Source organism: Ixodes scapularis, unplaced genomic scaffold (assembly GCF_016920785.2).
Source record: "Ixodes scapularis isolate PalLabHiFi unplaced genomic scaffold, ASM1692078v2 PGA_scaffold0__279_contigs__length_252992795, whole genome shotgun sequence".
NCBI lineage: Eukaryota > Metazoa > Arthropoda > Arachnida > Ixodida > Ixodidae > Ixodes > Ixodes scapularis.
In genome coordinates, this window is record NW_024609835.1 from 144,538,692 (window position 1) to 144,610,780 (window position 72,089).

Below are 72,089 nucleotides of genomic sequence, written 5' to 3' on the forward strand. Positions count from 1 at the left end.
TTCAGCCTGCTGTACCCGGGCGACGTCGAGATTTTCTCTGGCCTCTCGAAGGTTATCGGAGAAGCGCTTTCGCAGGTCCTCTGCGAACTTCACGTAGGGGCGAGGCCTTCCTCCAGACTCTGTAGAAAGGAGGCTGTTAGAAAGCGGGAATGCGAGCTCCTTGCCAAAATTTAATTGGGCAGGAGTGAGACCCGTTGACCGATTAGTGGTCGTACGGGTTGCGAATGCCAGCTCGGGCAGTTTCGCGTCCCAGTCCTTGTGGCGCTCTGTGTAGGCCACTAACATCATCTTAAGGTTCCGATTTACCCTTTCTGTGATGTTTGCTTGCGGGTGGTATGGGGAAGTTCTTTTGTGCTTAATTCCCAGCACCGCGCATGCATCCACAAACACCTTACTCGTGAGATAGGAGGCATTATCGCTTACAAGCTGTGCAGGAAACCCAAACCTAGCGAATGTTTCGAGTAGACACTCCCAGATTTTTTGCGAATCTAGCTTCCGCAAAGGGAATAACTCAACCCACTTCGTGAAGTGGTCGGTTACCACGAACAAGTACTGATTGCCCCGGGTACTACGTGGGAAGGGGCCCATGACGTCACAGCAACAAATCTGCCAAGGGCTCTGACTCGCGATTGGTTGCATGAGACCGGGGGGCTGACCACCACGTGGTTTTGCCTTCTGGCACACCGAGCAGCTACGAGCGTATCGGAGCACATCCTGCCTCATGCCTGGCCAGGTAGCAATTTGGGATAACTTTTCGTAAGTCTTGCTCCCACTGCTGTGTCCTGCCAAGGCAGAGTCATGCATGTATCGGATGAAAAGCTTACGTAGCTTGCGGGGTATCACGGTCCGGAATGCCGAGCCATCCGGATCGTCGTCGGCCTGGGGGATGTAGCGCAGCAGGAGGCCGTCGTCGCTCATCAAGTAGGAGTCGAACTCCTCGTCACTTGGGCGGTCGACTGGACCTCTTGCTGCCAGCCAAGCGGACACGCGTTGGCAGAGTCCGTCATCCAGCTGCGCCTTGCGAAGCTCCTCGCGGCTCACCAATGTACCCCACCGTGAATCTGGGGATCCTCGTGTCGTGGCCGCGACGGTCACCAAGCCATGGGTATCCTGCGAGTGTTCCTCAGGAAGTGGAGCACGAGAAAGCGCATCAGCAACTTTGTTAGTTGACCCCGGGCGGTACACAATGGAGTAGTCGTACTGTTGTAGCGTAAGCGCCCAACGAGCAAGACGTCCAGCTGGATTCTTAAGTCCCCTTAGCCATGATAGCGCTAAGTGATCAGATTGAATCTGGAACGTTGCGCCATCTAGGTACATATCGAAGCGCTTCAAAGCATGAATAATGGCGAGACATTCACGTTCTGCGACACTGTAGTTGCGCTCGGCTGAAGTTAGCGTGTGGCTCGTGAAAGCGACTGGCCGAAGCACACCGCCATACTCCTGCAGCAATACAGCACCCAGGCCACAGTCGCTTGCATCTGTCTGCAGAACGAACGGCTTGTTCAAGTCTGGGAGCTGTAAACAAGCGTTGTCAGTCACGGCTTTTGAAAGGGCTGCGAATGCGCATTGTTGTTGTTCGGCCCAACACCACTTGACGCCTTTTTTTAGAAGGTGATTGAGCGGTTGCGATATTTCGGAACAGTGTGGTATGAAATCCCGGTAGAACGCAATCATTCCGAGGTATCTTTGTAGGCTCTTTACGTCATGTGGGCTTGGGTATTCCGTTAGCGCGCGCAACTTATCTTCGTTGGGGCGGAGCGTGCCGTTATCCACAACGAATCCAAGGAGGTTAATCTTGGGCGCGGCTAACTGAACCTTTCCGGGATGAATCGTGAGCCCAGCATTACGCATTCGCTCAAGTACAATGCGAAGGTGCTCGACATGCTCTTCGATAGTTTTTGAGAAAACAACCACGTCATCCATGTATGCCATGGCAAATTCGTACTTCGAGTTCCCAAGTACAACATCCATCAGGCGTTGAAAACTGGCTGGAGAGTTAGACAAGCCAAACGGCAGTCGGGTGAACTCGAACAACCCTCTGTGGCAGATGAAAGCCGTTTTTGGAACGTCTGATGGGTGAATCTCGATCTGAAGGAACCCGCGACTGCAATCCAGCGTTGTAAACACGGTCGCGTTACCAAGCGCGTACATCACAGAGGAAATGCTGGGGAAAGGGTAGCTGTCTCGTACGGACACATCGTTAAGCCGCCTGTAATCCACACAGAGTCTGGCTGTTCCGTCTTTTTTCGGGGCGAGAACAACGGGGAATGCCCAGGGGCTCTTCGACTCACGTACTGAACCGGTGTCGATCATTTCCTCGAGCGCCGCATCAAGGAGTGCCCTTTTGTGGACGCTGATCGGTCGAGGGTTGCACCTCCGAGGCGGCGCGTCACCGGTTTCAATGCGGTGCAGCAGAATGTCAGTCTTTCCAGGTGTTTCCGTGAACATCGGTGAGAAAGACTCCAGGACGGCTTGCAGCTCCTGCTTCTGCTGGCTGCTTGCGGGGCACTTTCGCAACGATTCTCGAACGCCGGCAGGCAAGACGTCTGGCACCGTGGTGAAGTGGGCTGCAGTGGTCGAGTTAGGGATGCAGTCCTCCCTTTTGGTAAATGGAGTCAGCTCCGGTTGTTGTCCCAGCCGGTATCCACCACCAGAAAAGTCGAGTGTCATGCTTTCGCCTGTAATGAAATCTCGGCCCAAGATCACGGGTACCACAAGTCCTGGCATATAAAGAAATCGCTGACGCCGCTTCTTTCCATTAAACCGAATCTGCAGCCTCACGGCTCCTCCAGCTGTTATCGCTGTACCAGAAGCTAGCTGCAAACGGGTTTCGCACTCCCGGAGGCTTATCTTTTTTGCTTTGCAGAGTTCGAAAACGAAATCCCCTATGAGCGAGATAGCGGCCCCGGAATCCAAAAGTGCGGCAATGGGAAAATCGAGCAGTGAAATCGTCATGCGCGGTTCAATGATATTAGGCTCGGGCTGGATTCGACATACCGATGGAATCTGTGCCACGGCCTCACTGCTCCCAGGGACTGCAACGGCCGTCGGCGAGTGGCTGTCTGGTTTCAGCGTCGCCGGCCGTAGTAGTTTCCCTGGTTCTGGTTCCGGCCCTTTGCCGCCGTCTTGTGCCACCTCTTGTTTGTAGTGTCCGGAAGTCTTGGACACTGGTTTCGGTGATGGCCGGGCTGCTCGCACTCGTAGCAGCAGTCCGACGACAGTTGCCTGCTTAGGCCACCGGCACCGAGGTGCCCGTCGGACCGCCTCCAGTGATCGGATAAGGAACCACTATGGGAGGGCCTCCACCAGGCTTGCGACTGGCTGTTGTGGGGAGGGCTTGTTCCGTTGCGGCGGGGGTCAATGCTGCTGGGCTGCGGGTTTGCGACCGCACCGTGCCAGTTTTCGCCAGCACTTGCAGGAGCAGACTGATGAAGATGGTTCGCTTGGGGGGTGATCTCCGTTGGGCCCCAGCTTGCGATAGGGCACGGCCAACGACCTCCCACCTGTCGTGGCGACCCCCGCCCGAAACCCTCACGGGCCTCGCTGTGACCTCCGGGGACCTCTCGGGGAGAGTTAGGCGAACACACGCTTATCCCGCACGGGAGTTCACCATGCATGCCACGCCAACTCTCCTGGTTGACGTGGTGGGGAAGGGAGGTCTCGTTCGGACAGTCCACTTGCGTGGAGGCCTCGGGGCCCCGCCATGCGCATGCCGGCTCGAGCGCGTACTTGGCTGGTGGCGGCGGCACGTAGTTCCGCTCGGCATGAAGAGCTTCCTCGATGAGGCGGGCGCCCCGGGCTAGCTCTTCAAGGGTCTCAAAGGTGCGGTTGATCAGGTAGACGTGGTACCTGGGGTGACACTGTCTTCTGACCCGAGCTACTCTGTCCGACTCCGGTGACTTCGGGTCCGCCCTCTTGAAGAGCTCTTGCATGACCCGAACGTACCGGACCAGACTTTCATCCGGGTGCTGCGTCCTTGCCTCGAGCTCTCGGAGAATCTGCGTCGCGTAGCCTGCAGGCAGGAACTCTTCGCGAAGCCTTGTCTGGAAGTCCGCCAGGCTGGTGAAGGGGGTCTGTGACCCCAACCAGCACCTGGCGCTGGCTTGTAACGCCAGCGGGACAATCCGGTCCACGATGAAGGCTTCTGAGGCACCGGAGGCAAGGTGGTACGTCTGCAGCTCGCCCAGGAAGTCTGCCACGGACTTGACGTCGTCGTACCCCATGTAGACCGGAACAGTCAAGTGTGGTCGGGGCTCTCGCGGTGGGGTCTCCTGCTGGCCAGGCGTGTGGGCCAGGCGCTGCATCACGGAGTCGCACATCTCCGTGACCTTCGTGAGCAGGTTCATTTGTGCCGCTGCGGCCATCGCGGCTTCCTGCTCCAGTTTGAGCATGCCTGCGAGCACAAAAAAAAGAAACGCCCCCAAAAACCCAACACAAGCGCGCAAAACGATTGCCGCGTTCACAAAGACACGGTCACAAACACGCCAATACAACAAACGTGGACGTGACGGAAGCACGAAACAACGATAGGAAACACGGGGAATATGAAAAAGGCTTACCGAAAGAAGAAACCAAGCCCCGTGAAATTCCTGCGAGTGGGTAGCATACCACGGTTGGGCGCCATTGTGGTCGGTTTGCCTTGCTGCATACCCGACCCGGAGGAATAACACGGAGCCAACGGTTTCGACAACAAGAAACTACATTTAATTGGACATGGACAATCACAATACTAACATGATTACTTCAGCTCGGCGGAAATCGGCCGACTGCCCTCGCGCCGCTCCTGTCTCGCCTAATATAGGCGAGCGGCACGACGCGCGCGTGGCCGGCTGCTTGCCGCCACCTTGCGGCCGAATGATGGCCGCGGTATTTGGGGTACCGGGCAACCGTGTGCCCCCACAACCTAGAGGTTCACCCACCCTTCCCATAACAGGAAGGATGGGTGATTTGTTTTCACCAAGATGCACGGACTGTCTACGGTTTGTTACGAATATCAGCTATCCAGTTTAAAGCAGAAGTGTGGACGTTCTGTTCAGAAAGTTCACGGGGAAGTTTTTGGTAAGGCAACGTGTCAAATGCTTTTTGAGAAATCAATGAAAATGGCTTCAGTTGGTTTAGACGAGTGAAGGCTGTTATAAAGTTCAGCAACAAATGAAAAAAAGAAGAGCAGATTTTTACACGAATATTTTCCCCTGTAGCCACATAGACTGTTACATATTATTGAATTTTTTGACAAGTAGCTCATAATGCGGGAGTACATGACAGGTTTAATAATTTTGCTATTTATACTAGTTTAAAAAAAGGTATATATAACATAAGGAGTAATTTTAGTTTACGTACTTTTATATAGCTAAAACTCTTCGGAGTCTCCAGTCGGCGGGTTGGGTTGTTAAATCAAGTGACAGGAAAAGTAGCAAGGTATGCGTTTTGCAAATTTTAAAATTTTAGGACTTAAATGTTCATCGTCAGCAGCTGAGTTTCGAGATAGTTTTTCTCGTATATTCAAAATATTGTTTAGGTCAAGGATGACGGGCGCAAAGTAAACGCTAAGCAGCGCTCTACAGATTTGATCCCATGGTTGATAATTCTTCTATGGTAAGCGCAGATGCAAAATAGGTATCACAGACGGCAGCTGATTCGAGATTTGTGAGGACTTCGCTCAGTTCATTACACAGTTTAGGCAGGGCTTCATCTTTCTAGGACATACGTTTCCAAAATTAGTGAGGATTGGTTATTAATGAGTTAAGTAGGTATTGCTCGTAATATTTATCCTTCGCGTAGTAACAACTTAAGGCGCCCATTTCATTGACTACTTGAAGATATTATAAGAAAAGGCGCTTACGAGACACAAAGTCGCTCTGCACAAAAGATTTTCGCACCTTAGATGATCTGAAAAGGTTTTCATAACTTAAACTGAGTGGTGTAACTGAAAAAAAAAACGCACTAATTTCAATACATTAAACAAAACGAAACTTGACGTGTATGCGCGGACACACGCCAGGTAACCTCAAGCACAGAAGTCAGCACTCACTAGCTGACACATTCGTGAACTCTGGAATAAAGGATGCAAGCAAAGAAATCAACAATTAGGAGCCTACGCAAATATCGCGGCTTTCTCAGTCCGTAATCGCCCCGAATCAACATCACGGTCCGAATCCACCGCTCCACAGAACCAGTTCCGAGAACCCGGCAAAACGCTCTGCTTCACGCACATCTATTCTGGAGAAGGAGAGCCTACCGCAAAGAGTGCCACCAGCCGTCCACGCGCTGTTTGTAGGACATTCCATTAGTTTGGCTCAATTAGCCGCAAGCCCACCCGTTCATTACCGGGCGACCCTGTCGTCTCCCGAGGGCACGTCATCCCCGAGGAGGAACCCGTGAGGTGCCGGTCGACGACATCATCAGTTAACGACCCTATCCACGCAGACCCGTATACCCTCCCTTTCAGTTTACGTCGGACCATTGCCAAAGTTACGAGCCATCGAAGCAAATCATCGGTCCCGAATGCGCCTCGACATTTTCGCACGAGCCAATCAGCTGGCGGGATTACGTTACGTCATAGATAACTCCAGCAAGCTGAACTAATTGTGCGTCAGGAACGAACCGTGACATTACGTTGTTTTCGAGTGTGCGTGCTGGCCTGTCTTCAGCTCGGTCCACCTCGGGGTGTTTGAAAGCACAGAAAGCCCTATGATGTGCATTCCCCTTTCCCGTCAATACAAGACACAGATACCGGACTCGCTGCGTAAACAAAGAAGAAAGCTCGCGAAATCGGAAAGGGAAAGTCATCCGAGGTCCAAGAGCATGCCTTGCAGAAGAGCCATCGAACGTCGATCCGGTTTTCCGGTGGAGTGGGTAGCTTCTTTCTTGGTTTCGACTGAGGACTGCCGTGTGTGTCCTGCGGGGGACTGCTTGCTTTTGCTTCTTTCCGGGGTGTAGGGGGGTTTCATCGGACGGGGCCGGTACCGCATCTTTTCCAAAGTGACGGTCGACGCGATGCTTTCCTGGCTGCCGGCTCCCCTCGTCCTGCTCCTCGTGCTTGAAGGTCTGGCCTACGTCCCGGATTCGTCGAGCTCGCGCGGTATCGCCGTCGGCACCAATCACAGTGAGTTAAGCTGAGGATGATAGTGTTTATCGGCGACGTTATTTTGGGCAGTTTCGATTGAGTCGTTAGTGGCGAAGGGTGTTCTAGAATCTGGTACACCGTCCGTTGGCGGCACGTCGCCTTTAATTTGCTTGATTTAGGAGCTGCCGGCTTTGTTAGGGTCAGACCGAAGAGTCATGGTAACTCTGGTGTTATTTGAACTACTGAATTAAAGAAAAAATATCTCGATTTTATTTATCTTCATATTAAACTCTTGGAGTTTGGCTAACTCGTCTCCGAATTCACTGCATGAGGGAGTTTCTCCTGAATCTATTTCAAGGTCTACCTCAGCCTTATGTAGGTGGATTTTTAATATAGTCAGTAAAGTGATATTCTGAAGTGTAATCGCCAAAAAAAATTCTTTGCAGTATTTAAGATTAAATTAGTTGTATCACTATAGATTGCGTAAATTCCATTTCGATGGTTGCTTGATGAAATATCATTTTCACATTTTTACGTATATCAACACAACTCTCTAAACAAAGCAAAATGCATATGTGTGATTTTTGTATTCTATTTATTTATCTAGAGATGGTTCACAAAGTAGAAGAGCTGCTACTATAAACTTTTTTCGTTTACTCTCGTCCCTTGCCACCTGCTGGGCACATCCAATATGGGCGACGAAAAAATAATACCTGTCGTCTCCGCTCGATGGTCGCCGCTAACAGATACCCTCGAGGTGTGTATATCGCTTTTCAGTTTTTATATACCAGCACTGGGTACCGAACGAGAAGAAAGAAGACGACACACTCTCTCGCGTGCGACCACATGGCGATCGCCGTCTTTGAACTATTCATGTAACGTGTACCTCAGGGTAACACAATGTGAATACGCCTCGCAAGTGGGCTCATTTTCGTTTTCTGCGCATGAGAAAGGAAGTAGCGGTGACGTCAGAACGCCGAGCCCTGATTGGCTGATCGCGACCCCCTACCTCAGAGGCTCAGCGTCGTCTGCTGCTTTGCAACGTCGTCTGCTCGCAACGTCGTCTGCGTCTGTCTCACCTTTCCTGCGACTTTCGGAAGTGCAGGTCTTTACAAGCGAGCTCGACTTCACCTTTCAGAGAGGGCAGACGAAATAACTCGAGCGGTACGTTGTTTTTGGCTAACAACTAGCAGACGCGCATCAAGGAAAGAAATCAAAGGGCTCACTGGCGAGGTGTCCCGAGGTTTCTTTGCTAACAACCGAGAGTGAGCGCGTCAGTGTCCGCAAGTTCCCTCCCAAATACTTTTTCCCTCCTTTCGTGTGCGGCGAGACCCCTCATTCTTTGACGGCGTCGGCGGGTTGGCGCAGTTAACGTCGTCTGCTTTGCGTCTGCTAGTCAAAGCGATGGCTGCTTTACCTTTCCTGCGTCTGTCGGAGATTCACCGCTTTTTCACCGGCGCGAGTCACCGTTGCCTCGGGAAACAAGGAGATGAAAAGAGGAAGAAATTGACCTCTTAATCTAAAATTGAGGTCAGCGATCGAAATATAATACGGGAAGGTTTCACAAGGGTCGCGCGGGCATATTCCAATCAGCACGCCAGCCGGTCGTGGGCAGAGAGTCGCCAACAGTCGCGGAGTCGCGGAGTGCCTGCTAGGCCTAACTACAAAGCTCGCTTGGTCGCGTTCGGTGGAATCGTGGACGTTGGAGCTTTTCCCGGGCGTTTGTGGATCCAGCGTTCTTGTTCGTCGTGGTCTGTTTCAAGTACTTTTTACTTTTTTCTTGCTGCTTGAAGTCGGGACGGGTGAGAAGCGCACGCAGAAAAATATACGTCCGTGGGTCGTCGCGAACGCAACGCTGTCGGCCATGCTGATTTGATCGTAAGAAGTGCGTAAGACAGCTTCGGAGCTGTCCTAGGATTTCGTCGTAACCTGCGCAACACTTACGAAAATTTCGTTTCGTGTATACGAATTAGTTCTTAAGTTTTGTTTTACGCACATTTTTGACGTAAGATCGTATCGTGAATCTGGCCTCTACACTTCGGGAAGTCGCAGGAAAGGTAAGACAGACGCAGACGACGTTGCGAGCAGACGACGTTGCAAAGGAGCAGACGACGCTCAGATAGGGGGTCGCGATCAGCCAATCGGGGCTCGGCGTTCTGACGTCACCACTACCCCCTGCGCAAGAAGCAGACGAACTTGCCCTCCGCATGGACATGCAACTATTAAATTCACTGCAAAACAATGACATTTCATTCGGCAACTATTATAGTAAAAAATGGATGGGAGGCGAAACAAATATAGGTGCCCGTTACGCTTATATCTGAAATGTAGTATAGACCTTTTTGGAAAACACCAGGAGACCTTGCATCGAGGGAAATTGTGGGGCTGTTCGAATGTATACGGTCGTGCCCGCTCGAACGCTTCGTATATCCTGGTAAGTGATAACTAATAAGTGATTTATTTGCACTTAAATTGGTGCTCACACGGCGGCGTGCCAGGAAAAGCAGATAGGTAAAAACCCTTACCCGCGTGCGCCTGTTATCCTGCCGTCGCGTGTGCGTTGGGATTTATGGAACAACCACTGCTTTAGAAGCATTAAAATTATGATGGTAGTGATAATGGGGGTGGTAATGACGATGATGTTGTTGATGACAATAGCGATGGTGATGATTATGATTCGAGTGGAAGAAGGGGTGAGGGAGTGAAAATCATGATGATGGCAGCAGACGCGAAGGCATTCGTCTCGCAAATACACTGTGAAGTTACCGGGATTCACCGTGTGATGTGTGCAGAGGCTTACGAGAAGCGAATGGTGCGGTCAAAAAGTCTCTAATGGCGGCAGGCAGCAGGGATTCGCTGTGACGAACAGTCCCGCCGCGGAGAAGTCCGGGCTGACCTGATCTTCTACCGAGGCGCAGGCGGTCGATAGGCGGGTTCCCGAAAGAGATTCATCAATAAATTGGCACAATCGGCACAGCGCGCGTATTCAAGAAATTTTTCGTCTCTGTTAAAAGTCCGCCATCCAAGGGCTTTCAGCCGTGTGTGGTGCGACCCGTCGGTCGTTCCAGTGGACCAGGCGCGGATGTTGTGGGTTGCGCGGCGCTGCAGACTCTCCAGGCTCTCGATTAAGTTTTGTTCAGTGGGAGAACAAACTAAAAGAACAGTATTTCAACGAAGGCAGGACTAAGGATGTGTATAGTGTCTGCAGGACCGCAGGCCCTCCTGTCCTTGCGACACGAGTGGTAAAGCCAAGCGTCCTGCGGGACTTCGCGTTAACACCAGCTTTGTGAGCTGCAAAATCAAAGTTTTTTTTAAAACGTGACATCCATGATGGACAGGTGATTTGATGCGGGTAATGAAGTGCCTTCTACAGTATATACAGGGCTTGCCTGTTTGTTGCATGCTTGTGAAACGTATCACGCAACCCTTGGACGCGCTCAGGCTTATGTGTTGTCTCATGTTTCATCTCTCTATATCTTCTAAGTAGTTTTGAAAGTTACGGGCGTCAGACTGGGACGAGACTGTCGTCGAGATCGATGTGTCGTCTGCGTATTGCACTAGGAGACACTTGCTGCTTGGGGTGTCGTTCACGTATAAGATAAAGAGCGTCAGAACAAGGACTGAGCCCCGTGGCACGCCTGATAAAATGACCCTGTCTGTAGAGCGTGTCCCACAGTACACAACTTGTGGACTGCGATTCATCAGAAAGCCTTAGATACAGGTGAATAGGGATGCGTGCATGCCTGCGTGTGTGAGCTTCTCAAGCAAAAGGTTAATATCGAGCGTATCGAACGCATTGCTTAGGTCGAGTTGGATTATATATTTCGTGGCTCGGTTATCCACGTGGTCGCTGATAAAATGGGTGATGGTTGCCAGTGCTGATTCGCAGCTGCGACCTTTTCGAAAGCTGTGCGGACTGTCGGAGAGATAGCCGGATCCTTCAAGGTGGTTGAAAAGCTGACCGTTAACAATACGTTCAGATGTCCGACAGACAATCGACGCGATAGTCACCGGACGGTAAGGCTTTGATTCGTTCATGGGCTTCCCTTTTCCCTTGTGTAGCGGAGTGATCAATGCTCGTCGCCACGTACAGGTCGCGGCTCCTATATCTTGTACAAAGACAAGCATACAGCACAGCTATAGCTGTAGACAACATCAGCGTCCTTCCCCGTCCTGAACCCCTCGCCTGTGCTGGTATCACCGAAACTTCGGCGACCATGCCAGAAAGTGCGCCACTCTCTTCACATCATCGGGAAGCACACGTACTAGCACTACAGGTGGCGAGTGGTGTCAGTCCCGAAACCAGCTGTCTGTTTCTCTATACACCAACTCATGTTTACAAACAAACCGGAGCGCCCCTAGCAGACGCCACCGGCGCCGCGCATGCGCGATGGGGGTGTGGGCAAGAAGCTCGCCGTCGCCCATAAACAAACCTTTAAAATGCGATGTTGTCGGCGTCGGTGTGAGTCCCCCTGCTTTTTTTCGCATTCGAATTGTTGATTCAACGTCTTCCTGGCGATGTCTGACTACTTGAGCGGCGTCAGCGAAATTACCGAGGCTCGTTACACCGCGAAACTTCGCGTGAATAATCTGACATGTGGCGGTTCATTCCGCGTGGACGCCGCAGTATGTACGCTAAAACCTGATTCGCATGATGAGATTTCGCTCGCAATTTTCAGTCGCGACGCCGCTCGGGCTGCAAAAGCGTGAACCGTAGCTGAGGTAGTCGACGTCGATACTAAAAATCGCAAGCAGAATCGGACCAAGTCAGTTAGGCATAGCAAGTCAGTGATATAGTCACTCGTATACCAATGATCAACATCTCCTTGTATTTACTGTTTACATCGAGCCTGCTTACCAACCTTCAAACTTATGTATTTTGAGGCCTGCACTTACTTCGTATAGCAAGTACCGGTCCAACATTTAATCTACGGGCCGTCGTCGTCTAAGGGAGCAGACGACGAACAGAAACGTTTGAAAGAGCAGACGACAGTTCGAACTATCAGGCGGCCGTTTGAACTTGAAGACGCACTGAACGTAGTGCGCAGGTGGTCCGCAGAACTTGATGGTTTTCAGGTGTTCATGTTGGAATAAAACAAATAAATCTGAGGACCACAAGTATCCGTGAATTCAACTCAAAGTGCTTCCCGCCCAAGCAATCGTTGTCCGACGGCGTCTGCTTTTCCCTTTTCACGGCACATATCCAGATTCTCGGACGAACCAAGCACGTGAAAACTGACCTTCTAACCTTTCTTGACTCTTTTGGTACGGCTTCAGTCCCGGCATTTTGAGGAGAATGCAGGTTTTTGTCTGGTTCCCTTTAAAACAACGCAGGAATACACGTCTGGCATGGTGACTTCTGCCCACAACCCCAGACCGGAAGTGCGACTGACGCGCCACCACCGCGCCGTGACGTCACAGAGATCAGTTGATGTATATTGGACAAGAACTCTGGTTTTCGGTTTCTTGTGGATACCGGGGCCGACGTGAGCATACTTCCGACGGCCTCTCTCGCAAGCGAGCCAGAACGGTCCACCATAACACTTCAAGCGGCTAATAAATCCTCCATCGCGACGTATGAAGAACGGGCACTCACACTGAACATCGACTTGCGACGTACCTTCAAGTGGATAGTTTTTGGTTGGCCGATGCGATGTGCCCAGTATTGTAGGCGTTACCGAAGAAGAGTAACGAAATGCGTAACTCGTAACTTGCAAAATAAAGAAACGCGTTACCGACCTACGTTACCTAAAAATAAAAGGAACGCGTTACCGTTACCGATAAAAAGTAACACATGTTGCTCTTGCGTTAGTTTTTATTCATAAATTGAAAATAACAGGCGTTTTTTTTTCTGTTTTTTTTTTTTTTTTTTTGGCGACAGCATTTTTTGACACTGGGACAAAGGGCTTGGGCGTGGGCAGTCAATGCACGAAAATGGTTTCTTTTTATCTGAAAAAAGAATTATCAACGACTAAAATATTTTTATTGAATCTTGTGTAAAATGAGCCTCGCTTAGAATTCAATGTTTTACTACAGAAATGTTTAAATGAAGACCTTGAAATATTATTTTGGTTTTGGTTTATTCGAAAGAAGAGTATAGGTTTTTAAGATCATCAAACTTGTAGTTCAGCATGATTAAGGAGCTGCCAACTGAAAATTTGAGAAACCTTTCATGGCACTGCCTTTGAATCTTTGGGCTCTAAGCTGGCCTGCTGGACCAAGGGAACGTCGGCGGCTACGTGACGCCGACGTTCCTGACCAATCACAGCGCACTCGGCTCTTGCGTTGCGATTGTTGAATCAGAGCTCTGCCTACCCCTATGACATGTGCGCGGCTGTGCATAAACGGCTCCTCTCGACTGCACGCGGGTCAAATGAACCAAAACAAACAGCTAACAGCGCAATAGGAATTGGTAGCAACGCTAGTACTCACCGGGGGAACGACGCGCGAAGCGGCGTGTTGTCCGTCGGCACTCCCGTCGAAAAAGGCGAAATAAAGACACAAATACTATATATATATTCCTGACGAAGGCCGGACTCCGGCCGAAACGTCGAAGATTAAATCGTCCGTTGTTGCTGTTTTCACTAAGGGTTTTTTTCTTCTCGGTTTTATATATATATATATATATATATATATATATATATATATACGTGCGGCACTCCCGCCGAAAAAGGCGAAATAAAGACACAAATACTATATATATATATTTATATATATATACGTGTGGAGACTCGAGCGTGGCTCGCGCGCACGTAGCGCGCCGGGCGCGGAGCACAGGTTCTTTTGCCCCATGATGGGCCGCAGAGCCCACAATATATATATATATATATACAAGAAATATCGCGCGCAGAAGAGAATAGGAGCACTTAGAAGCAATAAAAAATACACTGGAATAGATGAAATAAGTAATAGAATAAAAAAAGAGGATTAAGAGGAGGGAAGCGACAGGGCAATGCGATCTCAAGGCAGAATGGCCAGGCGAGGGACAGTCTCTCTCAATTCCTGGCGCGCGGGCCGGGGCGCTTGGGAAAATTGCAAATCGTCTATAGACAGATTCACGGGACGTCGGAGGCCCACAAAGAAAAACCGAGCTCCGTAGGCCCAGGGCCTTCGCCGACGAGAGCCCCCGGCCCTCCCTCGGGGCCGGCTTATGTAGCCTCGGAGATATGGACGCGCCCGTGGAGGCCGCTAGCAGTCGCGTCCATTATAACTCTCAAGGGTGCGCCGGTGGCACAATAACCCAAAGTGGACACGGGAGCGCCGGCCCCTTCGGGGAATTCGGCCTCGGTTCCTTGTATTTGGCAGGCCGCCGCCATTGGTGACGACGACTCTACGGCCTGCTCGAAGCTAGACCTATAGGGATATAGGGAACCCCATGGTTCCTACAAAACATCTGTTTGAAACCCCAATAGACTTATTGCTAAATTACCCAAGCGTCAAGGGGAATGCAGGGAATGGTGTTTCACGCGTCGCACATGCCGGCGCCTGCAGCAGTAACTGTTCTAAAGCAAAAGCCCAAAACAAATGGCATCTTGCACGCGCTTTCCTCAACGCTTTATTTTGGTTATTTATTCCGAAGTTTTTATACGGGGAAGGCGTGCGGGTGCGGCGCGTGGAACACCATTCCCTGCATTCTCCTTGATGCTTGGGTAATTTAGCCATAGGTCTATATGGATCATTCCCAAGGCATGCATATGCGCTCTCGTGACGCACTCTAATGACACGCGCTCTCATGTCGCGGCGCTCTCCTGTCATGCGCTCTGTTATCGTGGCGCTCTCTTGTCACGCACTCTCCCGTCGGCGGCCTAATGTCGTGCGCTCTCGTGTTATACAGCCTCCAACGAGCATGTAGAGCTTTCACCATCCTGCCAGCTTGGTGAGCAAGAAATGATATTCTTAGATCGTCGCGTTTCGGTCGAGAGTCACCACGCTCATCCATGCTTGACATAAATTTCTGAAATAAAGCGATGGTAACAAAAGCCAAAATGAAATTATTATTCAGTTTTGATAGGACAACGAAGGCGCAAGTTCGACTGGTCATTTATTGATTAAAAAAAAAAAATTCCGAGTACTTACTAGTGCACCGTTATCACGCGCGAAGAGGCGCTGACAAACGTATGCACACGCCTGGAATTCTGCGCAATCTGCGACTAGAGCGCCACTTTATGTCGGCATCAAAGGGTCGTGTCTCGCCGACGCTACTGACAAAATGAGAACGACGGGGGGTCTCCTTCAAATGCAGGGCCTCCAGCACGCGTTCGTCGCCTTCTTCCGTGCTTTGGTAGTGCGGGAATGCTCGAGCCTCGCGAGACGCCGAAACGTTATGGATAGAAATCTTGCGCACGAGACAGGGCAGCTGAAGGACGTCCGTGCCGTTCTAACCAGATCAGTGACTAAAGCGGTCGCTACAGCGCGTCTTTTCTGGTCGTGTCTTGCGGAAGGTATACAGCGCCCTATGGCCGAGAGAAACGGGCCTGTAGTGAGTCGAGTATATACTTCCGATCATCCATTCCCTCCTCGGGTCTTGTCCGGCGTGACTGAGTCTCTCGTGCCAAACCGAGAAGCCTGAAAGGGGATCGGGGTGAACGCACCACTCCCCGGTCACATTACACCATGTCCGTGCGTCCCTGCCACACGTTATGTCGCGGAAGGCGGGAGACACGTTTACGACCAGCTTCGTCCACGCGTCACGTCGTCTCGGCACGCAACAGATCGGACACTGATCCGAACCGAGGAGATTCGGAGCTGCGCCCCAATACGTGCGCCGGTCAATGTTTCGCTTTCAACCGATTGCGAGAGCCAAGCCGCCCGTATTTAACGGCTTAGCAACAGGGAGAACACGACTAACTAAGGAACACTGTCTCGGGTTGGCAGATTGTTAGTCTGATGAACTAGCGTCATATATTTTTTTTTTTTTTGGTTTACATTCGGCCTGAAAGGAAAAGCAAAAAGGAAACGCTATGGTTGGAAGTAAAGAAAAAGAAAAAGAGAACACATTTAAAGGTGAGTGGCTTCATGAGACCTTGAAGAAATGAAAGCAGCCTTAGAGAAACGATGACAAAATAAACAATATGACGAGAAAAAAAAAGGAGCACGCACGTTTAATACTCTGTTTTTTTTTGTCACCCGACGCCTTCCCGCTGTTTATAAGTTGCGCACACATGCACTCGCATACTCACACAGGTACAGAGCGCGACACTGTTAACACAAACAAGGTATCAATGTTTTATGCTTTTGTTTTCTCGCTTAAATCTAAACTGTTGTAATCAAAACTCACAGTACTTGTTGAACGTGCTCATGGCGTGAACTAACACTAGAGGTGGTAGAATTTGGTTTCCGTCATTTCCATTTATGAACAACTAAAAAAACTTCGATGCCGTCCGTGTTCGTGCCGATGATGCCGCGCAGTTTACGTACACGCTTTGGTGTTTTTATAAATAACTCTCTCTTGGGTATCATTAACAAGGTCGCGCCGAAACCCGATAATTTATTCGTTCTAATGGGTCGATATATTATTTTTGATGACGTCAGGGTATTTTTAATCCTTTCATATGTCCCGTATGTGACCCCTATAGGACATTATCGACAGAAAGTGAGGACACGCAATCGCTAATTTTATACGGAAAATATAAATACTAAATGATACAAAACACACTCAGATGCAAATTATATGCTTGGTCAGCCGATGCGCAAAATATAACCAAACTACAGTTTGTTTTCTGTATCTCATCCTCAAAACTGTCTAGACTGCATTGTATTCGCTTTATATTGATAACAAAAACAAACAAAAAACACATACACACTCACACACGCACACAAAAAATGCAATAAGTTGATCAGTGAATTGCCCGATTTTTCAGATTATTTTCTGTTATACTTTCGGGTGTAAAGGTGCTCGGCAGATGACGATTGTATTCAGATGAACACGAGCCAGTGGCGTTAGGTTCTCTGGCAGGTTTTCAAAAGTAACATCAAAAATGCATCTAAGAGATATTTACAGTAACCTGTATTAAAATGCACCTAAAGTACGTAGCCAGTAATATATTTTAAACTTTAAATATCATACAAATATTTAAATGTATTATTTACACCTCAAAAGCTTGTTTTTATAAATAACAAATGAGGTCCAACTTTTTGTCAATTATTGGGCGGTTGAAATCCTAGAACCATATCAATCTGGCTTGAATTACAAGATACTCTGATACATTCTTTCATTTATTCACGTGAGAAGTGAAGTAGCTCAAGTGTCTACCATACTAAACTCGCATTTTCATTTCAAAACCTTGACCTCGCGTAAACAATGTTTGTCAGTAGTGTACAGATGGTGCCCGAGAGATTCAATCCAATAAATGATTTAAAAAAATATATTTTCGAATGGTTGCTGCTGTAGGCTCTCTACTGAGACGCATCATGCCTTATTTAAGTTGCTTCAACTAGGACGCTTTGTTCCGGAAATCGCAAACCAATGGCATTCAGATTGTCACTGCCCACCTTTTTTGGATGAGACGTTAATGTAATAAAATATAAGAACCTCCGCGTCATTGTATAATTTTACAATTTAGGACCATTTGGTGCAGTTACAATTCCTTTCTCATTTTGCCAGATAAGAACAAGACATGCTGAAAACAACTTGTATTTACGTTAGCAAAAATTCTGCCCAGAGTCTGCATTACCAAAAACAACAATCTTAAAGAAGTGGCTTCGGCGGGTACCAAACAAACAAAAACAAATCCTAGTTGCCGTTTTACAGCTGCGTTTAAATGTGAGCTTTGCAGACCTGGTCTGAAGCTAAGCGAACAAAGCCAGGATGTAAATAGGGAGTTGTATGCGTTGCGAACTGCGATACCCATCGAGGGAAAAACGGGGAAATGTACTCAGCATTATGAAGGCGGACGAACGTCTGGGTGAGAAGAAGTCGAACCGTTGACCGGAAAGGTATGTGCCTCCCCCTGTGCAGCATGCGGCGTGAGCAGTTTTCCCGATGACCCTGACTTCCGGATTGTGGGCGGTCGGGAAGCGGAAAAGGGCGAGTGGCCCTGGCAGGTGAGCAAACACTCACTTTTGTTCCACGTACTCCTGTTACCGACAGGATGCAAACGGCAGGGAGGAGTTTCGGTTGTCACGCCTCCGGCGCGTGCTCGCTGCCTTCGATGACGCTTCGGCGTCTTCTGAGCCTCGAGCGCGTGCACGTTCAGCCAAAGCACGGCGGAAGGCGACGTGCGCGTGTTGGAGGCCGGGCGTTCCAAGGAGACATCCTGACGTTCTCACCTGTTGAGGATTTGTATATGGGTAGAAATTGAGGGAGAGGAAGAGACCAGAGTGCACGGGGACGTCGGAACACTGAGCTCTGGTTGGAATGAATAGTTAGGTTGACGCAAAGCTATATAGTTCCTTTGTCGCTACTCGCTGTTCGAACGAATTCGAGCGCGAGCGTCCATTGCCGGACACCGGCGTTTGGCGTTCGAACTCGTTCGACGAGCGCAGTGGTGACAAAGGCAGCTAGGTTTAGGTCTATTCACTAATCATTGCCAGCACGGCTCGGCCTTCTAACGTCCACGTTCTCTCTCGTCTCTTCCTCTTTCCCAGTTTCTTCTACGCGTATAGAAGTGAAAAAAAAAAAGAAAAAAAGCTTAAGAGGAGTATTAAGATTAATGAACACATTTATACATACTTACATCTGTTTTCTAAAGCTGCGAAAATACATGCAATTACAGTAAAGGTTGTTCTGAATCGTTGTAAGGCACTACACTCTCGGGAAGGAAATTCCCCTCGCGCTATGTTCAAAAAGGAATTATGAAACAGCCTTGCTCAGAGGCGTCGGAACTATTCGGGAAATGACCGAGGGGGGGGGGGGGGGGGGGGAATATTTTTTTTTTTTGACCATTGCATGATTAGGGTAAATGTAGGTTGAAATATGTCCGGTCAATTTGATGCAAAAATAGTGTTTCGAAGATATATGAGAGGCTCCTTGACAACGATGTCGTTCAACAAAAAATGTAGATAAACTATAAAAATAACTTGGATAGGGGAAATATGGGTGGTGCCAGAAAGGGAAAATATTCAAGCCTAAAGTAAGAGAGAGTTATCGAAATATCCGCGATTACAGGATTTTACGAAAAGGCATAAGAACGGCACTTAAACAAATACATTTTATATCTGTACCATCTCGAATGCCAACGACCTAAAAAAAAAAAAAAAAAAAACGAGTAAGAACAATCTTGAAGAGCATGACTCGAGGCACTACGAAGATTCTGCTGTTAGAACACCAACGCTGCATGTAATCGAAGCAAAACAACCTACTAAACGATACCTACACGTTCAAAGAAAGTATGCAAGAAAGAAGTTAGTCCCACTCCTAAAGCAAAATGTGACAAAATTAACCGATCAACAGGATATCCAAGACTCCATTGTATCCTATTATGGGAAAATATTTTCACAAGGGCCAACAGCTTTACATTTAAGATTGAAAAAAAAAATATATATATATGGAGTACGAACTCTTGAAAGCAAGACGACTAGAAGGCTAAACAATAAGCTGAATGCTGAGGAAATTTAAACAAATATTGTTGAAAAGAAGACACAAAAGGCTCCAGACCGGATGGTAAATTTTTTTAGCGTCTTCAACGTGTCGTACGAAATTGGTTTCTTACCGTCACTGTTCTGAAGAGGTCACATAGCGCTGATCCCCAAATCAAAGGCCCGAACAAACTACAGCAGGTTTAAGGATACCGACCGATAAGTCCCCTATATTGTGAGTATGAACATTTTGCCCAAATACTTGCTGGCCGAATTCAAAGTGTCTTATCTGTGGTTGTGAGTGACCACCAAACTTGCTCCATAGGAGAACCATTCAAACAAATAAGCACATTGTGCGGTCAATATTATAGATAAGTTAACGAACCAATAAAGCAGCTGGAATATTCAAACTTCATCATGCAAAGCGCCTTCAACCAAGCGAAGCGTCGTTTCCTTTTCTCTTTTCTGAAGTATATTCCAATCGGTGAGGAAACTGGGAAAGACATACAACTTTGTTACAGCAACATTTCGATAAAACTTAATACTTAACGTATCCCTTACAATGCCCCCTCAGGTACAACGCTATGTACGTCAGGGGTCTCCCCTCTCATCGCTCCTCTCCGACTTATATTTGGAATCACTTTGTAGAAACATCATGAACAACAACACGGTGCAAGGGCTTCGTCTCCATGGCTGTGAAGTGAAAATCCTCGCGTACGCTGACGACTTGGTGCTTGCCTGTTCGGATAGGCCGAGCATAATAAAAGCGATTAAGTGTGTTTCCTGTTTCTGGGCTACTTCTGGTGCCCCCGTTAAAAAGGGGGACAGTTTTAGCTCGTGGTGTGGGGAGGGGTGGACAGCACCGCCCATAAATTTGCGGACATTGCATGCTCAACGGAGAACGCGCAGTTTTTATGTTTACGACTGAACGCTATGGACAACCCCAAGCCAACGTGGAGCAGTGTTTGCACTAGTGTTAAATGGGCTTCTCATATGTGGAATATGAGGCACCTTTCAACTTTTGACCGAAGTGCAGCATGCAACCTTTTTTTCTTGTCGAAACTGATATATTTTCTTCATAAATCCTGCACTATTCAAGAAATACGGTGAATATGTTCAATAGAATTTTCGCGGCATTTATTTGATGGTCTTCATATGAGCCGATGAGAAGATCCAATTTATTTCGTTCAAGTGAAGATGGCGGTCGTAGCTGAGGTCATATTTTTGTGAGGCCGTAAATTGCTAGGTGGAAATTCCTTAGACAACCTCTACAACAGTTCTTCGAAATATACAAAACATATTTTTGGCGAAATATATCGAATAAGATGTTCATACAAATGACGAACTTAAAATTACGAAGCTGCAAAGTTTTGTCAAGGAAGTAGCAGACGCACTTGATATCTTGAGTGTTAGGTTTAATCAAACCATTCTAGAGCCCTGTTCGAAAAATCTTTTAGGCAAGCAGCTTCCCATCATGTTTTTTCTGATCCGTTAAATGGTTTATGCTTCTTTGAACCGCCAGAGGATCGTCAAATGGACTTGCCAAAGAGGGTAAGCGCATGCCCGGTTCCACCTAAATGCAACATATTCTTCTTTCGCTTTCATTCAACAACTGTGCCAGTGAAAGAATGGCATGAATCTCGAGGCATCGAAAAACTCTGGTTAATGGACTTCAACTAAAACGTTTACGCCTTCATTGTATTATATGCGTTGTTGCAGTCTTTTTTTGAAATATCTTCAAAGAAACGCCGAACAAGGAGTTCAAAGTTGAGAAAATAAATTTAAGATATTCCCATTTTTCCGATTACTGAATAGACTTCTCGATAGACTTGCAGTGTTAAAACTTTACAATCTTTGGAAAACAAAGAAGGTCGATACCGAAGAGGGGAGTTTCCAAACCTTCCTGGGTGAATTTCAGGAACATTGCGATCCCAGTAGGGCAGCACATCCTTTGTATTTGTGAAGATGAAGAGTGGACCGAAATGATGAGGGGTTTAAGTGGGTCGCCCGACGTCATATATGTCAAGATCTCCCGTATAAAGTCCGAAACGGTTCGTTTACCGTGCTGAGCGCATATAAAGAGTTGTAATAGCATAGTTGCCTTTGTTCTAGTCCCCCTCATCCCCTCCCCCCACTAATGATGACCGTCTGACCTCTGACTGTGGCATACACGTTAGTGTTTCCTCTTTTGCAAGCCAAAAGAGGAAACCCTCTTTTTTTTCTCTCTCTATAGTTGCCTTTGTTTTGCACTAATCACTGTGTGTTTCTGACTACGCATTGTGTTAGGTACTAACCCAGTATAATGATGCCTTATGATTGTGTCATGTCATAGCCTCCTCTATACTGACAAAGCCTGGCAGATCGCCACGAGAGGCGGCCGCCGGAAGTGAAAAGGTAGAGCGGCAGACAATGGATAATAGAAGAGACATGTAACGGGCGTCCCGCTGCGGCGAAACGCCGAAACGGACTTCTCCCGAGCGATGGAAGGACTGCTTGTGCTCCTCGCGTTTTTCGCGCTACAGCTTCGTTTTTCGTCGGGTTTGAAAACCATGTTTCGGGACCTCGCCGCTGCAGAAGCTGTTCGCTGAATACCAGAAATGCTCTCTGCTGCCAGATACTCGCGCTCCAAATCTGCGACCGGGCACTCTATGGCTCTGTCATCGAACTGCCAGGTTTTGTGAGTATAGAGGAGGCTATGGTCGTGTATACGGGGTAAACCAATGTGTACATAAATGTAAATAAAAATTAAAAAAAAACATTATTCACAGTTAGCCTGGTTGGTAAAGCGGTCGACTGTTGAGGAAACTCTTTCGATCATTCATAAGTCGCTGGCTCGAATCCGGCTCGACAGAAAAACACTTTTTATTTTTTCTAAACTTGGTGACGGCGCCTGAGAGGGACCAGGGGGATCGGTGGCCGAGTGGTCTAGCTCACACCAGCTCGGAGCACGTGGAGAGAAAGCTCGCGCTGCAGGACCCAGGGATCCCGGTTTAAATCCCCACCCCTGCCCGTTTCGATCTGGATGAGCAACGTACCGGCGTGCGGCCGTGTATCACTCACTCTCTTGCGTAGTGCACCTCAAAAACCCCAGGCTAGCGGTTGTACTGCACTGGTAAAATTTCTCATGTACTCTACAGCTGAAACACCAGACGCCCATTGAGGCTCACTGAGTTCCGGCTGTATACACATACACACAACACAATTTTTGGGAGCGATCTTACTATTGATGACGTCACCGGGAGGTTTTGCGAAGGACGACCCTAATGATTTCTCGGGGAGGTTCCCACTAGCAACTGTAAACCAAAAAAAAAAAAGACAAAAAACAACTAGGAGCCTCGTGACGATGCTTTTTTGGCGCTTCCTGATTGGCCATATCTGGTAGCGTCGGAGGCGGTCAGACATAATGAGAAACGGAGTGTAGGGAGGCTACGTAAATAATTTCCCGCTTGTTTTTATTTCTGGATGTAGGTTTCTGTACGCTTGACGCACCCTCAAGCCGGCAAGATTGGCCACTGGTGCGGAGGGGTGTTGCTCAACAACCGTTGGATCCTCACTGCGGCCCATTGCATTGTCAAGTGAGTTGCTCCACTTGCAACGTTTACCACGTGTTTTCTTATCGTTGATAATTCCGAGGCTTTGTGAAATCGCCACGTACTGTCGAGATGACGCAGTAAAAATATCGAATGCCTAGGTCGGTCTTGGACCACCACCTAGGCTCGGTTTTCAGAATATCAAACTGAAACCTAATTTGATAGTTGAGCCGGAAAAAAAAAATAATGATTTGCTGGACTGACGTTCGAACGTGAAACAAACAGATATGCTCGAATGGATCCTCACAAAAAGAACGAGGCCTTTCATATTTTAACTGAAAAACGCTCCCAGATGTCTTCCGGTATTTCTTTCTTGCTACGAATATACACAATCGGCCAGAATTGTGTAGCGAGAAGCCCCAGCTCTTCGGTACGCGGTGTCTGAAAGTTATTGAAGCGTAATAATTGCTTCAAACAGGGACGCACTGCTAGAATTGTACTAAACAGTTGTTTAACAAAAAGTTGTTCGTGCGTTTTAGTGACTGGAATAAAGACAAAAATTTATTGAGGCCATTCATGCCATTCGGTGGATATATTTTGCATATCGCCACTTGTTACGGCTTTTGTGCTATATACCGTATTTTCCGGAGCATAAGGGGCGGTAGTGTTCTAAATTGCGTCTTTTCAGCATGGGAATGCAAAGAAGGGCACGGCAATTAAAGGGCACCTTAGAGAATCCATGGGAAACGCGCGATGAAGAGGCAGCCAAGCTAGCGCCTTCATTGGCTGAGCTAGGGAAGAACAAACGCACGTGGGCATATTTGGTGGGTAAACAAACGCGCCAGGTGCGCAAGAAGTAGACGAATATGCATGCCGTTTATAGTCCGCACCCGGTATAAAGTCCGCAAAAGCCGATTTCAGCCGAAAAGAAAAGTTTTTTTTTGGATAGTTTGCACAGCAAGTAAAAAGGTTGGAAAACGTAGGATACCCTCTATCCTAAATTCGAGCTGCTGTGAGAACCTTCTTCAAAAATGAAAAGAACTAACATTCAAAGGTGCAACAAGAAAAAGAAAGATAAAAGACGCGCACAAGTGATTCTGCACTGGCATTAAGTTCCCCACAACATTAAAAAGATAGCCAGTGGATTTAATCCGAACGTTGTTTTCTCGGCCCCTTGTAAACTTTCCCAAATCTGTCCGATGCTGACACGGCAGACAAAAGCGCTTCTTTTTAGAAGCACGTAGTGCAGTGTACTGAATGTGTCACCAGTGTCGTATAGCCAGGCGGCGCCAGCAGAGTGAGAGCCCATGGTTCTACCCTTTCTCGGTGTAACTTGGCAAAGGGTGAACGATAAGCTCCATGCACATTGCGTGCCGACGGTTTCGATATGAACGAGCGCAACGCACGCATATTGAAGCATGACGCAGCGAAAAGCCTGACACTTCTTCGCAGTAAAAGCGCACTCCGGTGACAAGTAGTCACATTCCGATTGGCCCACCAGGGCCGTAGGTTCTGCCGTTCTGACATGGAATACGATCACGGCTTCCTGGCCTGCCCAGTATTTCTTGTTTCAGCCACTAGGAAAAGCGCTGCCACCAGAGTAATAGGTCACGTTAGAACAATGCAGCCGCCCATCCCCGGCATACCCAAAGTTTCTTGCTTCAGTCGCTAGATAGCGCCAAACCAAACAGCATTGCAGGTTGCCTATACGAGATCCTGCTAAGTTGTGGAAACGTTTACATCGGGCAAATTGGCCGCTGTCTTAACGATATAGCACGAGTACATAATCTTTCTGTGCGCAGCAAAGTTGGGGGCATCTTGCAAACCACTGAAAGAGACCTCGGCTTCAGTCTTACGTGGCCGACACCGTCGCCGAGCAGGAGCAGACGTAAATGCGGCATGTGCATTCTTAGAAGACGACGAGTAGCGCCCCGCACTGGTAGACGGCACAGCATCCATCGCAAACGTGTTCTCTCCCGGCGGCCTCGCGACGGCCCCTCAGCGGGGTGCGCATTCTCTATAAACGAATGATGACGGCAATATCGCAGCGCCACTAGGCGGTCTCGGCGACGGACGGGAACTTTCCGTTCCTCCGCAACGGATGGAAACTGTACGCTGCTCCAGACAGACGAGCCCAGGTCTGGTGGCTTTGACGTCATGACCCTAACGACCAATCGAGATTTTTGCGTCACGCCAGCTTTTTTGGCGCGGCACCGAGGCCGGCGCGACACCAGCTACTTAACGCTGTCGTGTTAAAAAGCAAAATATAAAACCGAGAGAGAGAGAGAGAGATTATAGTGAAGTTTTATATGAAAAATGAAGGCGACAAATGCGCTAGCGCGCCTTCTTTTACTTGCTTCAAAAAGAAAAGACTTTTCTGGATGGCGGCGTGCGAGAGCTGTAATTTGTATTGATGCAAGTCGGGCAAATGAGATTGTGTATATAAGTGACAATGGTTTTAATAAAATCAGTTGAAAGGTAACGCCTGTCCTGTCAGCTCTGTGTCTTCATTGCCCTCGTTTTGTTCACGCTTTTAACCTTTTAATTTGGTGTAATACCATACATGCATCGAAAGCGGTCTTGAAGTAGCAACAAATGGAGTCGCACAAGCCGGCTTACCATGTTGTTGGATGTCGCGATCCTGACAATTGGCCGTAGAAGTTTCGGCAAAGAGTACGAGCGAACGCGAGTATCGCCGTCAAACTCGTTGCTGCTGAGCGTTCCGTGGAGTGTTAACTTGAGAGTGATGCTACAGCAGAACAGGGGTCTGCAGCATTCTCCTCCGGTAATGTGCCATCGCCAGGACGGCGGCAGGCAACGGAAAGACACCTATATAAAGTTATCAGGCGGAAATCGAGGGCCCACATTTGAAAACGCGGCGGACACGTCAGTCGGAGACGCGTTCCAGGCACCGCAATATTCGGGAGGTTAGAAAAGAGAGAACATTCATGGGTGGACTGGGACGCCCGGATGCTGCGCGGGGGACGGCGCAGCCCTCTGTTTGTGCTCCCGCAGCCGGTGTTCTGGAAGATCCGGCTGGGTGAGCACCGGCAGAAGCTGACCGAGGGCACCGAGCTGACGGTCCAGGTGTCGCACGTGTACCACTACCCGTGGTACATGGGCTACGACCAGGACATCGCGCTCATGCGCATGGCCCAGGAGGTGCAGTTCAACAAGTACGTGCAGCCCATCTGCCTACCGGACGCCGACGACGAGTTCCAGGACCTGGTGTGCGCTGCCACCGGGTGGGGGAAGGTCGACTACGGTAGGGTTCCTCCTAGCGTGCCTGAATCTGAGATAAAGGTCACGTGGCTCATGGGCCGCGTTTTCAAGGCAGGCTGCGGGGAGGAAAGCGAATGCGTCGATATTCTGCATGCCTTTCCGCCTTTTGTCATCTTTGCCAGTGGACAACGCACGCGTGCGCAGACGCACCGAAGCGGAGCAGGAAATGTCTGCTACTAAATTTCGAACGCTCTCCATGGCTACCGTTCTGGTCAATTCAATAACATGATAAAAGCTCACAGACAGTCGCACGTCCTCCGTGTATTTATTCTTCCTGTTTCAAGTATTCGTTATTACAACACGCTCGCTCGATATCAGATGAAGGAAAAACTAAGTTTTGCGCATTATTCACGCGCTGCGCGAGGTAGTTATCACAACATTTGGTTGTTGAACGAAGAAACGATGCTTTTATCCTTTGCAACGTGTGTTTTCATAAAATAACGGAAAGATAAGCTAATGTGTACTCACATATGCCTTAACTCAACACATGCAGGGGGAAATTGTAACCTTCCGCGAGGAGCCGGGATTTGTTTTTTTCCTGCAGTTCTTGACGCGAATAGAGGCACTGAATAAGCTTTGCTCTTTAGGGTAACTACACTTAAGCCATATCGGCGTGTAGAATCAATGTTGCCAGTTGTCTCTAGCTCTTGCTGACATGCCTGATGAAAAACGCAAGAAGTTTTTTCGGCCATCCTGCTCGCTAAAACAGTTACAAACAGAGCAAATCGCGAGCGCGATGATCTTCTAACGCCAAATCTACAGCTCACAGAGTCACATTTCAGAACCATAAAGGTCTCAAGCTATGTTCATGTGGCTGTAAGCACCAAAATGGCGGCGCACACGAATCGATGGAGTATAAACAAATTTCACGTGACGCGAGAGGACGAATGACCGTCTTGGCGGCGTCAGACATTTCCGGCGATTCTATAGGGTCCGTGATCCTCGACCATTTTAGTCGGTGCAATGCATTGGCGATGTAATTTCAATCGCATCTTTGTAAAAAACAATTATGCGATATTTGTTTTGAATGCTACGGGCTTTAAGCTAGAATGCTGACTGAAGTGGTTGAAACTCTTTCTTATACACACCGACATAAATTTAGAAAAATAAAACACTTCGCTATGAATCAGGGACGGCGACAGACTAAAAATAGGGGGGCGGGGGGGGGGGGGGGGGGGAGAGGGGCAGTGGGGAGGCGCATGGCATTTTTGGGGAGGCATGGGCTTTCGATCCAACTAAAGGAAAAAATGTTCAGGGACAGTGACTTGGTAGAGCCCTAGACACTCCCGGCAGTATCGACTGCGGGCACCAAGTCGCTTGAGGAGTTTTTAATATATATCACCCCAGTTTATTTCATTATTTTACAACCTATCTGCAACTCTGTTTAATGTAGCATTTCACATACAAAATATTCAGGAATGTTTACATTCCACAATAGTAGATATAAGCATGTTCACGCTTGTCGTGACTCACCATCTGCTCTTTGGGCAATCCCCTGCACCGCTAAAACCCGGAGCACGTCAGCGATCACGTAAATGTAGTGACGATTCTCTCTTTGCTGAATGCGCCTGGCTGAGGTACACGGCGACCGATTTATCCGCGCCTCATTTCATCCGCTTGAAGGAAGCCGGTGATGTTTGGGACATCTTGCGTGCCGCGCTGTTGGAGTGGCGTCGTAGTCCGCCTTCCTTTTGAAGAGCTTTCTTCCAGTTTCGATAGCCCTCTGTCAAAATACAGCACTTGCACTGTTCTGTCCGTTATTAGTGGAAAACATCTTGTACAGCAAAAACAAAAAGCACAATTCGAACACACACTGTACTCCAGCCACGGAAAGCTGGTGCACCAGTCGGACTTGAAGGTCCTTGAATTATTGCCATAGGTGGTCACAGGAAGAGACCAGCACAGGCTGTACTGGCAAAAGCTGTTCGGGCTACATCCTGTGGTATTTCTGTCTTCAGTTCAGAAGGTCAGGCTTGGTGTTCTTCGTTCTGAAAGGTGACAATCGGTCCGCCGTCATCGCTGTCATGAATGAAGACTCACATTGATGTTTCTCAGCACTTGCACCATGCCATCCACTCTCCATCAATCAAACGCTTGGCAGGTTCAAAATCGGAGCCGTTTCCTGAAACGATCCGCTTCGTTGCTGTTTGTTGGAAGAAGTCACTAATCGGATGATTGGATGCCATAGCGCACCCGGGGGAATTCTTCGAGTATTCCTCAATGTTCTCGGCACCAAGTGGTTGGCCCCGCGGTGGAGCTCGGATGGCTTCAGGCGCCGGTACGGGGTTGCAGAAGGAATCTCGGGAGCAACGGTGTCTCGAAAGAAAGGTGCATGTTGTACTCGATTAGTATCAGAGAGCACGAGAATTTTCAGAAAATTTCTCCTTTCAAGTACCGCGTTCTTCAGTTCCCCAGGGCGGGGTGAGGATTTAGGAGTGCACGATAAACGAACGGACTGACGTGACTCCCAGCAGGCAACATTTATTTACCCCCCCCCCCTCCTTCCCCCCTAAATGCACGAACACTTTCAGTTTTCCTCTAACCTACCGAAGTAGTCTCCCGAGCACTCACACAGACACACAGTCGCCGTCACCAAAGCTGCTTCAAGAAGCCATCGTACACAGCCGTGGATACCTGAAAGACGCAGCTAGGATGACCTCGATTAAAGAACCTCGATGCATCGAAGCCGCCCCCTGGGAACTCGCCAGTCGGCCTGATTGTCTCAGGACTTTGGGAGATTTCCTCGGTCAGAACATGAACAGTGCCCTTGAGTTTTATTGCCTGGCAGGTACGAAGCGACGGCCCAGTGCAGTTGGGATTCCAAGTCTCTCCGAGTAATCACTTGGGCGACGCTTCCTTCGGGAAGTGTTTTACAGTTGGCGACAGATGGCATTGAGTGGTAGACGACGCTCCTTAGCCTCGGGAAGCCATACCGATATTCATGTATCGTTCTCCACAGGGTACGTAAAGAAAATAAAGCGGACGGGACGAAAAAGTTGAAAACGTCCGGGATGGGGCCTCTTTAGGCTGCCTATCCTTCAAGCCAATGCCTTTTCCATGGGACGAAAAAAATAGGAAAATGACGAGCCATGTAGTGTGCACGGGTCTGCGCACGAAAATTAGGGCCGTGGGGGGGGGGGGGGGGGGGGGACGGATGTAAAGGCGGGCATATTTTTGGGATGGCAGGACAAATTTTAGGGGAGGCGTCCGCCACCCCTCGCCTCCCTTTGGCGCCGTCCCTGCTATGAATCAAGGACAGTTAAAACGATATATATATATATGAGTGATTTCATCTAAACTCAGTCACAAATTTTGGATCGCATTTTTAGGTTTTGTCAAAAATATATGTTCTTGGGCAATTCCCTTGATAAAACAAAACGCAAACGGCGAGTTTGTCGGATTTTTGTTCTCAAGTAATGGGCCGTTGAAGCGGCCAAGGTGGAAACTGACGTTTTTCCAGCTTATCAGGGGTGCCATATTTCACTCCGTCCCGTTTCCCTACTTTTTACGCTACATCAATATAAATTTTGGGACACTCTAGACATATGCTTTTGTTATGCTAATCAACCGTCTAGGTCATAAGATCCTTAATAGTTTTTGTTTTAATTGTCAAACCACCTCTCTGCGACGATGATTGACGAAGTTCAACAAGCTGTGTTGTGTGACCTAATCAACATATTTTTATGATCTTTACATCACCGTAAAGCTCGAATTAAGCTCTTTCTTTCGAGTATAATTTGAATGTTTTGCAGTATGTAAATAAGGCGCAAAAAGTGCCTGAAGAACTAATATTTCGAAAAACTAGCAAGTTTAGAGTCGACTTTCTGAAAAAAAAAACTTTTATTTCTTTTATTTTTTATTCACAGGTAGGTAATATAGTGATATAACAGGAACTACCAACATAAATTCTAATATATTGTTTGTATGGCCACTATTAAGGCTCGAATCTTGTGCTATGAGTGTTTTGAACGGGACTTCTCACAGGCGCTCTGCTGAGCAGAACTTTGGCTTATGTAAGGTTTTCTATTTATCGTTACCAGTTATCTCAATAAAATTTGGAGTAGTGCACTTAACAAAAAGCTTAGAAGTCCGTATCCACAAGTGCGGGCACAGCGCTTACTTCCTCAAAATTCAGGGGAATGCAGATCATTAGAGAATTCCTCTGGGGTCTTTTGCTTTCGGCTTTGAGTTTGAAATACCGAACTTCATATTTAATTGTCATATTTTCTTTTGTCAAAGATATTTAGTGCATATACATATGTACAATTTAGTATTTGACGCTTAGGAAGTACGGTTTATTTTGTGGACATACGGACTTTTCCGTAAAATAACGAGTATTTCGTAGCGTCTAAGGCTTCAAACGTGTCAGTCATGTGTCTAGGTTTCATTTCTATTTTTGGTGATTCATGCCGGGTTACTTAGACTTCCCTCTCGACTTACGTTTGTCCGGGAGTCTACATGTTACGTATCTTCTCCGTCAATACATAGGGCGAAGCTCAAACACCTTGCAAATCACCCCAGTGCCAAGTAAATAAATATTGTTGCTTCACTGGCTTTTACGCTCAGATATTGAGGTACGTACTAACATTAAATAGAAAACTTTACATTGGCCAAAATTCTGCTCAGCTGAGCGTCTATGCGAAGGCCCTTTCAAAACGCTCATAGCACGAGATTCGAGTCCTAATAGCGGCCATACAAACAATATATTACAATTTCTGTTGTTAGTTCCTGACAGACTACTATATTACCTAACTGTGAATAAAAAAATAAAATAAATAAGAGTTTTTTTTTTGGAAAATCGATTTCAAACTTGCATGTTTTACTAAATATCTGTTTTTTCACGCCAATGTTCCTTCCGCGTTATGTGTTTGGCACAAAACATTCAAACTATACTCAAAAGAAAGAGCTTAATTGGAGCTTTACGGTGATGTAAAAATCATAAAAATATATTGGTTACGTCACACAGCTCAGCTTGCTGAACTTTGTCAAATATTGTGGCAGAGAGGCGGTTTGACAATTAAAAAACAAACGTTAAAACATTATGACCTGGACGCTTTATTAGCAGAACTCGCTGTTTGCATCTTTTTTTATTAAATAAATTTACATGTAACTACTAAAAATTTCAGAGCAGTTAATTATGAGTTAGTTTATTTTTGTGAGTCACTTGCATTACTGGGCGACAAGTGAATGAAAACGAAAATGTGAGGTTTTACAGCCGCCATACAAACAAAATATTACATTTTCTGTTTATTTTACTTTATAAAGTACTGCGATAGGTAGCTAGAGAGAAACACTTAGCCAAATAACATGTAGGCTTTTTAAGAAAAATCGACCTCCAATTCGCAAAAGTTTTGAAACAGTCCTTGCTTTATGAGGACATGCTGCCCTTTCTATTTTGCACACAGTATCAAATTTGTTATCATTAGAAGGAGTATACTCTAAGATTTCTGAAAATACTAAATATGTTAGACACCTTATATAGGTCACACGGAAGAGCTGGTAAACTTTGACAAATATCGTCCAAAAATGTCATATTGACAAACTTTCTAAAATATATTTCATATAAAAAATCGCGTTAAATTATTTATCAGAGAATAAGTGTGTTCACAGGTATCTAATAAAAAAATAAGAGGCGCCACTTTTTAATTAGTGTATTTTTGCGAGTAAGTTGATTTACTGATCAAACAGTCAAACAAAAGCAGGCTTCAAGCTTTTATAGCTGCCATACAAACAAAATATTACATTTTCTATTATATTACCTTATAAAGCACTGCAGTAGCTAGCTAAAGAAAAAAAAATCAGCCAAATAAAAGTTTCTTTTTAAATCGACCTCCACTTTGCAAACATTTTGAAATAATCCTTGCTTTACGAGAATACACTGCCCTTTCTCTTTTACACACAACATCAAATTTGTTATCAATAGAAAGAATATACTCTCAGTTTTCTGAAAATACTAAATATGTTACGATATTTCAAATAGGTAACACGGAAAAGCTGGTCAAACATTGACAAGTATTGTCCAATGGACACATTTGACAATATTTAAAACAAAAATGAAGACAAATAATGACAATAAAATCACTGACTATAAATAATCACTATTCTGGGAGTGATCGAAAAAAGTTACATTGCACTACCAAAAAAAAAAAAAAAAAGGCAAAAAGTTGAAAGAAGTTAAACATGACACCTCCGACAGGCGAGAACAAGGTCAGTTTGCGCCTCGGCTGCTTAAAATGTCCATAACTCGTGAACAGAAAATCGCCCGAACTGGCGGTTTGCACTCCCTGCCACAAAAGGGTTTTCCCCAACACATATTTTTTTTTGTCAAAATTAAAAATTCGACCCTAAATCCGTGCCTGAGTTGAGATGAAACCACCATTCGTATATGAAGCTGCATTTTTTTTTTCTAACTGGCTTTAGTTGCTTTTTTTTTTCTTAGAGGAAGAAGTCTTAGCAAGGCGTTAGGCATTCGACATGCACCATGTAGATATTCGACATTATTTGAAGCCCTACCATACAGGTTCCTACTGACATCGATTCGGTTGGGCAGCTGGTGAAATTCTCGTATTTTCTCGCTAAGGATCACTATTTTTACTATCATAACTCTTGTTGGCTTATTTGGCCACGCTTGGTACCGCGGCTGACTCGCATGTTTTGTTGGATGACAGGCAAACGCCCAGCCAACATCCTGCAGGAGGTGTTTGTAAAGATCTACGACAACGCGGTGTGCGACTCGGCGTACAGGCCCAAGTTCAAGATCCCCATCAAAAAGTGGCACCTCTGCGCCGGAACACTGGAGGGGGGCCGAGGCACCTGCCACGTGAGTCTCGTTTCGTCCCAGAGGAACAGCGTCCCGAGCGCGCTGAACGCGTCGTAATTGAATGCACCTTGTAGGCGATAGGTTTCTAGGCCAACACGCTGTTTACAAACAAGCCCACACGAGGCGTGGGCAAACACGCAGTTCCCACTCGAAGTGCAAGCACTCCGCGTGCGTGGGAACCAGATTGGCATGAAGTGAAGTCAACAGCAGCGTCACTGGAGCGGCGAAACGTCAGTGCCGCTTGTTGGTGTATTCGGGGTCCCTGCACGAACTTTGCTTGCTCGTGTTGGTGTTGGTCGCAGCGTAGCACGATTTCACGGGAAAGATCGTCCGCAATGGAACGCAGGCGTAGCTGTTGGTTTGACGACACACCACGCGGGACCAATAGCAGTGCGCTGCGGGGAATGCGTGCGCGCGCGTGTGTGTGTGTGTGTGTTTTTGGGGGTAAGTGGTGCACCAACACTTCCTTCTCCTTCCGCTGCGTAGGAACGCTGGTTGCGTACTATATAGGGTAGAACTGCGTATTAGGGCTATCGCACCTTTATTGGATCTGACCGAATGTCTAACCTGGGTAATCATTTGCAGTCCCCCATCCCCGGTTATGAACGTGGTGTCCCTAAAAATAAATTTTTTTTTATTTACCGCAAAAATAAACCTCGCAACGCCGAACGCTCATTCTCCTCCGAAAGGTAGATCTAGCGGTCCAGACCAGACGCCAAAGTTTCATCACTAACCGTTATTTTATTTAAAAGTTCTGGGATTTTCTGAAGTTGTGAACGGGGAAATGGCGGCCGACAGGGCTTACTGTTACAGTTGCTGAAAAACAGGCAAAAATGAGTCCCATTTTCCCATTAAAATTTTGAGAAAATCACCTAAAAATTTTTGATAGCTTTATTTTTATATGTCCAGTATGCTTACTGTACTTTATATGTCCGGTATGCGGGACAAAAAAAAAGCGATACGTTACAACTTAGAACATGTAAAACACCGAAGAGCAAAATAGGAGCAAAATAGGTTTTAACCGCACCGAGAGGTGCGGTTAAAACATAAACACTTTCCGGTGGCTTGGCGCCAGGCGAAAGCAAAGCGACGTTTTCCCACAAAACGGAACTTTCGCTACGGGTAGGGTAGGGACGCCAAGACGTCAACGGCATTGTCGCCCATTCGTCTCAGCTGTCGCCTCTCGAACCAACCTCCCGCATCCCGATAATTCGTAGTTTTGCCATCCTTGGCTCCTGTGAGATACCGCTAGCCTTCCTGGGACAACGTACAATCTGAGGCTAAAGACGTCAGTTGCAAACCATTTCATAAACGGTCTGATACCATTTTGAGCGTTACTGCGTATAGAGCGTGCTTTACTAGGTTTCCGAAACGACGGCGCGCTGGGCTGTGATGATCGCATGCTCGACTGTGATTTTGTAAACGTTGGAAAAGCGTAGACTGCACTCACCGCTAAGTTGAAAGCTGACAGAGCGGTGGAAGCTACGTGCTTGTTGGACTAGTTCGTCGTAGGGTCTCGCACCATGTGATCACGCTGTCTGCGTATATACTCACACGAGAGAGCGAGAAAAGGCAGGCGAATGATTCGTACGGCCAAACGACGGTAGCTTCCACCGTCCTCTCAGTTTTGCGGTGAACGGGTATGAAGGTGCTTCAAGGCACCGTAATAGCAGCTTCTTTTCATTACAGGCGTTTGTAGATGTTGGGGAGGAACTATTAAGAAAGAACGAATTAAAACGACTTATGGTGCTCCCATTAAAACCATGCACGAAAAAAGAAAAAAAAAGTATTGTGAAAACAAAAGAAAAAAAGACCCCAAAAACCCATAGGGGGAGTTTTAGCTTTAGTTTTCCGCTGGGCATTGAGCACTAGGAGGAGAGGAGAAATTTTTTTTTCTTATTGAAAGAAAGATCACTAAAGGGACACTGAAGTAAGTTTGTAGTTTGCACTTGTCGATGGATACCCTCTCAGAACGTTTAACATGTTTGATAGCGTTGTACGACGCTAAGTAAAAGCGTAACTACAATTTTTTTTTGCGCAATGATAGAGACAGGATTACAAACAATACGGTACAATACCTCCTCCCCCCCCCCCCCTCGCACTTACCCTTTCTTGTGTTTCCAATATGTGCTCCAACGCTTCACGAACGCCTGCATGCCATGGAGAGCAAAACAATAGCAAAATATTGCTGCTGACTCCGAAGCTAGGAATGCACCGCCGATTTCGGCTCGTCATCTGTACGGAACTTCACACCGCCGGAGCTGCTTTGAGGGGTTAGAAGAGAAAAAATTTCTCGGTGCCAAGTCTTGTATGGCGGATGGCGAATGCGCTGAAGATGCAGATGCTTGATTTTTTTCTGCGTGTGAAGCGCGCGTTGTCATGCAGCAGCAGCATAGCAGAGGCCTACAGCGTTTGACATGATGGCAGGCTTCCAGTTGTTCTCGAGCAGGTGGCATGCCCAGGGGATCAAGTGTTGACACTTAGTATCCTAGGCGTGTAATATTCGACTATCGGTCATTTATGATCTCGGAGGTCCGTGAGCATAAACTTCACCTATGTCGGAATTGCAGGGAACTTCTTTCAGTTTGGTGACGTAGTGTTTCATCCCTCTAAGCTTGCCCGCTTAGTCTCTGACTGGGCATAGTAGATACAACATTGGCCCCCGCTGACAATGTGTTGAAGAAATACATCTCACACGGGTTCATAACAGTGTAGAAGCGTCTCGCACACATCCACATGGAACTTTTTAACGTCTGCGGTAAGTTGTTTTGGTACCCACCTGGTGGACACTTTATGATTCAGAATATCGTGAATTACGTGGTGCACCGAGCTACGACTAATGTTCTTTAGCCACGTTCAGCCATCTTGAACCATCTAATCAATGCTGACACGATGAGTTTCATTTACGAGCCGTTTAACGTCTGGTCATTGAGTCGTCGAAGTTGAGCCCAGCTGGAGTGAGGTGTGCCAGTCAAACTTTACTCTCCGCTTTGGAACCTTTTTACACAACTCGTACATATGTCGAAGTGACATAAAGGCGCCCCCATACTGCTTCAACGCCGTGCGATGAATATCTGCAGACTTTTCGCCTTCTGCAGTTAAAACCGGATGACTGCGCGGTGATCCTCCCTGGTGCACAATTCTAAAGGGGCAGATTTTGAAACTGTGGTCGCGTGACATTTCCTATTAAGCCGCTTGGCCGGCGCGCACAGCGTCCTCTAGTGGGGTACAAACAATATTCGATGCACAGCAGTCCATCAGGGGATTTCGATTTTTTTTTTATAACTAAATTACAGCTACTTTTTGACTCTGGCTCGTACCTTTCACACAAATCTTGCAGTAGCGGCAACCGATGAAACAGACTGAATAGGTGCGCTTTTGTTGTGGACACCTAATGACCAATGAAAAATAAACGAAAATTGCAATGGCGACACGGAAGCAGTCGTGTTGAATGAACAGAAGCAAGCCTGCTGTTTCGTGGAGTAAAAGCAGTTGCTGGCTCGAGCTCGCAGCCTCCAGAGAATATATTACGACAATCTATCTGCAAGCTCGGGACCTGTTCTACGAAATGTCGCGACTGCGATGATACTTGGCTGCCTAGTGACAACAAAGTGCTTGTTGTTAAATTGTTTGACGAGTGATGCAAAAAAGAACGGTGCACACGCTTTGTTTCGCTTCGTATTTTGGTATATAAAAACGCCTCATTTAGAAAGAAAAACAACACAAACACACTTTTGAAATGTCGTAAAGAAGCGCCTTAGTCTTCTAATTTCTTTCACAACCGCGAAACACGTCACTAACTAAAATATAGGAATTGCAGCTTTAGTTTCCCTACAAAAGTTGACTTTTTGCTAAAAAGAAAATGCTTCCCAGGTGGAATAACTCGCTGAAATGTGCCTGGCAACAATGACAGTGGCTCCTGTTTCGGTACCGACACCAAAAGAAACGCCATGAATAGGGTTTGTGTCTCTGAACCAAACCTTATTTCTGAGAGTGACGGTCGAAAAAAAAGCAAGTGGTGGCACCTGTGATTTGACAAGTTTACGCATGTCTTATTAAGCGGTCAGCAAACACTAGTTGTCAAAAACACGTCGCTCAATGACTGGCGATGCACAGGCTCCAGGGGTGCGAACTCAGGGGCGTTCTTTCTCGAAAAGCTCCATAGGACAAGAGGAACTGTGTGGTCCTTGACGCAGGGCGACTCCGGAGGTCCGCTGCAGTGCAAGCTGTTCGGCAAGTGGCACCTGACGGGCATCACGTCCTTCGGGTCCGGCTGCGCCAAGAAGGGCTTCCCCGACGTGTACACCAAGGTGGCCCACTACGTCGACTGGATACACGAGGTCATGAAGCGGCCTCACTAGCCGATCACGCCGTTTCTCAAGCGTCCGTCGTCAAGACTCACAGGGACAGTCAGCTCTTCCTAGACGTCGAGGCCGAACCCGGAGTTTTTACGTCATCTACGGAAGGCCAGCGAGAGTGGGCACAGTTCGGACACGAGTGCTGAGTTCTGCTGGCCTCCGCGAAGTGACGTAAGAAATCTAGCGCTGAGGCCTCGTTCTGTAGGTGGTGTTTTACCTGTTGCCGAACCACGAGCTAGGGCCTCTCAATGGGCCACCCCTAGTACACTTCCGGTCTACTCAATCTTTGATAAGGTTAATAGAATATCAAATTCCAACACTATCTTCATTCTCCATTAAGAGGTTTAACTCCTTTCTGTCAAAATTTGACTCAAGAATGGTAGTACGTTAGGGGGACATGTACGTAGTACCTGATGTCACATTGCTGTTCCAAAACTGATCACCATATTTTATTCAAACTGCTCGAAAGATGGGCTATATTAGACATCGTCTCGTAGGAGTTAGTTCATCTGTCCTTTAATGTGCTCATTAATAACACGTTTTGTTTTCGTTGAAGAATTTTCAATGCATTACATTAAAGGAACTTGAAGGAGCTCGCGCCGTAGAAAAGCCGGCGTCGGCATCGGTGGGACCGGAAAATTCTGATTAATCAATTTAATCAATGAGTAACTAATGTTTGTTAAAAAAATCCGAAAAATTTTAGGTGGAGGGGGACAGAACCCACGACCCTTCGCCACCGACAAGTCCACGCCGATACTTTTTTGTAAACGAAATACAATAATTTATTTACAACTGATGTGCAGTGCAGCATTCATACACTTGGTGAAGATACTGTGTAAGTGTACGAGAGCACCCGGAAAAAGGCAGCAGTTCAAATTCCGGTTATTTTCCTCCGTGTCCCGGCCCCAGAGCACCGTGTCAACACTGCGTTACAATCCCGCGGGAACAACGACACGGAAGCCGTTTGTTCACCTGCCCCTGTTCCCGCGCGGACGGACGCGCTGGTCGCGGAGCCGCCATGCCTCTAGTTTCGTCTCAATTAGCTGCCGCCAACGGCCAGCACTGCAGGAGCTTCATCCTCAATCGCGATCGAGATCAGAAACCTTAGCCTTGAAGTAATGTAGTCCCACGTTGGTTTGGCGTTCGTGTGGCATTTCACCATAGCGGTGCGTGCCAACCAAATTGCCTGTAGCCCCAGTATCACTGTTGCCTGAGCCACGTCCGAAGTGTCGATGGCGTTAAGGTCAAAGTATTTGAACGCCTTCCAGTGTATCTCAATATATATACGAAAGTTACCCTCAGCTCCTCCCAAAACGAAAAAGCATTTGTGCACTCCACAAAGACGTGCCGGAGCGTTTCGCTCGAGCCACACAAGTCACAATTTGTTGACCACGGCACAAATATTCCCCTTGCCTCCTGCCAGGTCTCATCCGGCAGCACCTCGACGTGTAGTCGAACAAAGAAGTCCTTGCTGGCTGTTTGAAGAGCCTGGCCGCACATTGGGGGACATAATCTATCCTGTACAGAGGGGCTGGGAAAACGAGACAGAGGGTGTCTCAGTACAGCCTTTTGCGGATTGCATTGAGGAGGTATTCCCACGAGAACCGGACCAAGAAAATGAAAGCCGTTTACAATTCCCTGTAACGCCGGATTAGAGCGCAGCTCTTGAGGAGGAGGATGGAAGCGTACTGAGGGATAGGTGACTCCTTGAGGTCACGTGACCTCAGGGGGGACACGTGACCCCAGGTGTGACGTCAGGGGGACACGTGACCTCGAGGGGAGGAAGGTCACGTGACCTTAGGGGCTCACGTGACCTCAGGGGGTCACCTGACTTCAGGGGGTCACGTGACTTCAGGGGGTCGCGTGATCTGGGGGGGGTCACGTGACATTGAGGGGAGGGTAACGTGACCTCGTGGTTACGCCGACGGCGACGCCGACGCCGACGCCGCTCAAGCCGGAAACAGGCCCCTAAAACGCTGCGCTCTAAAAACTCAATGGAGATGACGATTTCAGCGTAGAAGCGTAGGCCTAGCTGCTGCCTTGGTTGTGCGGCGACCATCCACCTACCAAAGTACGGGCAGCCGAGGTGGTGGAATGCACTTAGAAAGATGTGGTCTCGCTTTCCTTCGAAGACCCGGAAACGCTGCACGTGGAGCTTCAGAACCACGTTCACGAGGCCAAGACCTCTTGCGGCAAGGCTCAGAAAGAGGTTACTGCGTCACGTCTTCTCCATCGACAATCTTCATATGAGGGTCGCCCAGGTCCGGTGAATTCGGATGGCAGCTGACTCAGCACAGCAGGCGGCCTGAGTCCGGTTTGGGAACGAGCGGGGGTTTGTATCCAGCCATCGTGTTCCACTCTTATTAAAGACGAAGCTTAAGCTTCCTTCTGTAATTTTTTTCGTCGACTAGTTTTTTGTTCTAGAAAAGAGAGGTCGCAATTCTATGGTCGTGGGCCACGAACACATTAGGAGGAACGTTACATGCATTAGCTATATACAACAGTGGTTATTGTAAAGATGCAAGTGTGGCTATATTTGACAGCGTTTGTTTTATAAATAACTCTATCTGCGGAATTTCAAAGGTAGGTGATTTATGTAATCGAAGAAATCGCGTCTTTGGGTAAAGGAATCGCCTACCTTTGAAATTCCGCACATACAGCTATTGATAAAACAATCGCTATCAAATATAGACGCACTAGCATCTAAACTCTAATAACCGATATAGTATAGAGCTCATGCTTGTATTGCACCTCCTAACGTGTTCGTGGCACACGACCATATAATTGGGACCTTTGACTTCAAAACAAAAGGCTAGTCGACGAAAAAAAAAAACACGATGTATTTAATTTAATTGATATAAATGTCAAAGAGACCGTACTGGCTCGAATCCGGTGAAATGGTCATCATACTCGCCTCATCAACAAATGAAATTGGTATAGTATCAGAAAAACTTACGTTGTATGATACAAATAATGTCAATGGGGCTAGCGTATGAAAGTGAGGCATGGGTTTGGGTGTTCCAAGAGTGGTCCAGCAGTGGGAGCTCGCGGAAGAACCTTGATGTGCTTGCGGTTGTGATGCATTTTTCTCCTAGAGGGCGCGGCATTTAGAGGTGTGTTTCAACGAACGAAAGAAAAAGACCCCAGAATGTTATATGTAAATAAAGTGAAGATGAACCATTCACTCTTTATGTTCCTTTTTAATTTTTGCCCGAATCCCCAGGGACTTCTATTATAACAGATTATATCATCGTTGGACATCCTGCGTGCTTCTAAGATATTCTAAAAGGCCGTTCGATGAACCTTGCCAAACCGAATGAATATATAAAGGCAGCTTCTTTGAGAGGGACTATTGAACCTTCTACGAATAAAATAACATCATTTCAGTTTAGCATTCAATTATTTTGCTAAGTAATGGCAAAGAAACGTTAGCCCTCGCACGCAGAAACACACACACGCACAATGCTATGGACGATTGGGCATGCAAAACAAGCCACGAGCTATGAAAGATAACTGCTGAATCAGCCAAGTGGTCGACGCCATTAGCGTCTCCTGACTAACGCCCCAGATTAAGCTCGAGAAGGCTCGATAGCCGACCCGAAAATATTTAAATGCACTTTATTATTTGTATTATGACCTTGCGTTTGCCCGAGTCGCCCGCCCACTTCCGAAATAAAGCATCTGGTCAAAGTTTGTAATGGATGCCACGGCTGGTCCCTATCGAGAGAAAACTAGTTCTCTCCGAGGAATGCGCATAAAAACAAGTTCGCACGTGTACAAGGAGCTGGCAAGGTGGAGTGCGGCCAGGGATTCTCTTCAGAAAGGGTTATCCCCGTTCGGTGACGTATACCGAGCCCCTATTGGGATTGCTCGTGGAATACTAATGTCCAGCTTCTCAATGCCCAAGATAACCGGAATCCACGGGTTGGTGTATACACGGCAACGCCCTGGCGTCCGCTCGAAGCGACGTAGGTTTAAGTGGATACGCTTGCGACATTTACTCACTTCAGTTGCTCAGGCACGAAAACAAACACACAAACAAACGGACAATAAGACGACCGCTCCGGGCTGGAAGAGTGCTTCGGGTTGGCGACACGCGCGTATCTGTTTTTATTTCTCGATTTCCGCCTTCTCTTACCGCCTTACTTTTGTACTGGCGCCTGAGACGATCACATTAATGTTAGGCGTTTTATATGTTTACCGCTTTTGAGTTTAGGAATCTCCGGATAACTCGCAGCGAGGTTTTTACGGCGACTTGTCCGGAGTTGAGGTTTGTTTGTGGAAGCGAGACGTACGGACGGTTTAATTCCGGTTCTATGCCGCTCCGCTGCGAAGAAAGGGGGGAGAGAGGCTATCAACGGAACAGGTCGGGCGATCCACCCCGTCTATTACATTACACTGACGACAGGTGGTCGCTGACCCCAGGTTTGTGGTGGACGGCCGAACCGTCAACAAACTTCGGCAAACACGAAATCCATAATCTTTTCGGTCATTGGTTATGGACTTAGAGCCTAAATATTTTATTAATTTATATACAGCGATATGGACACCTCCCTTTCCTCGAAGAATCGCCTATGATGCGAGTTGTTTATAACAATGAGAAAAACATGCAAATATTTTCTGTTTGTACCCGAAAATGGTGTCGATATAGCGGGGTATTAATATTAACAGGGTCTACATTAACGAGACATGACTACAGACACGCGCACACACACGCACACACACACACACACGCACACGCACACACACACACACACGCACACGCACACGCACACGCACACGCACACACACACACACAAATACACACACACACATATATATATATATATATATGGGTGGTTTCATCTCAAATCGTGCAGGCAAAAAGGGTCGAATTTTTAATTTCGATGAAAAAAATATATGTTATGGCGCCGTTTCTAAAATCGCAGTCACCACAAACCGCAAGTTCGTCGGATTTTTTATTCTCGACTTGTGAATTTTTAAAGAGGCCGCGGCGAAAAGCAGTGTTTTTCACACTCGCCGTGGGTCGGATGTTTCGCTTGATCTCCCGCCGTGGATTTTCAGTCCACATTATATTATATTTTTTAAAGCACTCTGTGGACACATCTAAAAGGCTCCAACACCATGAAATAATTTTAGGCGTTTTGCTTTTTTTCTGTAAAAATGTCAAAAACGCCTCCTCGGTCAATTGTTGACGAACTTTGACAATTAATTACTGGCGATCTACTTGGGTTGCACCGATTCTTTTTATGTCCACGGAGAGCCCAAAACACGCTCTTTATATTTATTATAAAATGAATCGGCTGTATAAAATATCCTTTGCGGTACGTTTACGTTAATATTATGCAAAAACCACAAAGTACCATTTTTGAAATCGATTTTCTCAAAAAAACCATTTTTTATTTTTTTTATTTTTTGTTCAAATGTAGATATGATAGTTGTCTACACGAAAATCAATCATAGAAAGTGTATATTTTGTTTGTATGTTTTATATTTAGGCCTCAATATCGGGAAAAAAACGTCTTTGTTTTGCAAGACCTAAGTCAGACATTGCGACCCATGCGTCTCTATGAATTGTGAAAAAGTTTTCTTGAATTTTCTTTTGCATTTTGTAATCAATTATAAACGAATTTTGTGGTATTGAATATTTATGTATATTTTGATAAGAGCGGGAACCACGAGATACATATCTAACCAAAACAGCAGGCCTAGTAGACTTTCAAAAACCAAAAGGCACAGACGTTGTATTGTTTCGATGTATAAACCTTTCACAGTAAACTAGCACGATTAGCTATTAGCTGTCATATTACTAAGACAAAGAAAGTCACCACATCCGTCGATATGTTATATACAATTCTTTCCGAAACCAAACACTGGGGGTTTGTTCACCGCACATCGCACAGGTCACCAGGGTATGTCCTTTCACTTCCGTAATACACAAAAGTGGTGACACAGAAACGGTCCGAAACACACAGAGAGTGTGTCATGGAGAGGGGTAGGAAATAAAAATAAATAAATAGGGATTAAATTGCCCAACTGCGATCTTAACGAAAATTGCGTTAAAAAAAATAAAGTATTTAGGTTCGAGTCCACGCCTGGTGGAGAGTCAGACAAAGAAGTCGACGGCACGTAAAGGTAAAACAAACAAAAAAATCAATAATTTAATAAAGACGGGAAATCTCAGCCGCACATGGCAAGAACATAAACCAACTCCTCCGGGCATTCCCTAAATAAGACGCAACCAAATGCGTGCGAACACGCTCTCTACATCACCGCCTAGGCCGCTACCCCATGACAAAATAAACCCAACAACTGAACAGTGCTAACAAACAGTTAGTAAGAAAACATTGAAAAAAAAAAAACGTTCAAAAACGCACCCGAGAAACTAAGTTCAGCGGGGCGAAGAAACACACACGAGTCGGTCCCACGACACTGAAGTCTGGCAGGATGACGGCGTCCAGATGATGCTCGAATCTGTTTTTCCCTTTATTATGCACATCCACGACGGCTGTGAGGAACAGTGGCTGTGCGAAAGAAAGTGAAGAATAGATTCGAGCAGGCGATGCGCGAGAAGGTAACCGAGACTATGCCTGAAGCTTCATATCGGGAGAGGAGCTTTCGAGTTAGTTTCTGCAGTTACTCAAACTTCCTTTTTCCCCTTCCCTTTTTCAAAAGAACACGTCAGCCGGCGCTGACTTTTCATCTCGGGAGAAGCCCACTCTTCACAAACGGTTATAGTTGACAAGGAGGCTGACTTCGACCCAACTAGTCTCCGGCCAAAATACAAACACAAGTATATTTACCAACACGCTCGTTTTAATGTCAGTCTCCGGGCTTTGCTGTTTCCAAAAGAGACAACCCTTTATAAGAACAGAATGAGCGGGTTGGTGGGGATAATTAAACTTAAACAGCCCCTTCTCGTTTTCCTCCTCAAGTCTAATAGATAACCCTTCGGTGCTATCGGATCTCCCCGGAGAGAGAGAGAGCACGGCCGTTTCAAGATAAGGATAGGGCGCTCTAAGCTGGGGCAAAGAGGCGGTATCGTTTCACGCATGCACGGATGGCTGGTTTCAAATTTCCCCACATCCCTAACGAAACCGGTCCATCTTAGTGTGTGCGTCTGTGGGATTTCTGTCCCGCGCCGCCGGTTTTAGCGCGCACGCGGCGTTGTTTTGGCTGGCAGAACAGTTGTTGACCGTCGATATTGTAAGGCCGTGGTGTCCTCATCCTTTCAGGCAACGATTCCTTTGCTTTCCCTTGTGCAATACTCTGACTGACTCCTCCTGGGTGGCTGTCACTGTTCGCCGCGTCAACGACACAATCGTACCATTTCACTCCTCGTGACACAGGGTGCGCTGCTCGCTTTACTGTCACGGGCCGTCCTATCTAACACAACGAGCGCGAAAGGTCGTGGTCATCTGCTGGCTCCGAAAGGGCGGGACGTTCATGCAGGCGAATGAGGGCCCCGAATTAATACGACGTCTGCCGACTCCTACACGTTAAAAATTTACGACACCTGCTGGTCTGTTAAGAAGTGTTGCTTTCTCTTTTTGGAACTCCTCCGATGTAGCTTGCCACCTATAATAAAATTTAAATAATCAATAAATATAACAGGGTGGAAATACTGTATTTAATTTTTATGTGGGAACGTTGAAAAAAATAAAAAAAACTATTTCCAAGCTTGACAAGACGCGCAATTCGTAAGTCCATTTCGTGCCGTAAAAACACGTTTTTGTACGATATTGATGCTTAAATATAAAATATACAAACAAAATATACACTTTCTAGACTTGATTTTCGCGTAGACAACTATCACATCTACATTTTAACAAAAAATAAAAAATATAAAAAATGGGTTTTTTGAGAAAATCAATTTCAAAAATGGTACTTTTTGGTTTTCACATAACATTAACGTAAACGTACCGGAAAGAATATTTTATACAGCCAAGTCATTTTATAATACATATAAAGAACGTGTTTTGGGCTCTCCGTGGACATAAAAGGTATTGACGTAACCCAAGTAGATCGCCAGTAATTAATTGTCAAAGTTCGTCAACAATCGACCGAGGGGGCGTTTTTGACATTTTTACAGAAAAAAAGAAAAACGCCTAAAATTTTTTTATGGTATTGGAGCTTTTTAAATGTGTCCACAGAGTGCTTTAAAAAATATGATATATTGTGGACTGAAAATCCACGGCGGGAGATCAAGCGAAACATCCGACCCACGACGGGTGTGAAAAACACTGCTTTTCGCCGCGGCCTCTTTAAAAATTCATAAGTCGCGAACGAAAACTCCGACAAACTTGCGGTCTGCGGCGACTGCGTTTTTAAAAACGGCGCCATAACATATATTTTTTTCATCAAAATTAAAAATTCGACCCTTTTTGCCTGCACGATTTGAGATGAAACCACCCATATATATATATATATATATATATATATATATATATATATATATATAAACCTCTAAAACGGTTCTTTTTTCAGGGCTTGAAAAAGAGTGACCGAATTATTAAAACAAAACAAAAAAAGCGAATTTGTCAACAGCGCCCAGTGAACACTGCTCTATTCAGCATCCAGGCCCAGTTTATTCAAGCCACGGCTGAGAGCGCTGCAACACAAGATGCACGAGCGCAAAGTAGTTTTTTTGCATAATTCGCAACCTTTTTTTGAAGCCAATAAGAAAAAAAAGTTTTAAGGTTTCTTTATAAAAGCCACTGAATTGGAAATTTGTGAGGACGCTTTAACTTTTTCATTGGCACTTTTGTCCTAAATGAATATCTCAAAAGTTAAATAATTATTCTCACTTATTTAGTTAATTGGGAAAAATACAAAAATAGCCTGACTCTCTCCAAATAATGAAAAACTTATTCGTTTGGTTTCGTCTTCCTAAAATGCACCAAAATACTTTTACACTTCGGCTCAAATTGCGTGAAATACCAAATATATATATACCACTGGAGTGGTACTTATTTATACACATAGAAAACACAACATAAACTAAAAACTTACAAATTCATTTAACAAAATGATAACCAGTACAATTCACAACACAAGGCTCCTTATTCCAGAAACAATAAACCGGTCAAAAAATTAGTGTTTAAAATGATCTGTAGAATACCAATATGGTTCAACATGGCGGTTGAGTTGGGTTGTTTCCGGCAAGATTTCAGATAACGCATTATATTTCAATGCGTCTATCCGGTAGTGACTATGACGTATCTGAAAAATAATTTAATTCTGCTTGTTTCCATCCTGGTTTTGATACTGGTTACATTTGCTTGAGCCTTGAGTATGGTAACATAATCAATTTATCTCCAACTGTTATAAATACGTCGAACTGATGTTTTCAATTCTCTCTAGTCGATAAATGCTTTGACCGATAAATGGCTCCCAGATAGGCCTGGAATAGTCTACGGTTGGTAAGATCAAAGATGGTTAATGGTGATGATTTACCTTCTTAACATGCGTGTTATAATTTTCTTCTTAGCACCCAAAGTCTTTTTAAAATAAATTTCGTACATATCTGTTCAACATGAAAGTTACAGCTGAAGTCGCAACTGAAGTGGACCCCTAAGTACTTGTCCTGGGCTACTTGATGAAGAAAGAGGCCGTCAATACTATAGCTAAATTGTAATGTGTGTCTCTCCTGTCACGTTGTTTTGTAGAGAGTGTTTTTTATGTTCAACTTAATCTGCCATTAGCATACCATGCTGCAATATTTTGCAAATGCCTGCTCAGTTTTGGTTGATCGTGAATAAAACCAATACTGGAATAAACACAGTGTCATCGGCAAAGTGAATTAAGGTTACCGCGGGATCGAAGCCTTCACAAAAGTCGTTCATAAAAAGAAGTATAAAAAGAGGCTCAAGCTCCGACCCCTGCGGAACACCGGTCATTAAGGTAATGAATTTGTTGTAATATATTTAATAAACAAGTGTTCTCGTCCTAATTGATGCTCCTCTAACCAATTTACTAAGGTGTTTCTTTTTTAGAATCTTACTAGGCTTGTGTAATAACGTCGGATGCTATACGCGGTCAAATGCGTTCGTAAAGTTTAAAAATACAATATATGTTTGATTTTGTTTATTGCCACCACTGCTCAGGTAATGAAAAGGTAAGCTGCGTAGTTATGGAAAACCCCTGCTTAAGACCATACTGAGTTTTACATAAAATGTTATTGCTCTTTACAAAACTTATGAAATGTTTAGCTAGTATGTGTTCCAGAGATTTGCAACATGGACTGGTAAGTGATATCGGACAATAGTTACTTGTGACTTTTTTCTTTATGTTTATGAACGGGAATTACTTCCCCGCACTTCTAATTCTGCGGGGTCACAGGTTTGTTTCGGGATATGCGGAAAACTATTACTATATTTCGTTTCAGCTTAAAGGGGTACTTTGGAGTACATTTGAGCTTCCCCAACTAACTATATTTTCGGAATCACCGGCCTTCACCCTTTTTAATATGTTAGCTTCACTTGCCGAAATCGGCAAGTGAGATGCTAAAACTAACATTTAAATATACCCGCGCTTTTCAATGCCGTGACGTCAGGAGAAGGCAGGCTTTGGGTCGAGCGGGAAGTCTAGACACGGTCTAGGCCGAGAATGTTTTCACGAAGCTGCGCGGGTGCTGATGCGAGCTTCTAAAGCATTCATTTGACACCATGAAACGGCTTGTAATCAGTTCGGAACAAAATCTACCGTCCAAAGAGTGAACTCCTGCCTTTTCCTGACGTCACTTTTTTTTTTATTGCAGTCAAACTTTCACTTTGAAAAACACGGTAGGACCAAACGTGTAAAAACGTGACCTTCATTTGAGTTACTATTTCAGCGATGTTTTTTGGTGCGTTTATTAAATTTTCAAGCAAATCGGTGACCATAAAAAAACGCCGAGTACCCCAAAAGTCCAGAAGCAACCTAAGTTACGAGGTAATGGAACCAACTAAGCAGCGTCAAAACCGCAAGTCACTGGGCCTTTTTCTGTTTATGATGGCTTCAGCGATGATAGAAAATCTACATAAAGATGACGAAAACCATGGTGGTGCGCGTCTGACTCTGTCTGATTGGCCCCATCAGCTCGTAAGGTCACCTGCGCCCCGACGTAAGGTGAAACAAAGTATAAGTAATGGTAACACCATTGAGCATTTCCTATTAAGACATATTTTGTATTTCGTCTGGTCCCGGCGTCTCTTTAGAATCAAGCTGTATTAGCAAGTTATATAGGCCTTGTCGATTTACTTCGATATCAGAAGTAGGAGTGCTATAAGAAACGTCAAAAGCCTGAAGGGAACCATGGCCTCTCGAGAAAACAGACTGAAAATATTGGTTGAATGACAGAGCAATCTTACCGCTATCGGTAATAACATAATTGTTTTCCACTATGCTAGTCACAGTACCTCTCGATGGAAATAAGTGCCCCATAAAGTTCTCTGAAAGGAATCTTATAAAGTTGGAAAGAGTATTGTCTATACGTATAGCATTTCGTACTTTCAATTTGGAAAGGCTCAAAAGCCCCCGCGCTTATTCCTGTTTTTCAGACACCTCGCGCTTTTTGAGCAGTCGTTGTTTTTTCTGTTTTAGACAAATAATACTTATTGTTATACAATGATTTATTTGCGAAGATCTCTTGGCCCGTCTGGAAACACATTTTTATTTTCTAGCAGTATGAGCCATGATCTTAAACCTCTCTCAAGTATTGTTTTTCAATGACGTGCTTAGTGGCAAAATTTTCTGACGCTTTCTTATGGTTTGCATCTAAAATTCCCAATACTTTCATTATCCGCCTTTGAGAAATCCGGAAACGAGACATTTTGAATCACGGTTGTATCACATTTGCTCAGGAGACAGGTGGCGAGGACCGTATTATGATCTCGGATTCCAAACATAACTTCACGCGATTCTTGTGTTTGTGCTAATGGTTTAATTTAGAAAACGATATAAAGCGCAGAGCTAACAGAACCTTGTGTTCGAGTACGTTTTTTGCACTATTTGTGTTAAGTGGCAAAAAAAGGGATATCCAGAGGCGCTTGAGATGTGAGAACTTCACTCTGGCCGACGCACATGTTTACCAAATAAATAGCGGGCAAATTAAACTAGATAATGTTTCTTTTTGTGCTTAAAACGTTTGAGAGTAGACGCCTTTTTATAAAAATGAAGTGCCAAGAAAGCTGATAACCACAAATGCGATTGTTATGGCCTGGTCATTATAGACCAATATCGAGAAAACGCTGTTTGAATATGACCTTCCGTTTACTTGATTCTATTAAAATAATTAGTCGATTTTTTTCAAAACAAAAATGCTGAGTGTAAACACAATTAAAAATGACCAGGATTATAAGTCATGTCATGCTAGACTAGTAGTGTGCATTAGTTGTCGCGCGTTTTTATGTGATAACAACTTCCATGCATGACAACATATATACGGGAATGTTTCTGGTCAGACTTTAAAAATTCCTAAAACTAGGGTAGCTGAAAAAAAAAAAAAGGTAGTTTCGGGACCAAACTATTATCCATGGCGGACGTCATAGACTGCAAAACACACGCCAATGAGCAAAATATTTAACCAAAATTTACTGGTGAAGGTTTAGTTATTAAGGATAAACATATGGTTTCAATTCAAAACTTGCTGAGCGTCATTGAAAACGCCTAAATTAGATTTTAGAACGACTTGAAGCACATGGGAAAGGCAGGGGTGCGTTCAAGTTATGGCTCGTGCAGCAGGCGGAAGGCTAGCGATGCGGAAAGGTGAATGATATTCTTATCATTCGTGTTCTTACATTGCCGGCATTGAGCCTGCTGCACAAGTGGTATTTTGAGCGCACACTCTCGCTTCCCACGTCCGAAAGTCGTCCTAAAATGTAACGATTCAGGAGTTTTCGATGACGCTCAGCAAATTTATAATTGGAACTATATGTCTAGTTTCACTAATTACGAAGTAAATTAGTAAAATATATGCCGATATATTGCCAATTAGCATGTTTTTGGTAGTCCCTGACGTCCGCTGTGACAGGCAGTTTTTTTTCCCGAAAATATTTTCTGTTCTCAAACAGCCTGTTTTAGGGGCATTTGAAAATCTTCGCAGAAACACCCGGCACATTTCAGAACCAGAACTTGGTTTTATCGTACGTTGGAGCACAGTCGGAGGTCAGGAGTGCACAGATGCATATACACGTACTAAAAGAGAAAAGTCGCGGCGCGCACTCTGCGGTTGATTGGATTAGCCGCTGATAGCATACTTGCAGAAAGACGGCTAAAGGCGGCGATCGCCAGTTATTCGTCACATAATTAATCCCATGGAGTTCAGCCTTAAGCCGTGACGTTACCCTGTCCGCGCTACTTGATCGATTCAACAGCAGCTAGCGTGAGCTGCACTCTGACGAAGAATTGTAGATGAAGACTCAGTATGGATATGTTTGAAGCACCTCCTCCTACGTAAGAAGACCGAAGTGCTTTTCTGCACAACTACAGAAGGTCACCGTTGGCCACAGATTGGACACCACTACGGCGTCAGCGTTCGACTGGGGCTCGGGCTCTCACTGAGTGGACAGGTATTCCTGCCGAACCCTGACGTATAGCACTCGTGACCAATCGGTGGCCTACGATGGCCTTCTTTAGTTACGGAGGAAAACACAGAGGCTTTCTTATCTAGGAGGTGTCTGACGTATTCCTAATCGGGGACGTCAGTGTCGATAGAAGAGTCAATCAAGTGACTTTACTTCGGAACATCAGAATGGTGGTTAAACGGACGACGAAAAGCAAGTCGCCGCGGCGAAGCCTTTTGCTTACCAAGTACCGTCACACGCAAGGATAACAATATTTTCCTGACAATTTTGTTTTCACATTATTGCGGCCTTTCTTCGAGTGCAAGGAGCACACTGTACATCTTCTGTCACAAAAAAAAAGATAAGAAAACAATTTTGCGAGGTGCGGTTGTGTCGAAGAATTGCATAATCGAAGGCGCATTTCTTGATGACACAAATGACGTAGTTTCTTTGTTGTTTGTGCCTGTGGAGACTCGTGAATGATGCTCACCTTGGTCTCGCGAGAAGACGAGTGCCTTGTTTGTCTACGCGCTGCCCCAAGAAACCAAACTTGGCAATGCTGACTTAGCATTTAGATGCGTTTAGGACAACGCCGTACTCGTTTATGCGAACAACTCGCGAATGAAGTTTTCTCTCTACCGATATCAGATAGAACGATTTCACAATAAATATTTTTATGAAGGCGTGCAGCCATACGTGCAACGACCCAGCAAACTCTTAAAGGTGGTGTATTGCGTACTAGTCGGGTACCATGATCACATTGACTGGTCTACAACTCCCAGGGAAAATAAAAGTTTTGCAAGAAACGGCCGTGTGAAACAACCGCATATGAGGTGCATTATTTGATATCACAAGCAAAAAACCTTGTTGTGACATAAAATGATCTCCAGTGGTGACATGTTCTCGGTGTCATGTGGAGAGCACTGCACCGCACCGTGAATGGCGGACGAATGAAGGCGAGTACCCGCATATGCTTGAACTTACCTTTGGCGACTTCCAGCCTGTCCGGAGCGAGACGACGCGGTTTAGCAAAGACTGGGGAGCTGTGGTGTCGATCCAATACGTGATATTTTGTCTGATTTTCACCTCAGTGTTGCATGGTAGCATTAGTGTTCGGAATTTTTTTAGAATGTTTCTCCACCAAGAAGTGATTTGCACAAGTTCCATAAACTTACGAAGTGATTTCGTATTTGAATTTTCTTTTAGGAAATGCCAAAGCAGTGTGAAACACGGATTTAAACGCAACCCACATTTTGCAAAAAGCTGCCGTGCAGGCGCGAGCAGAGCGTGTGGCTGGAGCCCCCTGTTTGGTAGGAAAACAAATAGGCGTGCCGGCTATTCCTAGACTGCGACGGAGGCGCGGAAGCGAAGACACCGTGAGCGAGGACGAAGAAAGCTCGCGAGTCGCTTTTGTTTGTCGCCATGCCGGCGCACTGCATTTGGTATGGTTGCGCGAATTACTTTTATGGTAAAGAGAACGCCAAGTTTTTTTTAGGCTTCCGTCTGCAGCAGGCTGTATCCTGCTAAGATAGGCTTGGGTGGCTGTCGTGAGAAGACGGAACATGGACGGCTCACCATGGCAGCCGAACGAGCACTGACGGATCTGCAGCACACATTTTGTCACGGATACGTCGTTTTTGTACGCTCCTGGGGGAATTTTTCACACTATTGAATCTGGGTATTGGGGCAACGCTTGGAACAGACTGCACGCACGAACTTTACGCCTTGCATATCAAGCCAAACCATGCATCGCGAAGCCTAGTTGTATTCCAACCACTTTCCAGCCTCGCACCCAAAATGCCGAAGTTTCCGGCGTTGCGCGATAGGCGGCGCGCACTATTTTGCAAATCGTGGATTCTTTCGAGTCTAAAGAATAAATCTAAAGTGAATAATGTTACTCCTGCAAGAAAGAGATTTCACTTAAAAATACGAGGTAGAGTTGAAAGTATCCGGAATATATATTTTATTTGCATAATATTTGAGACAAAATTAAAGGAAGTTTGACCCTTCCAAACAAAGTTCTTTCCGGCTTTTGATCCATGTGCGGCAACGCTCCACTAACAAGTGGATGCCGCGGAAGAAAACATCTTACTGGTGACTCCGAAGCCAGGGATGCACCGCCACTTCCAGCACACCCCCTGTACGGAACTTTATTCCGTCGAGAACTACTCTAAGTGGTCAGAACGGATTAAAATCGCTCGGTACCAAATTTTTTTAAGTATGGCAGATGCGGAATGCATGAACAACGTAGACCCTTGAATTTTTTCCGCTTCGCACGTGCCGTGTGGGGGTGCGCACTGTCGTGCTGCAGCAAAACCCCGAATGTCAGCGGATAACCAAGCTTTGATCTGATCAAAGGCTTCAGTTAGAGAACAAAAAGTTAGAGCGCAAACGACCTAGTGAGGGTTTCACATTATTTAAGCTGTCCTCGAGCAGGGAACAATGCGACCTGTTGTTGACACTGGGTCCCCTGGTGATATAATCTTCGACTATTGGTCCGTTATGCGGTACCAAAACACTGAAAGCAAAACCTTGCCCTGCGTCGGAATGGTCGGGAACTTTGATCTTGGTAACGAAAGGCGCCTTCAGTCTATGCTTTCCCGGATGATCTCCCACTGTGCAGTGGATATAACGTTCGTCCCCAGTGACAACGCGTCGAAGAAAATGGTATGTCTCATCTTCAAAGCGTTCGAGCAGCGTCTCGCACGCTTCCTCGCTGCGCTCCTTATTGTATGGCGTAAGCGCTGCTAAACACTTTGGGCGACCACGTTGACTTTTCAATATCATTTCATAAATACGACGAAGAAATAAAACATTTGTTTATTGAAAACGAAGTATGTCTTGGATAAAGAAGCAAAGGAAAAAAAAAAAAACCTTTGATATGGTTTACACTGAAGAAATGAATAATACTTTGGTGCCAATATTGATATTTTTATTTTATTATTTTATTTTAATTTATTTTTTCGTTATTTTGTTTCTTGCGTCAATGCCATGTGTCGTAGCATTGTTTTTCTGTGTGCCAACAATTAGAGACATGTTCTTGTGCCTCAATTATAAGTTATTAAGTGCCTTGTCTTCCGAAAGTATTTCTTTTGTTCCAGCAATGAGCGCAATACTTCTAAGGCGAAAGCCTTACTTGTCCCATTACGTGTAGAAGCGGCGGCGTTGTGCCCGAAAGATGGTCACACCAATACGTCATCAACCACGCGTGTGCTGCTGTAAACGGCGGGGGGTAGAGACCTTTGTCAGGCGGAAATGCCTTTTTTCTCCACCTCCCTATTGGGTTTGTCCCGTGAAATTTCCAATAAACTTTCTACAAACTTCAAAATATGTCTTGGTACTCGCCTGGGAGACACTGTATGGAACTGGAGAATATCGCAAATCAGGTCGTGCACCGAGCCATGTCTAATATTTAGTTTTCAGCCATTTCATTGATCGAGGCGATGCTGTTTTTTGTGTACAAGCCGTTCGAGTTCTGACATTGAGCGCGTCGTCATCGAAGTCTGAGCCCGGTGGGTGCGAGGTGTGTCAATCGGACCTGACTCTAAACTTTGAAAATCTTTGTTCAACTCGCACACCTGTCTAAGCGACATACAGGTGCCTCCGTTCTGCTTCGGCGTCCTGCGACAAAATATCCGCCGGTTTTTGCCCTCTTTACCCAAAACCGGATTCCTGAATGCTGCCCCCTCCCACGGTGCGCGCTTTCAAGGGGGCGGCCATTTTGAAAGTGCTGTGGTGACGTTACATTTTTAGCAGGTCTCTGGGCCGGCGTGCACCGCTTTCCTTAGTGGAGGGCCGAACGGTATTTGAAACACAGTGTGCGGGGTTTTGATTTTTACAACTCAATTGCGGTTACGTTTTGACTCTGCCTTGTAATGACGATACACATAAAAACTACGCAGGCAGAAACTGCAAATTTATGTTATAGCTTGCTCCCATGGCTAGCCTCAAAGTACGTTTAACGTAGGTCCTTTTGCGATAGGCGAATCAGCCCTAGCTCCGGGGTCGCGAGCACATGCTAGGCGCGGAGGATCGCGAACTCTTTCTCTGCCAACTACAAACGTCCATTAGCAAAAGTTACCCTTATGATCGCGTGAATGATGTATTAGAAACGCAACTGATAATGATGCGCGAATTTGGTCGGGTTATTATGTACACATGTATAATTAATTAATTTAAGGAAAGATACTCATGTGGGGAGAATGCTGCGCTCTTCAGAAGAAATTAAAGCTTTTACTATCAGACATCCTTGATATTACAAATCGACAGTCAGGTAGGTAGTATTGTTTAAACAAAAACTCTATTTAATATTTTGTGGTTCTTTAAACGTAGCTAGTTATTTTCGATTTTGCCTACTATTTCTTTTTAGGAATAATTGTTGCATTCGCTATCATCCGACCTGCCCGTTGAGTATTATTCATACTGTAGAACACCTTGTAGCTGGGCTAGTTGGTGAACGTTGGAAATCATGGTCTAAGGCGCAAAAATCAACGGACACAAGAGAGAGAAAACAGACATGCAAACGCCTCACACCATGATTCCCAGTATTAGCTATAACTGAGATCCTTGTTTTCAGAGTTTATTTCTCGTGAAATTCGGAGGGTGTTTTTCGGCGTTTATTTTTGTTAGATTCACTATTTTTCAAAATAGGGAGTTTATGTTTGATATTTTTCAAAATCATCATGATTGAAAGTAAAAGTAACTGGCGGGTATAACTCGGCCCTAGATTTATAAGAACGCACGTGTATCACCTAACATTGGCGTTCATGCCATTAGTAATACTACCGGTAATAAAACAAAACATGAAAAATATACATTGAGATCACCAAACTCCTTGACGTAGTCGTTGGAAAGCTTGTCTTCTTTTCCTCTTACTCTAGCGCTTCTCCCTGCGGCTGCACGGGGTAGAGTGGTGAGATAGAAGCCTCAGCTGGTCCCTCCTCTGAAATCTAAGAGTTCATAGGCTTTCACGCTTATCAAATCAAAATCCTACCTTCCGCTAAAAAGTTCAATCTGGAAACCAAAAAAGTGGTTTCTGTTGTGACCCAGGATTACAATGCCCCGTTGTTCTGAACGAGCCCTGAGGAGATAAACGGTGAACATTCTTTGGTCAATACTACGATATTTTAAGGAGTCTGGAGAGGTCGCTCCTGATGACCGCTGAACCTATGCTCTTACCAAACTTAATTGTACAGAACTGTAGTTTTTGTTTCTTTTTAGCCATTGTGACTTCCGAATTCAGAACTTTTTGAATAAATTCGAATCCAACAATATTTTACCGGCGAGTGTTTTTCGGATTTTATCAAATTTGTCCGAAATCCCGGAACTCCCTTTATAACCAACCGCCTGTGCAAACGTGTGCGGGGTTAGCTGTACTCTTCCTGGAGTGTCTTGTTTCCTTTCTGGTCTTGTTGGCACAGCTACGCTGTCCTTGATGTAGCCATTCAGTGCCTCATTCACAACCTTGTCCCACAAACAGTGTTCCTGTTCTGCGAGCTTGCTTACATTAGATACCGCGCCTAAAACGTCAAGGGTACACGCACGAGTGCCCAGTTTGCATCTCGGTGTTTCTTTGCTACCTTATGCAAACATAAATATTCCATGTGCGCAAAAACGGCTCGTAACAAATAACTGCTTGTCGTCGGCGACATGGTCGGCTGACATGGTCGGCCGCGCGTGAAGAGGAAACGAAGGATAAAGTGCGGGCGCGCATGCATTTGTTCAAACGTGAAAAGAGTGTCTTCTAGGCAAACCCGCGGTCTGCACCTGAACCTCTTGCGAACTTCGAACCATGTCATGGAAGAGCCTTCATTTGGGTCAGGCAGTGAGGCACTTGTCTGCTCTTTCTACCACAAGCAGCCGAGAGCTGCGGAAAACGCTGCTTCGAGCAGAGGCCTCGCATGGTATCTCGGAAGGTTTCTTCGTTGATATCTTCAACGTGAATGATGTGCTCAAATGCGCCGGCCTCCTCCTGAACATGAGAGGTTCCGATCATCCAATCATCAATAATTGTAGGTAAGTCGTCTTTGTGACTTATACAAACCAGAATATTCATAAAAGCTCCAGAATAGAAGTCTCGCAAAACTTGTCCAATTATATGATGTGACGATTGCCGGGAACCTATATGTTATACGAAACTTGTGACTTTCAGTACTTCACAAAGCCCTATATAATGTGGGAGACGCATTGGGGAGGCTCTGCAGAAAAGTAGTGACCCAACGAGAAAGCGACATGGAATCGACGTCATGTCTAGCTAGCCCAGGGGTAGCCGGACGAATATCTGCAAAAAGCGATAAACAAAATTCAACCTTTCAACTCTGGTGAAGAAGGAAGGCCGACGAAGTTGTACTATGGTGAGAATGAAGGAATGGCAGGCCGCAAGTCGGCAAGCCAGAGTGGAAAGGCTGGAAAGGTTGCCGCTATCTATGAGCGACGACGGCAACCAAACAACCGGCAAGTAGGTTGTCCGGTTGCTGCCGTCGTTCACAGATGGCGGTAGCTTTGCGGAGTGTTGTGTCGACATTTATTTGGTGGTGGACACGATCCTGGAAAAGCTAGCTCTTTACAGCTCCGCTGTAAAAAAAAGTTATTTTAAGTTAAGGACTGCAGTAAAAAAGAGGCATGGCTGTTTTTTATTTATTTTATTTTAGCTAGCAATCGATTGCTTGTTACCTTCCTTTATTGTGCGTTTCCATGAAACAAACATTCTCTCTGGTGCATATATGGTGGCACAAGGCTGCCAAAACGCAAGATTTTTATCCTATAGCTCTTTCCATTTGGTTTTGTGGTGAGGGAAGTGCGGGGGAGGGAGGGGGTAGCTTACTATAGAGGCGCGAGCCGCACTTGAACCCACAGAATGCCGCAGTTTCGCAACCCCTGAGGTAGAGAAATGGCCGTTCATGATGCGGTAATCCAGAATCGACGAGGCCTAGCGGCTATGGGACTGTTAAATTTTCTTCACAGAGATCTGCTCTTTGGAAGCATGGCATCCTACAGAAACACGGGCATTCTAGTCAGTCTGTTCAGCAAGCTGAAGCGGAAGGGAACCGCTTCCGTGGACGACGCTCTTGTTCGAGCAAACTACGAACGGGTGGTTAAAGCCTCCGAGATGCAGCACATCATGCAAGCTCTGCACAGCTCGACGCTGACCACACGTGGCGGGGAGAAAGAGGACGACGTGGTTCTCGGCAACAAACTGTCCGTCCTAGTCGGGGATCTTTTCTTGACGCTGGCCTTCAAAGAGATCACGGACATCCAGGACAGCACTGTAGGTGACAAATCGCACCCACTTGCTCTTATTAGTGCATGTGCTACTGCAGGGTAGGAGATCCCGCCGTCACAACCCTAGAGGCTAGGTTGGGAACTGAACCCATGGGGTAAGAGCAACATTAATTTTTTATTCGTTTTTGAAGCAGCGATCAGCTGGCGTAACCGAACGCTGTGTCAGCATCTCGGTCGGGCACGATGGCATAAATAATGCAGTCCACAGGCACGGGTTAACGTAAACACTGAGATCTCTAGAAAACAACCTGGAAAAAGCGTCTCCTTATTCTGATTTCCTCGCCTATAGGGTGTATTCGCCGGACACCATATTTGAGGGCAATAATGCTCGTTGCAGAATAACTATGGATGCTCGCCGTCACCACGCGCTCAGCAGTCGCGCACACAACGATGATCGCCAGTGAATGCTCCCTATAGACGCTTTGCAGCAGCTGTGCATGGACGCCGCCATAACTGACCTTCAGTTTTTGTTTCCTCTTATTCCGTTTATTTCACTTCACGATTACCATAGCAGGCCAGGTCATTGCCATTTTAAGTGTTACTGTGTCCTTTTCTAAAGAATCGGCCTTTGTAGAGGATCGTCAACTACCGTTTCAGTTGCTCGGCATATCGGTAAGACAAGAGAAGGTCAGCAATGGCGGCTGTAATTTGGCGCGTGTGTAAAGCGTCTATAGCTCTGTCAACCACAGTTACTTGCAGAGCTTTGCGCAGCGCGTGTTGATAGCGGGATAGCGGGCTTTTACAGTGCTTCCACAACTTATCACATTAGTTGAAATATTGCATGGGCGAGCAAGGCCTGGATCTTAAGGAAATCATTCAATAAAAATTGGTTGAATATGATCCACAAAACCGGTAAATGACAATCGCACGTTTGTATTTTGAGCCTGGTGGCTGTATTTTTCGTTATAGACGGCCAGTCATGTACAAGTTGCAAAAAAGAAGTAATTAAGTTAATTACTTCTTTTTTTGAACACGAATGGGCCAAGAAATAAGCGCCGAAATTTCGCTGTAGTATCCCTTCAAGAGAACATGGAGGACAGGAACTTGCATTTATTTTTATACGAAGCTAACTCTGTGAACTTCAAGGGAACTGGATGCATGGAGATGTAGCCATGTGAGCTACGCGTTGGCTACCACCTCTGAAAGAACGCTTAAATAATATTATACCACTAGAAACTTTCTATGTATATATAGTCGTCCTCATAACCAGTGCAGCTGTGTACGTCTGTGACCTTTACGGAACATACTTCAATGTTTTTTGCATGTTGATTTTTTATCGCGAACATCCAGGTCCTCGAAACCTTCTCAAAGGGTGTCGAACTGTTCGCCACACCTGATTTCGAGGAGACTCCTCGACGTCCGAGCATCGACTGGTGGGAGAAGTGTAGCGCGGAGAAGCGCTCCTGGTTTGCGAGTGCGTTCGAGTGCTCCGTACTGGTGGCGGGTGTGAGGTGCGACGATGAACGCGAGGCTGCCCGTAAGTGCGGAAGGAACCTCGTGCTTACCATGCAGGTACGTTACCATAAAAAAAAGGAGTTGAGAGCAAAAAAAAAAAAGAATAATAAAAAGATTGTCTATTTTGAATGGAAGGTCTAGTTTACAATGGATGGAGAGAGCTCGGCAAAGGCTAAGCATATCTTTAGGCCTTAGGAAACAGTCTTCGCTGTTACACTGGAAATGATGTTGTGTATGCTCAGTGCAGCAGCGTCGACTGTTTCTTTGAGGGCTATACATATTTTCAGCTTCGTCAGCTATGTTTAGAGCAAGTTATTTGCTTCTTGCGCAAGAGTTGCGGTGACGTCTGAGTGACGTCGAGCTCTGATTGGCTTTGATTGAAAGGATAGTGGGTAGATCTTCATGCTGGACGCCTTGAGGAATAGCCACTATTTTCAATCAGCCAATAAGAGCTCGGCGTTCTGACATCATCGCAATCCATGTGCGAGACGCAGACGAACTTGTGCTTCTCATTGACCTTCTCAGGTGCTCTGGGGGAAACTACAGAGGCTCCAGTTACCTTAGAGTGTTAAGGTATGCTTTTCCAGCTTTTCAAAGGATTGCGCGTTTCCTACTTAATACTATAAAACACACACACATAATTCGTGGAAGGCGTGTCAAATAATGAGCAGTGAATTTCGATCAAAAATGTTTGTAAGTTCTCCAGAACCATATTTTGAATATTCGATTCACGCACTTTACCGACAAGTGATAGACGCTAGTCTTGGTTTAGGTGTCTTTTTAAGCGGGGTTAAGGCAGATGCATATGTCCGCTATTTCGCTTCAAAACTTTCCTACTTTTTACGTTTTGATTTTGACTGTCTCAGGTTTCCATCTTTCAAATTTATTATCTGTAATCGAGTAGAAAAAAGAGGTAACCATATCGGACTTGAAATCTGCATTTTGTCCTTTTTGCTTTCATTTTAGGCTTAATTTGAAATTCAATTAACTTCTCTCTGTGAAACATAAGCTTCGATATTCTTTTTTGTCCGCGCATCTCGTGCTGCGTCGCTTCCCACAACACTGATCGAAAGCGTTATCGCCTAACGAAGGTAGTACGCGCTGCCAAAAACAGCACATGTCCGATTACATACCTCTACAAAGCCTTCACAGGAGGCTCACGAATCACGCCAATATATAGACAACTGCAAGCATGGGGCCTCGACTGGTGCCCCATGGATGCAAACAGGTGCAGCGTGCGCGTGAACATAGCTTTGGCAATCTTGCAATTGCACGGGCTTGCCCGCACGATCAGTGACATGGCGGCGGCCAGTCGCCTAGGTTGCAGTCGTCTATAGAAATTGTCGTCAAACGAGGGAGGAAACATGGCCGTCGGGAACCGCATTCATTCTGCAGCCGAAAAAATTTCCCGTGCTGCAGCTTGAGCAGGATCGTCAGCTTTTATACACAACTTGCAAGTGTCCCCATTGGGCCCCTGGTTTCTACGAACTGCAACTTCTGCCTTGTGAAACTAACAAGGCGAACCGAAACGCTCGCGGCGCATGAAATACTGGCATGGCCGCGAAGGACTTCACTGGCAAAGCTAGGCGTAGGAACTCGCTACTAAACTCGTTAAAATAATTAAGGAGTAGCCTCCGAAAATGTAAGGATATGAAACTCTCCACAACTTGCATTAAGTTTTTCCTATCAAGACAATCGATTCTAAACAAGTACCCCCACTAGGTTTCGCCATAAAGACTGCATGATTTACACAGCTCCGTTTTATTTCGTTTTGCTCCCTTACGTGTTATCACCAAAACATTCGTGTCTCGAATGTCGCGCGTTTGGCGGTCTTCTTGAGCTGTTAATTACGCTTAATATAAAGCACATATGTCCCGATGACTTTAGACGTAGGCAGACGTACGCTTTCGTAACGTCACGTAACGTAAGGAAACGGCGCCGAGTGAACCAGCTTTGCCTCAGAGCGCAAGGTAATGCTACAAGAAACAGAAACACAGACACACAGATTAAAGGTACAAAGCCATGGCGCACTGCCCACGATTAGTTTAGCTCAGAGGTCTCCAAACGTTTTACCTAAGGGCCCAGATGAGGGATCTGTTGCTGCCTCAAGGGGCAGAAAAAGATAAGTAAATATAAATAAGGAAAAACTAAATAAATAAGTAAGCATTTAATAAAGGGGCGGTGCAACGATATTTAATTTATAATGTTTTCCACTTTACACGAGCTTACTGGTACTACAGGGACCCAATGATACTCGCACGCAATGCCACTGGCCAAGAAACTCCTTTGGTGCGGTTTAATTTCAAGTACAAAAGCGAGTGTTTTCATCCAATCTCTGCTTTGCGAAACTTGATGACGTAACTGGGGGATCGCAGTATCCTCCAGTGACGATATTTGAGTGCGGCTCATAGATTGGACCCAAGCATTGCGTGGGCACTTCATTTGGGCTCGTTATAATCGATAGCTCGAGAAGCATTCGGGTAGTGGCCCGTGTCCAATCGCTGCAATGACGACAATAGCCGAACCATAATAATGTTTGGAGCTCAGCGCGTGTCCTGTGCCTTGCCAACCCCAGCACGTGACTATGATGTACATTGGCACCATATGATCGACTCCAGATCACGTGGCCGCTTGTTCTGGCTGCGAGTTGAAGGGGTGCAACTGCTAGTTTTTATTTAATTGCTTCTGCGACTTCCATTGCGTTTGGTGAAAAACGAACAGGTGTGTCATAGGTCATTACCGCCAGGGATCCGTTCTAATCCATATTTACGCAAAGTACAAAAATCGTTGCATCGCCCCTGTAATTACAAAATTGTTAAAGTTACAATAAAAATTGAAAAAAGAAGAATGTAAGATGGATGATTACATATACTTTTTTTTTAATAATTTTTTTTGGGATCTGAAGAAAGTACGAACCGATCGACGTGATGGTAGCGTTTTTATCAGAATAAAAACATAGCGGGTTATTCCCGCGCGTGTCCCCATTGCCCACTTCTTCGTCGTCCCGTGTCCATTCTCCAACTATAGTATTTATCTAAAAACTACGACATTACACATTAGTGCACTCTGACCTATCGCCGATGTACAGCCATGACCGACTAACGCATGCAAACTCGGAGAACTGCAGCATTACGCGTATCGTCGAGAAAACAACGCCGTAGGGCTGGTCTTTCCACGTCACCCGTAGCGTGGAGCACAGATTCGACACAAGTGCTGTGACAGTGCTTGGATCAAACTCGTGTGAATTCAGCGAAAACACGAGTGCCAGCCGAAGGCTGACGCAGCAGTCGAGTTCAATCCGTGGCCCGCGATGGCCTCCGCTAGGGGTCGTAGGATGGTTAATTTGTACGTCATCGGAATCGATATGCCAAGCGGCCACTCTTCCCATCAAGAAAGAAGTGTTGGTTGAAGGCCGTGTTCATGAATGACGAAGGGCCACCGGGCACCGTCCAGTCACATTGCTGAGCCACCTCTTCACGAAAGAGCGCTCAGGGTTTGGCGCAGAAAGATAAATTAGTATCTTCGATCAAGTTTTTAATTGGGAAGCGGTATACACGTGCAAATTATTCGCGGCTTTCTAAAATTTTCCGAGCACGTCGATATAATTCCGCTTTCAAATGTGGCGTGCAGAAACTTCTCTTGTAGACAATCCTTAACCTCCCCCGCCCCCGCCCCCCCCCCCCCCCCCCCCCAAACCGTTACTTATAGCATTGAAGCTGCAATAGCCTGATGCATCTAAAATCTGTATTATTTTCAGGCAAACGAAGAAATCGGACACTTCGTGAGGTGCAGAGTGGCTATATCGACTGCAGGCTTGACGGGGATTCCATCCATTCTCCTAACCTTGAGTGACAACCTCCAGCAAAACGGCACTCAGGAGTCTAACAGTGTCGAGACCAAAAATGTAAGTCTCGAAGTATTTTTGAATCAGTGGCAGCGCACGAACCATACTGTGGGTTGATTTACTTTGACCCCCATTAGGAGCAAGAAGAAAACAGGAATTAGGATTTCCACATATAACAGTATTATGAGTTCCGGTGATACCAAAGTACGTTGAAAACAGCGCAAAACAGAACATACAAAGCTTCCTCCATTCACATCTGGCCGAGGCAATGCTGCGACCGATTCGAAGGAACCGTTTGTTTTTCCACCAACACTGTCGGCGAGGGTAGGACATCGTTACATTAATAGTACAATTGCAAGTACAGCACGTACAGCGCGCGCGTGAACATAGAGCTTTGGCAAACTTACGACTGCACGGGCTTGCCCGCACAAGCCGAGACGGGGCGACGGCCAGACGCTCTGCTTCCCTCCCACAGTCGCATGGGCGCTGCCATCTTGTAATCACGTGATGCGGCCGCCATTAGGTTGCTTCAACTCGTCGCTCCGCTCTCCCCTCCGCACCTTGGCGGATGTGTTCTATTGATGTTTTTCGTCGCGTTTTACTGCGTTTTTTTCTTTTACTCCTGACATTGTCGGCGGATAATTATATATACTACTTAATTGCATTACATCATTACGCGACCAACTTCTGAAATTAGTTTTGTAGCAAGCCTTGGGGGGACTATTTTTGCAGCCGACCCACCGGGTGCCTGTAACGAGTCCATAGGATGTACGAGAATCAACGTTAGCACTGACACATTGAGAATATAGATGACTCTCAGATATCATAATGGCTCAAAGGCCAATTACTTATGACAACTCAGGTTTGCTTACTAATAGCGGCGGAACATTAGCAATAAGACGCAAAAAAGGTGACAGAAACAATAAGTGTAAACAGGCACTCTTTGTGTTTCTTGAAGGCATCGCCACTTGTCTTCATAGCACATGAAAAATGAAGCGAAAAATAGGAACTCTAACCAAAAGTTTAATAAACATTTACCCGACGTTTCGGGACCAGTTCGGTCCCTTGTTCACGGGCGCCCGTGAACAAGGGACCGAACTGGTCCCGAAACGTCGGGTAAATGTTAATTAAACTTTTGGTTAGAGTCCCTATTTTTCTCTTCATGTCTACTCCTAACCAGGCAGAGGGCTGCCGAACGTTTACATTCAAGTCAATTTTCGATGACTACGGTCCAGACACATGAACAATAGTGTATTTTAATTTGTGGGTGACCACCTTGGTCTACGACCGACCAGGCCCCGCCTCGACCTCCCCGAAGGAGATCACACAACGCAAGGTACGAACTTGAAGAGCTTTACTGTATCACGTTTGGACAAGGAGGAGGTAGCGCCTTGTCCTTTCGCTGTTCCGTCGCCGACCGTTCGAGCTCGCCGCACGAGTTCTGCCCTGTGTCGTCGTCTTCTCCCTTGGCCCCGCTGGTCCATGTCCGGCTCCCTTGTAGCCAAATTCCCTTCCCTCCCTCCCCCCCCCCCCCCCTTTTTTTTTTTCAAATTTGGGACTGCGGTGAGCTTGAGGACAAGGACTATTCTGGGCCCTGAAAGAGGAAGTCGCCGGACTCGAGCACGGGCACGTTCTCGACGACCACTGGAGCAGTGACAAGCGTGGGACAGGCCGCAGGCAGACGCCAACAGGGGCTGTGCGGAGACGGCTGCGGGGCTTTGGGTCGCGTTGTTGACGGCAGCGGGTCCACCAGGAGGTTGAATGAGGTCCAAGGCCTCGGGTTCGAGCAGGTCGGGCCTCTCTCGTTGGAGCAGCTGAACTGCGGCCTCAGCGTTTGCAGGCGAAGGCAGCGCCTTCAGCCGCTCCTGGAGCACGTCTCCGGCCTCTTGTGTCTGTGGGTGTAGGAGGTGAACGCCGTACAACATGCAGCTGTTCTCATGGTCCGCAGGGGTGGCGGGGCCAAAGGGGGTCGCGTATGTTCTTGGAAGAACGGCGGGATGTCGAGGGGGCTGCCGTGCCTCTGGTCTCTCTTGCTATTTCCACCGCCTTCGAGAGACGAAGTGGACTGCCCGCAGTCCCTCGGAAATCGTCCTCGTGGCCACCGCATGGAAGGGGGGGCCTGCTCCAATCTGTTCTCCCCGCCGCGGATGGGGTCGACCCGTTCCGCGGAATGTTTGCTACGGCAGGGACAGAGGGAACCGGGCTCGGAAAGGGGCTAAGTTGATACCGACCGGCTCCCTCACCGCGTCTTTTTCGTGGTGGCTACCTCCAGGGTTGGGTGCCCTGCGAGTTGGACAAGCAAAATCCAGTTGGGTAAAAAGGGACACATTTATCGCACAAAATTAAGCGAAAACTGCATAAAACAGTAACACAGCCGCGTGCACATTGAAACCGAAACCAAAAAAATTTAAGCAACCTAATGGCGGCGAGTCCATCAGCGCCCTCTATCGGCCGGTCAGGCAACTACTCAGATAAAGAGGTCTATGGAATAAAAGCTACCGGTGCGGTTACCTGCCCAGGCGACACGCAAAATGTCAATAACAACACTAGGGGATTCCCTTGGTGCATTTGGAGCAGTTTGGGAGCGCTTTTTTGTTGGTATCTTCTTGGGCGTGCAAGCAAGCGCTCATATTTACTTAACTAATGACGCGAGCATGGAGCACTTTTGAATCACTCTAAATCCACCTAGAAGATTCAATATAAGCTTGAAGAATGAGCGGGTTGAAATCTCGCTGTTTAAATAGTTGCAGTGTTTAATTTGGTACATTTTGAAATGCTGTAAAAATGTTTACGCCATAAAATGAGACCTGTACCGAGACGCGCACTATATGGAGATCATGTTAACACCGCGCCTCTCGAAGAGTTTCAACAAAACATTCGTCATGAATGTATAACGAAGCGAATTTATTCCTGTGGTAGTTCATTATAACAAATGTCAAGGAAGGCTGCAGTAAATTTAGTTTTAATATTGTGCTGTAGTTTGGATAAAATTTTGATCTCATTACTCGCAAGTTCATGTGTTTTCTACCCAGGTTAGTTCAACACACTGTACACCCTACAGAAACTGCTCCTTGTGTTGCACATATTTTTTATTCTAATCTTATTTGCCTTAGGTGCCCGAAGAAGTTACAGCCAACATCAATTCTTTGATGCGGAGATACACCAAAGAAATGCTGAGTTACCTGGATGACTGTGAAACGTCTGATGCTTCACAAATGTTAAGAGAAATAGTAATGTGCCTCGGTAAACCATTCAAAGACCAATAAAAGCTAAACAACGGCCTCTATTATTATCATTTATAATTTTGGGGCTTCAGACTAAAAACTACTATAACAAAATTGTTAAACTACTTTATTAATGCATCAGTATGAGTAAGTATACTCCTACATCTAGTTGCTTACTTAATTCGAGGAATAATGTTTGAACGACTGCAAAGTATCCATACTAGCAAAGTATGTGGAGCCACCTTGCATGCACTTCTGTTGTGCCCAGTGGTTTAATAGACTCTAAAGGAATTTTAAAGCAAACTACTAACATGTATGCGAAAATAAATTGGCTTCCACTTGAAATAGAGCGACACTCGCGCCCTCCAAGCGACTCGGAGCAGCTGAAAAAATGCGTCCGCATGGTCCGGGAGCGGCCACCAGTCGCCTAAAGAGCGCGATATGCGCTTTATTTTAGTTGGAAATAAATTTATCCTCGCATAAACCTTCTCCACCTAGGGATCCCAAATGGGTGTAGAAAAAAATGTTACCGGAGAAAAGGGCCCCGGAAATATTGTCCCCGAAAAAAAAAAGGTCTCCGGAAGAAATGTTCCCGGAAAAAATGTCCCCGGAAAAATATCCCCGAAAAAAAAAATGTCCGTAGAAAAAGTGTCTCCGGAAAAGAGGACCCCGGACAAAATGTCCCCGGAGAAAAATCTCGGGTGTGAAAGCAGGAAAAAATGTCCCCAAAGGTTTTCTATTCTGGGTTCATCTGATTCTCATGGCCTTCAAGTGGTCCAGTCATACATCCTCGGAAAAAGAGGCACCAGGTGAGAACCAAATATATCATTTCCCCAGGTACCTATCGGGAAATCGTACAAAACAATCTCTGACATTTATCCCAAAACAATAATCGCATTTTGTGTGGAAGTGTTGTAAATAATTGTAAAAAAGTCAGTTGAGATGCAATGTTACAAAAGCAGGAGTGAAATGACACACTGTAGATTCATACACAAAAGTCACGAGCGGATCATACGGCAGATGGCACACATGAAATCTTCAATTCCGATTGCCCCAGCGGCGTACCTTTCACAGAGGCTCTCAAGACGGCGTCGGATTTGGACGAGTGTCGACTTTGACCTCTTCTTGGGAGAAGAATCGACTAAATCCTGGGCCATCTTCAAGGTCACGGTCGATTCCTCCGAGCGCAAGGCGTCGCTAGTCTTTCATACTGTTTCCAGTTGGTTGGTTAGTAACCGACGATGCTTCCAAACCTCCGGTCCCATGCTGTGACCGCCGTTTATAGCAGCCGAATTGGAATTCCCTGTGGCGGGAGGACAGCCCGGAGGCGTTCTTCGCAGGCTGACGACGCCGTTCGCTCGGTTTTTTCGCCGATAGCTTCCAGTAACATAGGTCGTGTCAAAATAATGTAGAAGTTACCCTGCGGCTTCTGGCATCATCGTCCTCAGGACATGCTTGTCCTCCTCGACGTCTTCGGGTGGCAGGAAGGCGAGGGTGTCGGTTTACAGTGACCGGAGAACGACAGGACCATCCGAGGCCATGAGAGCCAAGGAAGATCCAGCGATCCCCTTGGAGACATATTTTCCTACTTTCCATCTGGGGCCTATTTTTCCGGGAACATTTTGTCCGGGGACTTTTCTTCCGGGGACATTTTCTTTCTGTGGACGTTTGTTCCGGGGTATTTCTTCCGGAATCCAGAATTTTTTACCCAATAGATCTAATTTAATAAATCACATTTATGCTTGATCGATGGTAATCATGATAAATTAATATATGGGACAGGAGGTCAGTTTTCTCAGCAATGCGAAGATTGCAAGTCGTGTGATGAATATGATAACTTGCCTTTTCAATATCTACTGATGGAATGACGAAGATCAGCCTGCGTATATTAAAGACGCCACCCGTATAGTTTCATTATATGAGCTTTGTCCTTATTGTGCTGAGATGGAGCAATTGTTTATTACTTTCCCACGCGGTAGAAATATACGTACTCATATGAAAGCAAAGTCTTTGGCGCAAGGTAATCTTTGCCCTATGTCAAAGAGTAAGTCACAAAATTTATGGTTTACGTCTGGCGACATATTAAAGTATACAACTATATTCCAAGATGTTAAAACGAAAGCTCCACGTTTTAACTTTTTCTATATTGTTTTTTGAAATCATTTGTCCACAGAATTGTTTAAAATAATAATGCTAAGAATGCGCATATGCATCACTTATTCTGGCTACGCACTTCCACAAATGACTATTTCACTAAATATGTACATGATATGGCTTTACGCCGTGGTGTGTTTTCAAAGGTGCTACATTAGGTAAATAAAACAAAACAAAAAAATTATTTGAGAAATCTAAAAAAGAGCACTCGACGTTTTGCTATAATACGTAAAGGAAGTAAACGTCATTAGTGAACCTCCGGATGCCATTCAATAGTTTCCCCTAAAGTTTGTTTTCGGGATATTTACATCAGGCAGTAGACTCCCTAAACTCACAGTCAAGCCTAATTCACATGGTGCGATTCTGCTTCCGAATTCGCTGCTGCGAAGTTGGGAACTGTAACTTTCACCAAACTTTGTGTTTGCCGCACAAATGCGGAATCTCAATTAAAATTGCACCACATGAATAAGCCATTAGAGTCGAAGTTCGCAGAGAGCGCAAATTAAACCCCTGTGGCAAAAAAAAAAAAAGAAAAGCTTTTAGCTTTTGTATTTCGGTGAAGAAGGAAGAGCAGCGGAGCTGTACTATGTGCCGCCATGTATAAGCGACGACGGCAACCAGACAACCGGCAAACCGGTTGTCTTGTTATCGCCATCGCTTATAGACGGCGGTAGCTGTCCAAAGGGTTTGATGAGATTTATGTGTCCATGGACACGAAACTGGGGAAACTAGAACTTAACAGCTCCACTGTAAAAAAAAAAAAACGAACTCAAAAGAACGATAACATCGTTGTAAAGGGTGGTTCCTACATTTGCGTCCTGTTTTCCTCTTTGCTAGGTGTGTAGCGTTTTTTTGTAACAACTTAGAACACTGGAACACTGACGCCATTTATCGGGGAGTTCTGGAATACTCGCAACCTCCGAATATATTTTTATTACATCTCCTTACGCATTATTCGTTTACCGTGGGATTAACATCAAGCTGACAGTGTAGTCGACTTTCTCATAGATAGTGCGTAAATTTTATTTTGCAAAAACTGAGCAACCTTAACTTTAGTTATACACGAGTGGGAAGTGCTTTAGGCAGTGTTATCTAATACTCAACAAAATTATTTAGCATAAGAGCCTGCATACCGATTTGAAAACGTATTTAGAGTAGTATGTAAATTACTTCTAGTACAAACTATTTTGAGTAGAGTACGAATACTTTGAAAACGTAGTTAAGTTGCATTCGAAAATACTTGGCAAGTAGGTTGCAAGCCGGTAACATAAGAATTAAAAAGTAAAAACAGTGTGCTCTAATTGTGACAACTTCGCTGAAAATCACTTTCTGGTGTGATCTCTATGACTTTCAAGAAGCAATCTAGCTGCTGCAATTGAAGCTTATTTTGAAATAGTTCTGAATATCCAACATACTGGGTGCCGACCTATTTTAGGAACAAAGGGGACTGACGTATTATAGACATGGCAACTGGCAAGCTCTAGTTTGGCGACACGCTCGGCTTTTGACGAATTCCGCCGTAAGTTCGTTATATGCTTCGACGCGATTCAGGAAACTTGACACGTTGTTCGGCATTGCATCCCTAACAGCCGGACTGAAAGTTGATCAGGATGCCAAACTTGATGGTGTGTACGTGAGGGAACGACAAACGTCCAGGCTCAGGAGAAACACCGGCTCGATGACAACAGCCTCTGTCGCTGACTAACAATCAAGAGCGAGTATTTTGCCTCCCCAGCCAAGACCGAGGAGGAGCGCCTGTACCTTCACACTCAACAGATATTACGAAGGTCCAGAGGGAAACACAAGAAACACAGGAGAGTGTCCATGAAACCGCTTTCCATCCCCATTCCCTTGCCCCCTTCCGCATCAGCTCAAACCATTCTTGACGCACTTAGGTCACGATTCCAAAATCAACAGTTACGTCATTAGAAATAACTGGCTCCACCTGGCGGAAAGCTACGTTTGAGGGTTCTGAGAATAAAACAATGCGCGCATTCGGAAGGAGATGAAAACGTTTTTGAACAAACTTGGAAGCGAAAGTTAAGCTACAGTAGGCAAGCCCAAGCTACGTCACTGCAACTCAATAAAACCAGCAGGATCTAGCAGGATCTAGCTTCCAAAAATAGTTCATTGTGTCCTTACCCAAAACCACGGTGTAAGATGCACTCTTTAGGTGTGGACACGGCGGGGCTGAACGCGGGACGCGAGGAATCAGATAGTGTTCGTTCGACGGGCATCTGAAAGGCTGCATTATTCCGCGGCCACCGTGCCCGCGGCTGACAGTGTCGCCGGCGGCCAAACGGTGAAATTGTGTGAGAGCGAAACAAATTATCTCGTTGCCATGACACCCCGGTACACCGTGGTCTTTCTGCACGAGCGACAACCTCGCTGGAGCTCTGCGCGTGTGGAGCATGAGGTGGCACAAGCCGTCTTTGCCGTGCCCACGGGTCGACGAGTCATCTGCCGGCGCCACTTGAAACCATGGTGAGAGAGAGAAAGAGGGAGGGTGAAAAGCGAACTTTATCTGCACTGCGCGAGGAGCGCGCTGTCCTCACCTGAAGGGTATTATCTTACACCGTGCCCAGAACTGGCGTCAAAATCTTCCGCTGACGGAACCAATCTAGCTTTAGGCAAAAAAGTGTAAAATCCGGATGACTTTACCAGCGCTTTGCTTAGGGCGAATTCCAGGCGTCGTTCTGGAGCGCGCCGAGATCAGCTTTTCTGGAGCGCGCATATTTAAATGGGCGACAGATACCGAGATGGACATGTTCCACTTGTCGTTTTGGATCAGCTCCCACTCCAGATCTCGATCCGGATCCGAGAAACGTTCCACCGCCAATTTCGGCAGATTCAACTGGAAGCCAGCATGGCCAGCCTTCGGCGCGCACACGTTGCTTCCTTTCTCGCCGGGCATCTCACCCCGGAAGAATTCGTAAGGGCCGCTCGCGGGGTGCCGCCCGCTTTACTGCCGCTGCTGCTTGAAGCCAGTTCGCCGTCAAGTTGCTCGAGTCGCAG

At 46.1% G+C, this 72,089-nt stretch overlaps 1 protein-coding gene across 1 annotated transcript; it reads left to right on the top strand.

Moving 5' to 3' along the window:
• The first annotated feature begins 6,996 nt into the window (after nt 1-6,996).
• Nucleotides 6,997-37,575, top strand: LOC8052944 (tryptase-2-like). The gene is made up of 6 exons (XM_029981602.2): nt 6,997-7,105; nt 18,024-18,109; nt 23,051-23,157; nt 26,106-26,377; nt 33,063-33,214; nt 37,411-37,575. Exons 1-6 carry the CDS (start codon nt 6,997-6,999, stop codon nt 37,573-37,575), a joined length of 891 nt encoding a protein of 296 aa, XP_029837462.2.
• The last annotated feature ends 34,514 nt before the right edge of the window (nt 37,576-72,089 follow it).

What these genes read in the sequence shown, in the direction of transcription:
- LOC8052944 (XM_029981602.2), top strand. Translation starts at nt 6,997, where the DNA reads ATGCTTTCCTGGCTGCCGGCTCCCCTCGTCCTGCTCCTCGTGCTTGAA. An exon ending in GCGGCCCATTGCATTGTCAA is followed by an intron (nt 23,158 to 26,105) that starts GTGAGTTGCTCC and finishes GGGACGGCGCAG; the next exon opens with CCCTCTGTTTGTGCTCCCGC. An exon ending in GGGGCCGAGGCACCTGCCAC is followed by an intron (nt 33,215 to 37,410) that starts GTGAGTCTCGTT and finishes TCCTTGACGCAG; the next exon opens with GGCGACTCCGGAGGTCCGCT.